Here is a 65,705-nt window from a genome sequence, read left to right on the forward strand (position 1 = left end):
TTTCTTCAGTTCTTCATCAAAGGTGAATCTTTAAGCGGCCCACACCGAGGAAAGTCCAATTGAGCAAGATCAGGACTATAGGGAGGATGCTTTAACACCTCAAAATGAATTTGTGGGCAGAGTGTGGGCAAAAGTGTGTGGACGTGCATTGTCATGCAAGATCCCAACGCCCTTGTATAGCCGTCCTCTGCAGCTAATCTGCAAGTTTTGGCTTCAGCTCTTTAATTCGCATCCCACTGTAACAAGCACTGTTGACTGTTAAACCTTTTTCTCTGGTAGTGTTCCAATACTGAAACCTTATGAATCCAAAGTAAACTGTAAGCACTTCTCCAGCTGATGATTGACTTTTGAACTTTTTAGTGTACTGTGATTGGGGATGTTTCCATTCCACACTTTGCTGTTTACTCTCAGACTCGTAGTGATGAATCCGTGTCTCGCCACCAGTAATGATTCTCTTTAAGAAACTTTCTCTTCCTTAAAGTATCAGTTCAGATTTTATTTGCAGATATCCAAATGATTCTGTTTACACTCTTCCATAAGTTGTTTTGGCACCAGGTACACCTTCAGACCACCAAAAATAAAAAATCACGTCACTCTTCTCTTATTTCGTGCAAATCACAAGTGGGCACACAGTTCACACCTACACAGGAGTGGCTCGGGAGACAGTAGCCTTGAACGGAAAGCTCCGATAAGACAGGACATATATTAAAACAGAAGTTTTAATATAACTGGAGTGTGAATTATTGTTGACCTCATAGTGGACAATGTCTATATGGACAGATGAAACAAGCCGACTCCTTTTTGTCTTTTCAATAAGGACTATACCCAAAATGTTGAATAGTTGTTGAAAAGGCAAGTCATTCACAAAGTAGTAATATTTTAATAGGATTCGGTATCTCTTCTGAGCAAACTTTCTTTATCATGCAGTAAAATAGTAAAAGACTTTAACCATGTGACAAATTGGGTTCCGTGAAAAATATGAACTCCCCCCTCTTACCTCAAATGAACAAAATGAACCTATGTCATGATAACAGTCTTTAAAAAATGTTAAATAGTTTATACTACCAACCCTTTATTCTTTAAGGAAACAGTTCATATATGGTCTATAAACCTGAAGACTTCAGGAACTGACATTTGAAAGAAAATACCAGTTTTCAGCTTTAGACACACAATAGCACTCTAATGACAGGTATGAAAAATAATCCACCGGTGCAATGCTTTTCAACAGCTAGGTACGCATTATAGAGTCGACCCCCCCGACACTGTCCAACAGCATACGTGGCATTGTTTTAGAGATGGACCATTGTTCCTGCGCACAACGTACGTGTCTAATCAGTAAACAAGGCAAGTGTAGACATGCCCTGGGTTGAGGTATGGCATCGGTCTCAGGTTAGCCTGTGCTTCCTCAAGATTATGAAAGTTCACATTGGTACACATTTTTCAAAGAAATTAGAAGCACTCTGCTCCAGGGGGTCGATCTGGATGAAAGCCACAAACCTTTACTTTTATTAGCATCGGTCCTGAGCACATGAGCGGTAATGCGGTACACATTTTAGAGAACAGCTGGGTGTAGCAACGTTCTTTTTTTAAAAGGAAGCCAAGATATACAGTGTCGTCCATCTGATTTACATTTAAATTGAGAATGTTGATTGAGTTACATTTTGAAGGGCTTCATTAAAGCAAATCAACTAAAATAAAAAAAGGGGGATTTGACATGCCTAACTTATTACCTTATTAATGCAAGGAAATCAAATTTTGTAAGTTTGAATATCTTACACTATGTTTACACTCAATTGTACTTCTTTCCTTGTCAGCCTAATACAGTACACTTCCTGTTCAGTAATTGGAGAGTGAATCACAGATGAGAAGTCGAAAAAGTAGATCGGATAAATATTAAGTTTAGTCTTAAAACTACTCCAGTGTATTAAAATTCACTTAAACCACTACAGCGCTGGTATTTCAGCTGTGAAGATATCAGTTAAAATATTCAGTTTAGAACATTTTCAAACTGAATAAATTCAGTTTATTTAATTTTCAAATTAATGTCTATTGGTGCAGGTGCCTGTTATTTCCAGCAAGTAACCTATTAGTATCTTATTTTATATTAAATTATCAAATCTAGTAGGTTTAAACTTAACTGATTACTGACTTGCGTTCTTCTCGATCTACTGTTCAGTAAACGCCAGAATCAATAAGATGTGTTTCCATGCAGCCACTTAACTATAATGGCTCTTTACTGCTTGTTTTGTCACAGATATCAGCATGATATTGACACTAGGGTTTTCCAGTAACCTTTGAATTAGGAGGCTCTTTCAAAATAGACATAAGAAAGAGAAAAGTTCTTTTTGCTTCAGATTTCTGAAAGGATGATATTTAGGAGAAATCAGTTGTTTTTCCCTCACAGTAATTGTTATTCACACTGACCATCCAGTGAGATCTGGTCTCTGGTTAGACGCTTAACGCTGGCATGATCTCACAAAGGCAGGCTCAGACATGCCCGTGGCGCACCTCTAGGACCTGGGCCGAGATCGCGTCTCTCTTTTAGCCGCTCTTACTCAATCATGATCAAGCACTTTCAATGCTCTGCCGGTGTAATTACAACTTTGCTGTTTTTCATTAGAGAGTCACAGGGCAATCGTGTTGGACTGCAAGGGTGCTCTGTCCACATGTAACCGAGTTCAAATACCTGTTCCTCCAAAAAATTTTCCACATTCCTGGCTGAGACCTCGGAATAACTGGTCAATAACTTTATCACAAAATGATGACCGATATAATAAGCATATACATATCAAATGAGACCTGTATTAACTAGGTCTAGGAGGGGGAAGATTATTTTCGATTCAAGTTATGACACTGACTTTCTGCATTGCTGCACCTACAGCAGCATATTCTAGCACATTTCTATCAAAAAGTAACAAGTGTCCTGTGCTTTAGAAAAGCCATAACAAGTCTGGATTGTCACATAAAACTAATAGGCGTGCTATCTGCCTCAGCACTGTATGGTGAAGCCGGTATTCATTGTCTGCACTTCAAAATGAGGCTTTTCCAGCCTGCCTAGACTCTTAACAACAGCTTTACAATGCAGCGGGAGCTGCGCCAGTAAATGAGGCTAACGGTGGACCAAACTCAGTCTTGGGAGGTAGCTCAGCAGGCCTTCTTTGTCATGCTAAGAGAAGCTAAAGAAGGTCTGAGGAGCCAGGATACACATAAAAAGATCTAGGGATAGTGGACAAGCTGGGAGGCCCATAAGTACAAGAACAGAGACAGACAGCACCTCCTGTGTCATCATATTATTATCTGGCAGAAAGTGGAGGACATTTGTGATGTCCATTTTAAAGTCATAAGAAAATGATATTTTACTGATTTGTAAAGCAGTACCCTCAGTTGTGAATGAGTGTTTGGGTGCCCCATGATGGACTGGCATCTCATCCAGGGTGTTTTCCCAGCTACAGTTATCCTGCTCTAGGCTCTGGATCCTCTAAAAGCCTGTCCAAAGCAGTAACTGAAAGTGAATGAGCTGTAAAATTCTAAATGTCAAAGCACTATGTCTAATCCATTAGTCAATTTTTAAGGACCAAGCATTACAGGCACTGGAATGGTGAGTTTTTAGTTGAACGACTTACTGGTATCAGTAAAAATCCTGAAAATGTTCCCAGTTCCTTTTAGTTCATTTGCCCACTTATTCAGTGATAGGACTTTTATGTAGTACAGAATTAAAAGAATGATGTAATAATGAAAACTGATTGTTTGAGTTATGAATCTACATTATTTTGCATTATGATTTTAACTAATTGCTATTTATTTACAAACCGTATTCTGAACTTACATTTAAAGCACCAACCAGTTCAAAGCAAATCTTTTTTCAAAGCGTGTTGACAACATCTTAACTGCTGCCTAGAACAAATTAACTATCCTAACCAAAATAGCATAGCTGTGTCTGGCTTTTTGTCTCTGATCTCTCTTTTGGTCAGTCAGTTGGAATAAAGAGTGGAGTCTGGCCACTTGCAGTACAGACCTGACACAATTCCCAATGGGGCACAATTCCACAAACAACGGACGGAGTTAAAATTCCCCAGACATCTACTCCATACACCATGCCAAATGGACAAAGACAATGATGTGAGTGCATGCAGACAAGAGACATGGCATTCACCGCAGGAACACAGGAGTCCGCTCATCCATTACCGTCGGCAAATTAAATAAGTAATACCTCTAATTTCTTTTCAAATGCGTGTTAAACTTAATGAAGGCTTACTGTTGAGGTTTTCATTGACAAGCTTTTACAAATTATTTTTATTGTGTCATCCATCATCCTTCACACCGACCTGTGGTGAAACTACTATGTGATAAATTTGGCATGTGAACTATACATTGTATCATTTTTTTTTTTTTTGCAAAAGCCCAGTCCTATTGAGCCTCTGCATAATTGGCACTACAAGGAGAGAGAGCAGCTCTGGGCTGAGTGCAGCCTGGCATAGGATCAGCATGGCTCATTAAGAAGAACAGAACTTTCTCCTTAGTCAGGCCCGACTGGCTAGTGTGTGAATTCAAACAGGAGCTGCAAAAGGCTTGGGATGATCAGAAAGTGAAATAGGATGTTTTTTTTGTTTTTTTTCCTACATCAACTGCCTTAACTGAAGCAAGTGGGACAAATTCTCATGACAAAGGAACAAAAGATCGTCTCAGCCATTGGCTGTCTTGCACATTTTGTTTTTTTCGCATCTGATATTCAAACACATCCAAATGTCACGAACATTTTAAAGCATGTTTTTACCACAAAAGTAAGAAACAGCTGCTGTCTTGCTTGATCAATGGTCTCATCAAAATCCTTAAAGCAACAGTGGGGCTCATCTTTCAGACACACTTTATCTTTTGTGACAAATGAAACAAGTCTTTTATGAGTGGACATCTTTAGATGAGCAAGAAGAGCAGCAAAAGAAGAAAGAAAGAAAAACAGCTTTTACAGTTTCATTGTTTCCTGAACCCTGTCCATCAACCCCGTCCCTTATCCACAGCCTCCAGAGACACCTCAGCATCTCAGGACAAGCACAACAAAGGCCATGCCAAGGTCTGTGCCTGAGCCCTAGAGATACATTGGCTAATGCCTTTACCCACCACCGGCTTCCACAGGGAAAATTAAGAGGCCATTTAGGTGAATTAAAAAAATGTAATTAAATACTGGAATCGCATTTCCCTCCATTAAGAGATATGCATGACAGAGAAGATTTTTAAAGCATTCTGACTGTATTTTCTTGCCCTGTGAGTACAATGCAACGCCACAGATTAGGCACGACCTTACATTTATTTATCCTTGAGTACACTTGTGATGTGCTCTGTGTTGTCAAACACTATCGATTTAATTATAAACAGTAAAATGTTTAACACATGGCTACACACGAAGACATTTTTTTTTTCATATAGCACTTCCCAACTCTGCACTGTTGTTCTCAGTAGAGCGTTATTACTCGCCTTAGGCCTCATGTGTCCAATTAGCAGGCTTCAGCTCGTCAGAGGTTTGTCCTACTGCTCTGCCATGCAACTTACCGTGCATTTGGATCTCTCTCTCTCTCTCACTCTGTATATATATGTGTATATGTGTGTATGTTCTCACAGGTGCATTATTAAAAGCTAAAACACTGGCATATCCAACGTACACATTCATCGTGTCTTCAAAAACAACATTCTCTGCTCCGCAGCCCGTAAATACACAGACGCCAGTCCAGGTTCAGACAAAGTGTGCTTGCTATGCAGAGTAATGTCAAGGGTGAATCTGTGGATTTATAGACAGGAACAGGAAGCAGGCTCATCGGGGGAAATATCGAAATGTTCCACACGGTAAAGCCCCTGGAGAGACCTGCTTGTTCGTAGAGTCCACTGCAGTCGTGTACTCCTGATTCGGTATTTGTAGAACATTAACCTTGCTCCTTTTGATAATGGAGTCACTGCGCATGTGTGCACGACTGATTCCCAACCTGCCAGGAACAGGTGTGATCCCTGTGGGCCCAATCAGTTTTAATGAAGCCCTGGTGGTGGTGTTTGCTCTCCCCCCGCCTCTCTCAGGTATCAGCAGGTATACCTTCACCTCCACTCTACAGTCTCTCTGATTCAGCCCGCATGCTGACTCCAATGCCGATTTTCTCATCTAATACGATTATTGGCTTACTTTGGGAATGTTCCAATGAGAAAGTGTACATTTCTGTAGTTAATATCGGCTTATGGTTTTACAATCTGGAAATTGCTATTGAGTCTTGATGGATTTGACAGTTCCATGCAGATTCTTTAAGTTGAATGTGCTCTTTGAAAGAATTACAGCGTCTCCTAAGACGAGCTGACTTTTCTCCTAAAGCTTCCCAGATCCCCTGCGGACTCTGAACCATGGGGCTTGACCAGGTTCATGAAAATGGGAGCCCTCCAGAGAGCTCCTCATGTACTACTGATGAAAGGGATGACATCTTTCCATTCAACAAGCAAAACAACAAATCCCTCTCCCTGGAGTGAAATGGGAATGAGGAAGCCACAGACCTCCTGGAAGAACATATGTGGCACATTTCCAGCTAAGTGTCCAAACAAGCGTCCTGCAGCAGAGACACACGAGGCAACCAAAGCCAAGTTATTTATTCCTTTATTACACAATGTCTTGGGTAGAAATGTGCAGTTTTGCAGAAGAAGAAGAAAAAAAAAAAAGACTAATGTATATAAAGTGTTTCGTCAGGTCTCTGTGTGTCTAAAGCCCATGAAAGCCTTTGTCACCACCTTGTCCATGGACATATTACTCAGGTGAGCGATGAATAATGAAGGACAGAAGGGAGCGACTCAAATGGAAGCCGTGTCTCACGTTTCCCCTGAGCAGAGTCATGTTTATGCAACCGTGTGCTAATTCTGCTGCCAGTTAGGGTGAGCGCTAAAGCTAATGAGCTTTCCCTCGTCCTGTGTAGGCGGTGGACAGACTGGAAGGCAGGTGATAGAGTCTGAGCAGGATCTGATTCAAGAGAGCCAAGCTAACACGCCACTGCCTTTAACGAGAAGAGATGGAGCGCCGGCTTACAGAGAGGGTGTTGAATTGCCCTTCACAAGCACTAAATGCGAGGCGGCACACAGAGCCAAAGCATGGCTAATCAAATAAGAGGCAAGAGAAAAGTAAAGGAGTGGAGGGGGAATGAGTTAAAGCGTGGGGATGTGCACACAGCAGGGTGAAGGTGTTTGCTTATAAATGTGAAGCCTACGAAAAATGCAGCTTTTTGAAAAGAAAATTTCAATTAATTTCCGAATGTTGCTCATTAGCAAAAGCACAAAGGAAGTTTATTCCTGCCTGTTAACAAATTATCATACAGTTCAACTGCATAAAGAAATCACAAGTAGAGAAGTGTACAACAATATTTTGGAGCCGAAGGGATGATCACAGATTGTTGGCAGGTTATGGTGATAAATATATAGCACCTTACTCATTATTAACATTATCTCTGTAGATGAAACGAAAAAATTATGACAAACATCGTACTACATACGACATGACACATTTGTACAAATTAGAATTTCGTTCCTTTAAAGTCGCATTTGTCTTTTGATGATTCATAGTCCTTTTCTAAAGGGCAAAAAAAAGGGGTTTCTCTGGAATGAAGGCAATTGTTACAACTACTGTGGATTGTAGAAGAAACAGAAAGGAGTTGAAGTTGTTTTTTTCCCTCATCTGCCTGGCACGGGGCACAGTGTGTGGCCAAGCTCCAGGATGGTGCCTCTTGTCCTGCACACCCCAACATGCTGGCCTCTGGCTTCTCTCTCTCTCTCTCTCTCTCTCTCTCTCTCCTCTCTTCTCGCTCCCCTTCAGCCCCAGAGACCTGAGAGACCCTGGAGGAATGCTTTTGAGTAGCCAGCTTGCCAGCCAGCACCCTAGTCTGCAGCCCACTTTATGGCACGCAGAGGAGATGAAAGAGGTGGGAAGGAGTGACATTTAGAAGAACTCTGAGCTCATTCTAAATTCCAATCACAGCTCAATCTTTTTCTACACGACAAAATACGCAGTGTTGAACTGACACTCCCACACTCAAACACAGATAGACACAAATGAACACTGAGAGTTAATTCACCCATATATAGGAATTATATATATATATATATATATATATGTATGTATGTATGTATGTGCTGTATATATGTGTGTGTGTGTGTGTGTGTGTGTACATTATGGCATGTCCACCTACTTGGTATATATAATTTATTTATATTTAGTTATTTATTTATTTAGTAGCTTCCAGGTGATCTTTAGTATTAGAAAATAAGAATTCGCCTACAGTGTTTCATCTAGTAAACATGTAAACCATTTTATTGCACGTCCACCTAATTCATAAAAGGAAAAGAAACATTACAAATTACTTTTATAATAATACTAATATTATTATTATTATTATTATTATTATTATTATTATTATTATTAATAATAATAATAATAATAATAATTATTATTATTATTATTATTATTATTATTATACAATAGCAAAATTGCAATAATCAGTGGACAGAGCAAAAATAGTATTTTTTTTCATAGAAAAAAACCCATACAGATCACAAGCAGCACATTTTACACGCTGCATGGGGGAGCTGAGGCTGCATTTTAAAAGCTTCCTAACTGCATGTCTATTCGTTCAGACACTGCTATAGAGACTTTGTCACAGAGGCGTAAACAGCTGCCCAAATTTACGAGCTTGTATATGTATTAGTATTTGGACAGTTTCAGCACAATAGTTATAATTAGCATATTAAAAACACATAAAACACAGGCTCTGCATTTTAAATGTTGTGCCAACAAAGGATGGGTTTGTGAAAGGCAAAGTCCTGTGTGAGTGCAACCTTTTTACTGCAGTGCAGCCAAAATGACAAGGTTTCTGTTGTGATCTAATTGTCTAATTGTAAAATAGCAGGGGAAAAGATTAAATAAAAAAAAAAAAAAACACTGTGTTGAATTAGTTGTTAATAACAGTTTTGGAAAAGATGAATATAAACTTTAAACATATCATATTCATATAAACATATCAATTCTACTTTAAATATAATTATTTATTTGGCTTTTATTTAAAGAAACTAGCAAGTTATATAAAGGTACTAAGAAAGTATTTACTTTGATTTGTGTAATTGATATATATATATATATATATATATATATATATATAGTTAATAATTACAATAAAACTGCATTTTTTTTATTTCAATGTTTTTAAATCAAACGAAACTGATTAAAGATGGTTTCATGTTTTTAGTGCATCTGATAAACCTGCGTCAATGCAAGTGGAATAAACTGTAAGACTATGAAGGCCAACTTTTACCAGTTGCATTCAAGGCCAGCTCTATTAAACTAACAGCCTTTTATACTGTGCACAAGTCATCAGAGTGATACCTGCATTAGCTACAAGCCAAAGATTGTGGGAAAAAAATGGTGCAGGGGACATAAATGTTTCATCTCTTTTGCACTAAATGTCATCATCTCACAAATGTCATCAATGCTCTCCAAAGAAGTGTTCTCAAAATTACCTTTGGCCTTTAACCTTGTCCTGTGGGTGTTCCCCAATCCATCCCAGAATAAAAGGGTTTAGTCAAGCTCCAAATGAGATAAGGACACAAAATGTGTCTTAAAATGAATAGGCTTCTCTGACGTTTTACATGGAATGAAAACAATCCATGTCTGACTTATATGAAGACTACATAGGGACATGTCTGTTCTTTGTATAAGGTGAACAGGAAAAATAAGGTCCCAAAATGCCCAAATGTAAAAATATCCACTTTTGAATCCTTATCATAGGACCGAAAAAAAAAAGAAAATTCCTTAAGCAGTGAGCAATGCTGTTCTACATATAATCTTACTCAAGATACCAATAAAAACTGATTTTATTTTCCAAACTATAAAGCTGATGCTGAGTGCAGTAGTTTTTGCAAGCTGTACACTAAAGCCACCCTGTCTCTCTGTGTGAAATCTGGCTGGCATGCCTACATAACACCTGTAATCAGAGGCTGCCAGTCGTGCCCAGGGGGAAATAAAGCAACGCTGGGCAGCCCTGCCGTGACAGCAGCCCTTGTTCCTGCTGACAGGTCTGCTTGCTGGGCCTGAGTAGAGACTGTGGCCCGTGTAAATACAGAGCTGCGGCTGTGCCACTAGGGAGATAATGTTATCTGTTCTGCCAAGAAGCTCTTCCAGCCCACCTCCACATAAAAATGTCTCCCCTGAGACACGATCATCACCTCCTCCGCTCTCTTAGACTCTCCACCCACACCATCATGAAGGCTCTAACTCATTTGTGCTACGTCACCTCCACCGGCCTGCATGTTAAGTTACTGTAGAGGGCTTTAACCTCAACCTGTCCACGGTCCTGCGGAGAATCACACATTGAGCCAACGAATATGAATACTGAGGAAACGCTTCACATGTTGACCGTTGCTTTGTTTAACTTAACCATAGGGAGCTGGAATTAGCATCCCTGCTTCTCCCCGAAGTTCTAGGAATGTGAATTATCCCATAGATCCAGAGGGGTTCTACACAGTGACCTCCGGCAGAAGGAGGCAGCACCAACGTGATTGTTTAATCCTTTCCTTTTTATCCTTTTTCATTAAAAAGAGATTTTAAGACGTGAAAGTATTACTTTTTGCCCCAAATGCATTGGAATTTCACTTTATTATATTCCGGCTTCTTGATGTTTTTCACACTACGTCAAAAACCAAGACCAAACTTACTGAAAATCAAAATCAAAAACTAATTTTACATTGCTCTCAGACTTTAAATTCCAACTGTTTATGACTGTAATTGGCGAAAGGTTTATCAGTGGTGTCTGAGCTTGCCCAACCATTCTTTCACATTATGTAGCCATAAAGGATAAAGTTCAGCACAGCACAGGTCTGGCACAGGAGGAAAATAACACAAACTGTATTACTGTTATTTATTCAGTGCAACTAAAAGTCATTTAAAGAAGATGGGCCAGTCCAGACATGTCTGAAGCATATTTGCACTCTTCTTGTCGATAAGTAAACTGTCCTGTCAGTAAAACACAAGATCAGCTAGAGCGCAGGGAAACTGGTATAGAATGATGACCTGTGTGCGGCATCGTGTTCAGCCGGAGCGACTGACTCAGGCTCTGTGATCAATATCCAGACAATTAAAATGTAATGAGTTGGTTTTGTAAAAGAGTGGAAATTCCCAAATTATGTAATTAACATACTGCTTTAAAACCCACTTTTCAATTTTAATGAGAAACCACATACCAGAAAACTGTAGTCCAACCATAATTGCGTATAAAGATGACAGCAGTATCACTCACACATAAAGCTAATATTTTATTTATTTAAATGTCCCCTAAAAGATGCTAGGGTGAAAGAAACATGAGGAGGCTAGTGGTAATTGAACCTACAACCTTCTAGTAAAACAGTAAATGGTGGATTTCCCAACCTTACAACGAAGGGTTTTAGAAAATGTCTGAAATGTCTCTTGATTAACCTTTGAATCTTTCATATAATAAGAAATATCATGTTGTTAGAGATTTACGGTAATCCCAGGGACTTACCTTTTAATTAACTGCGGTCAGTTTTGCAGTATATAAATGTGTATTATACTGAGCACCAGGCTTGAAACAGCACTGGATTGTCATACATAATTACACCACAACTTGCAGAGATGGTTGATCCTTTTATTCAAGTACAGGATATAATTAGATTCAAGTTGCATGTTAGGTAACTTGATACAAATACAAATCTAAAACAGTCCTTGCCTTAATATCATATTGCTCCTAATAATTAATAATAATAAAAAATCAGGACAATGGCATTTAAAACAGCTTATGTAAAAAAAAATGAAATGATTTGAAAAAAAAAAACAGAGAGAAAATGAAAGAAAGAAATGAAAAAAAGAGACAAACTGCATTTCTCACATTTCATCAAATAAATTATAAGGTTGATATATAGGAATGAAACCTAAACACTGCCTCAAAGTGCTTGTGCTGTGTATCTGAAAATCTCTGTAAATATTTCTGCAAAGCACTTTGGCTTGTTGCATCCCCATCCCATCCATCTGATTATTTTAAAGATGTAAAAAATAGCACATATTCATGTTATGATCGTATCTAAAATATGAAGTCAACTAAAATTAATATAGATTTAATTTGATTTGTCTACACAAAATTTGCCACTACTTTGATATGTTCCACTGTAGTCATTAGCATGTTATTGAATCCAAACATGATTTAAATGTCTTAAAAAATACAATGAGGATAATTATCAACATTTTAGCATAGATTCTCAGGGAACAAAAATCCAAAGCAAGTAAAAACAATAATTACATAGTACTTCTTAAACCATTCAGTATGCTAATGTAGCAAAACGAAAGTCATCAGGCCAGCAGGCCAGCAGACCAGCATCGACAGTGCATGTGTTCAGAGAAAAACCTCTCCCCTCTCCCACATAGGCATCTCAGAGAAAAATCCTTCGCATAGACCGTAACTCTGATCCAGAGACAGAGGAATGGCCTGTACCTCCTCTTTGATCTCCCAGGGTTGCTGCTGCTGAGGCAGATCCGAAAACAGGGCCAGTCCCTCGTAATATTGCTGATGGTTGTGTATCTGCTGTTGCTGTGGCTGCTGCTGGCGCTGAAAGTCTTCCATGCTACATCCCATTATGCTGCTCATTTCCAAGTAAGCACAGGCCTGCTCGTCCTCGTTGCTGTACCATTTGGACACAGTGGACGCATGCTGGTTCTGAGTGGACACCTCCATCTCACAGCCGAGGGAACTCAGAGCACTGTTGATGTCCAGGTCCTCAAATGTGCTGCCATTTCCACTTAGAACATCGTCAAACACTGAAGCCAGGTCGAAATCTCCCCGGAGCACATCTGATGTTTTGATCTCGCTTGCTAACAGGGGAGATTGAGACATTCTCCCCAGCTTGCCCCCTCGTTTGGGACAGGCCTGTTTGCGCTTGCTGCCAGTTATAGGTTCTTGGTAGAGATCCATGCCCGTTTGTGGGTTGCGCTGGGGGCTGTAAGGAGAGCAAGAGGACAGAATTCTGTTTTGTCTCTGGGTGGTGAAATTTGTGGCAGGCATTCGCCTGCGTTTGAAGACACCATTCACAAACATGTCTGCATACTGGGGATCGATCTGCCAGAAGCCTCCCTTTCCCGGCTCATCCTTCTGTCTAGGGACCTTCATAAAGCACTTGTTCAGAGACAGGTTGTGGCGAATTGAATTCTGGAAGAGAATGGGATGATTGAGATTTGTTAATTGAGGAGGCATGTACCATTCATTTATGACTCATTTTTTTGAAAAGCATGTAAATGCAAATGGAGGTACACAATGGTTCATTGGAGGTTTATTACCACAATGTGCTGTATTTTCTTCACAATTACAACGTGCATTACATTTACAAAAACAGGTTTATTTATGACGATGCCGTGTTTTCTACATAATGACCCCTGTAAGGTCTCGTTGTACAGCAGGTCGAGGTGTCCTGTTTCCCTGACCCACTGTGCTCAGTGGGTGGTGCTGGTGGAGATGAACACTGGGGGGAGGGAAGTGTTGTGTGTACAGGAGAGCAAATGCTCCTAATGAGGCTCTCTTGTAATGCAGCACTGCATGTTTCTTATGATCAGATGTGCCACACTGCCAGCATCTTGCCCCTAGGGGTCCATCATTATACAGACAGTCCCCAGGCTATACTATGGCTCTTGGGCTTAGTGGGTTCGGTTTCTATCCACCCTCCCAGCTAAGCCTTTTCCTGAGCATCTTAACACATATCACATTGAACACTGTACAGTCTAAGAGAATGGACATGAACAAGTGGTCAGAGTTTTTTGTAATTAATTTTTGTATAGGTGTTTTACATAGATTATGTGAGAGGCATTCAAATCAATCTGGGACATTTAATTGTGCAGAATAACAGAAGACAGTTATGAGACAAAAAACACCCTCTAATTCTCTATATAATCCCCTGCTAAACTAATGCACTTATCCCAGCGTTCCACTAGTGCTTGGACACAATTAAAATCAATTTTTAAAAAATCTCAGTACAGAGTATCTATTACTGGACTGCCTGTTTCCTGGCCTCCCAGGAACTCCTTTAAAAACCTGCAAGTGAGCAACAAGTTATCCATCGATTTTCAAGGACTAGGCGTTTTAATTACAGAACGTTCATGGGATCACCTGCAGAGCCTACGAGCCACCTTGGCTGGATTGTAATTCACAGGTATATGGCTTTCTTTAAAATGTTTGTACCATTTAAATGTTTAACTGCAGCTAAGAGTTTCATCACAGTACCACAGTCCTTAAAGTCTTCTGTAAATGTCAGCCTTCATTCATGAGAAATTTAAATAAATATCAATCAATATTGAACTTTGTTTCTTGGTGTACTACACCAGAATGGGTTACTACAGTACCAAAAAAAATTGATTAGCTTATTACTTAAAAACCTTCATGAATAGAATGTATTACTGTGCACTGAAAGTTTTAAGTATGAAGTAGCACTGAATGTTTTTTTTTTCCAGTTATTTGCCTATTTATTTATTTTATTTTTATGAGAAGCTATCTGAACTTTTTACAAACATATATTTATGGTGTTTACCTGCCAGCTGGGCTCGGCATGTCTGTAATAGCAGAAGTTCTCGGTGATCCAGCTGTAGATGGCGGACAGGGTGATTTTGGTCTTCTTGCTGGCTTGCATGGCCATGCAGATGAGCGTGGCGTACGAGTATGGCGGTTTAACATGCGGGTTGGTTTTATAATCGACCTCCTCGTGCGACTGAGCTCCGCTGAGCCCGTACACCGGCGAATAGGCGCTCGGTCCGGCCAGCTTGCTGCAGGACACGGCGGGATTCCCGGGTGTGTGTGCGGTGCCCGAGGCAGCAGTGTCACCTGCAGGGGGGCTGGAGGGAGACTCGGTGCCACCCAGAGGGTGCAGGAGCTGCTGAGGTCGCCAGCCGAAACCGGGCGCTCTGTCCGGAGTCGCGCTCACGATGGAGAAGTTCTGCAGCCAATGCAGGCTCGTCAGACTGTCGTCAAAACTCAGAGCACCGCCCGCGTCCTCCTGATCCTCCGGATGCAGCAGCATCCATTTCTCCTTGAACTTCTTGGCGATCTCTGGACTCGTCAACACTGGCATCGTGAAACACGTCTCGGATCAAGAGCTCTAGAGAGAGAGAGAGAGAAAAACAAACAGACACATTACACCTGAGCGTGCAAAACGTACTACTACTACTATTATTATTATTATTATTATTATTTAATTCGAAATTTATAGGCAAATCTTGACAAATACAATATTAAATGTATGCATCACAAAAAATGCACTTAAAACGAGCTGCCATTAAGCTTACTTGCCTCGGCGATGGGGGAAAATGTGAACCTGTTGCGAAGCCCCTGGCCCGGAGGAACGAGTGCGAGTCCGTTAGGTGGAGGCGGAGGAAGCGCAACAAGTGCATTCACTCAGGAGGAGATGAGCAGCAAAGACGCACAGTCGCAATGCTTGAATTTCACTCACTCCATTCTTCTTCGAAAGAAATTAGATCCAGCTCGAGACTAGCACGTCCAGAGTGTCATGATCCACAATGCAGAAAACACTTTAAAACGGTCGCGTGCGCTCCTAACGACCCTTTAAAAGCGCTCGCGCTCTGATTGGCTAAGCTCAGGCGCGAGCGTCTCGTATCGCAGCAGTGTGGAGAGAATGCACCGAGGGGCGTGTCTTTACCAGAACACACACACACACACACACAAAACACACACACTTACACAAAAGAGTCCGGGATACTTGTGTCAGAATACATTAGTTTGACAATCAATAGGTTGAATCATTTTAGAATTACAGAATGATGGCACATGTCATGTTCGTTCGCCACCATACACCACAACCCTCACACACTTCAGTGCTAATCCAGATAAACACCTACAGCACACGTTAACAGAAATATCCGGGTAAAGACAAATAAGATTAGCACTATATTCTGTGTTAATTCAACACTATGGGTTTTACTGTGTATAAGGCTACAATGGACAGTTTGGTGTGTGTAATTGTATACATTGTAGTTAAGTCCTCACGTGTGTGTGTGTGTGTGTGTGCGTGTGTAGGGGTGTTTTTCTACACACTTCTCACATTGCAGTCTATAACATGAAGCCGTTGGTGGAGTCGCGCGCCAAGCCTCGCGGAAAGGCGCTAACTGAGGGAGCGCGCGCAGGCCGCCCGCCACATCGCCCGCGTGAAGCAGCTTTCTTCTTATTAACCCCATTCCACCCTAGATACCCCCTCCCCCAACACCCGCCCATTATACTCTCTCTCTGTCTTTTAATCTTTTTTCTTTTATAATTTAAAAACCAATAATGTCCACAAAAAGGGTATAATTCATGCGTGTTTAATAAACAAACGTGTTATTTCGTGCGTTATATTACATTACTCAAGTCAATGGCAGATCGCCATCTTGTGGCAGTATACTGTTACTACACTCCTTATTTGTTCCATTTTAGTCTCAAGTTCAGAAAAAAATTTAAGTACACGTTAATAATATAGTTGTAGATTAAATGTCTTCTTTTCTTTGTTTTTGCACACATTTTTTTAAACGTCTATTATTAACTTTACCCTTTTCGCACTGTTTTTTTTTTTCATTTTGATTATCTTAACATTATTCTTCAACTTGTTGCCTGTATGTTGGTGTATAATCTGTGAATTGGCTGCTGTAGCATTTCAGTTTCATTTTGGGATTAATAAAGTGGGCCGCACGGTGGCTTAGTGGTTAGCACTGTGGATTCCCACCTCAGGTCCGTGTACATGGAGTTTGCATGTTCTTCCCGTGCTTGGTGGGTTTCCTCAGGGTACTCCGGTTTCCTCCCACAGTCCAAAGACATGTAGATTAGACAAATAGGCATTCCCAAATTCCCAAGTTCTCACAGTGTGTGAATGTGTGTGCCTGCAATGGTTTGCCCCCCCATGCCCCAAGTCTTCTGTCGATAGGCTCCACTTCTTCACAATGCCCCCACTCCCCGAGGCAGACAAGATAAAGTGGTATAGACAATGAGTGAGTGATTAATAAAGTACTCTATCTATCTTTCTAGCTTTCTTATGAACAAAATTTTTACAATTTTTTCACTGACTATGTTAAAAAAAAAAAGGTCAAATGCAGCAGGCCACCTTCCACCTTATGATATTGTATCCAATATAATGAGACGGATTATGGTCTTAAATAAGGGGACAGCAGGAAGAATTTATGTACAGCAATTTATGATAAAATGATGTAACTACATACATACAAATATACAATATTCATTCTACAGAGCGTAGAAGCAGTGAATCACTAAAAAGCCATGGTTGTAACTGGCTAGACTGGCTTTTAGTCAGAGTTTAAGCACAGTTCTGGACTAAAACACAGTTTCAAGTGTTAAAAACATTTTAGTGTGGGATCAAGCTTAACAGATATACTGATGCTTTTTGGAAATAAAAAGACAATTAATTTTAACGCTCAAGTAAATGTTCATGGTTTTCAATTTTGAACACTTTGACCAAAACCGACATTAACAGATACAGATTGTTTTCATAGATATTTTTTCAGAAAGACAATTGGAATTGCATTTACATATTAATAGAGTATATTAAAAAAAATACAAGAACTTATCGAACAAAATGAAACAAATAAATCTTAAAAGAAACTGATTGGACCATACATGATTGCACTAGTACTATAAAAATAGTGTCTTAATAAATTTAAAAAATCATAACCACAATTATAGATGTGTCAAAGCAATGAAATATGTGTTCATTAGTTTAGGATCATCAATGACACTTGTCAGAATGAAGAAGACATTAAAACACACAAGATTTAAATGAAAGGAGTGTCAGTGTTCAAAAGGTCTGTAGTTCACAGCAAAGAAATAATAGTGTCCGAACCTTTCAAATGAGCAATGCTGTTTCTTAATAGCCTTTAGGAGACATTAGTGATTGTGCTATTCTTAGAATGAGACTCTTAATTGAAGCAGAAATGCTATAACGCAGAGGCACACAGGAGCGTAGTGCTGCTAGGGGCTGAGGAGCTCGTCCTCGATACACAGGCTGCTGGGGAGGCAGAGCAAAGGTTGGATGGAGCTGCTGGTGCTCTGACTCTTCAGACTCTCAATGGATCCTGATGACCCTGAAAAGATCACTACAGTAAGGTAAATATTGCTACAGGAAGGGATTCTGCTAGATAGCTGCTATGCACACAACATTCCTTAATGTTTAAAAGCAGAACTACATAAACAAAAGCCATAGGCTATTAATGCAACAAGAATAAAGTGAAAGTAGCTTGAAGCGATCGCTCTGGGAACTGCTCCTACATACCGTTATGAACATTCCTCAACAGCAGTAGACCAGGACTCAGATGCTGAGCAAGTTGAGAGTAAGTTCAGGTCAGATTAACAGAGAGAGGGTTAAGAAACAGAACAGCACAGAAGCACACAAGCATCAGACTGTAAAAGCACATCAAAGTTAAACATCAAGAATATCATCAGCAGTCCAGCAAGGAGTTTAAATGTAGTGCTGTCAAACAATTCAAATTATTTATCAGGACCAATCGCATTAATTAATCTAATCAAGATTATTAACATTTCTTTAGTTTAGTCAATTCTGACTCAAATCAGAATTTTTCAACAGTTCTGCAGAATTTAGTAGATTGTTTTCAAATACTGAAATAAACCTATTAACGTATAAAGATTAAATATAAACTTGTATGTAATGTTCCCTCAATATTTAAACTTTTCTGGACAATCTTTCGTACACAAAATGTCTGGATCATTCTTCAGCATAGTGCCACTTGAGTTAAGCAATTTTTCCTCATCATAATGCACAACACCAACATGGTTTTTTGGCGATCATTTAATCTTAGGTTGAGGCATTTCTGAAATTATACTAGAATAGATCCCGAAAAAAATACAGGTCTTAAGAGAGTTCATTAATTAATATGAACAAATATTAAAGTGTTCAATAGCTTCAACCTAATACACTTAAAACCTAGTAACTAACCATACAGCATGTTTTGAAATCCGAGGAAAACACCGGGTCCTTACACACTTGCTGAAAAAATCTTGACACAGAAAAGAGTAAATAACGACACAAGAAAAAAGAGCGAAACGAGGGTGTAGCTTGTAGCGAGTCAGTGCACTGAAGTGTAGGGGGAATGTTAAGGGGCTGATGCTGACCATGTACGAGGAGCACGAAAGTACTAATGAAGGAGAGCTGACTCACCAGGCAGTGCCAGGTCTGCTGAGGGATCGCTCTCAGTGCGACTCAGGCTGCTGCGTGCACTGTGGCAGTCCTGCAGGATCTCGCTCACAGACACCCCCACAGACCTGCCCTCTGACCCTGAAAACACACACACACACACACACACACACACACACAAGGATGTTACAGTTTACACTTCAATTATAATAGAATAATAGATAATTGAATTAAATAATATAAATTCATCTCAAATGTAGGTTTACCTGTATTAGGGGATCCTGGATCTGATTCTATACCATCTACTGTTGCCTAGGTGTGGGAGGAGGGATGAAACAGCTTCAGAGCACTGAGCAGCTCAAACAGTAATGTACACAGTTACAACAATGACTATTGTTACCAGTGTTCTCTTCTTTCACTAAATGAGGCAGTTATTTAAATGAAAAAAAAAAAAAAAGATCAGCGTGTTTTACCCCTGTGTATGTAATTTGCCATATTTTCTCCTGTTCTATTTATTTACAGGAGAAGTGTACATATAAGTGTCACATATAGATGAAGCATCTTTTCTACGGTCTGAATGCATGTCTCTCCTACAACAAAAGAAAACTAGAATTTAATTCAATGCTTTTTCTGATTAATCACCATCTCTCAGTGAGACATTTCCTTTCTTAGCTGGTGGTCTCTTAGATGAAAATTATGCTCCCATCCACAGCAAACATGGATTTAGCATGTCATTTACATTATGCTTGCCAATGAAATATAATGTTTGTTTTTTTGTATGTAATTTTTTTTTAGCCATGTAAAGCCAAAAGTCAGGAGTATCAAATTCAATGTCTGCCTGGGACACATCAGCAATTTTGTGAGGCCCAGTAGGGAAATTTCATCTTTTAATTTACGTATAATATTATATTAATTAAGATTATTAACATAGCCTATTAAAATAAAAAAACAAGGGTTTTTTTTTTATATTTTTTATTTCTATTTTTTCAAATTTTCTCCCCTAATTTTAGTGGTATCCAATTCCACCCCGTCACTGGAGGCTCCCACATTAAGCATCTACCGCCAATCAGTCGGGAGGGCCGCAGACCGACCCACGTGTTTCCTCCGATCCACGTGGCGTCACGTTTTTTTAATTGCTCGTTCACGCACCGTTGGGGTCAGCGTAACACACTTGGAGGAACAGTGCTATCCGCTCCCTCCGCCTGCGCGAGCTCACAGACGCCCCTGATTGGCTTGTAGAGCCGTGATTAATGTGGGAGCACTGAGTACCTCTCATCCCTCCCCCCTGAGAGAGCTCGGCCAATCAGCTCTCTCTAGACCTCCGGCTGTGAGAGGTTAACAGCATCACCCGGGGTTCAAACCAGCGATCTCCGGATGATAGAGCGAGCGCTTTACCACTACCATCTCTCTAAATGGTTTAATAAAAATAAAAATAACGTAAACAGCTTCATTTTATGATGTAATTAATAGAGTACGACACGAGTATAGGGCAGGAATCTGAGATTATTCATATACAGTAATACTTTATGCAGGCGAGATGCTGAGGACAGACCTCAGTTGGAGCTGAACTGTAGGGCCGCGCAGGGTGAGGCTGAGCATCAGACAGATCAGAGAGATGCTCTTCATCCTCCTCCTCCTGGATAGGAGACGTGGGGGAGCGTGTAGACCTGCAGAATATATATATATACTGAATATATGCACTCATAGAAAAGGTTTCAGGCTTTCATGCATTTTATATAATGCTGGTAAATATTAATTAGTCTTTAAAGACAGGTGAACTGCTGCCTACTGAACAACGGAAATCTGATTTTGATAGACAAACCGAGCTTCGAAATCATACATCATGCACAACCATGGTTTAAATCTTCAATAAAATAAAATAAAAAAATTTAAATAAATTTTAAATCTGATCTCAGAAAAACTTTCATACACAATTTAATAAGCCAGAAACATTCAACATAAGATAAATAGGACTTTCCACTAATTGTAGCCTTAAATAAACTTATTACATTCATTATGTTTATGTATTGTTTATATTTATTATGTCTTATTTTATTGTTGTTTATATTGCTGTTATTTATGTTCCTTTTTTTTATCGAATATTGCTAACATGCAGTGAGTCATAGAACAGGACATATAGATGATCAGTCACCATTCTAATAGCAAGGTAAAAATCACTACAGTAAAAATGCATCATCATCATAATAATAATTATTATTATTATGATTAATATAATAATAATAATGATAATAATAATAATAATAATAATAATGATAATAATAAAGTGTCCAAAGTGTAAGTACCCATCTGGTGACTTGCTGAGTTTGGATTTCAGAGCTGCTGGATCTGCACTGAGCTCGACGGTGCTCTGCTGCTTTAAGCTCAGGGTCAGTGGGTCACCCATCTCTCCTGAATACTGGACCTCTTCATATAGAGGAGCCGAGGGCAGAGCAGGAGATGCAGGCTGCACGCCATTCAAAGCTTCCAGGAGAGAAACGGGCTCATAGCCCGGAGGGATGTTCTCAGAGTTCTACAAGCCAATGTAAGAGGTCAAAACTCTCTCAGATTACTGATTATGTCCAAATCTATTTGCAAAAATTATTTCAACGATGAACGGTTCATAATATTTTACTTAATACAATGGGAAATAAGTCCATGTGTTAAGGCCATGACTGTTGAAAACTAATTGTTAAAGATATCAGTATTTAAAGATATCATATTAGTTTTTTATTAACCTCCATAGTTAAAGCATAGCTTTATACCGAATTTTCTGTGTTGTCTGAGCTCTGAGATAACACTGGACTGAAGGGGACAGTGGAGAGCACTCCAGCAGGCTTCTTCCTCACTGCACGGATCTGTAGCAGTGCTCGGAAGGCTAGTGAGGAGGAGAAAAAGCCCATTTAAGGACAAGCAAACATAAAAAAAAATATTGCACTATAATTAAGCAAACACAGCTGTTGCACCCTCTTTACAATGAGCCCAGATGTTACCAGATGCATTTTTGCAACAAAAAAAGGGAAACATTTACAAATGTTTAATAAAGGGCTTTGCTTCTCATTTCCTTCACTGGATTTCCCACAGGGGTTTTCTATCTTTTTTCCCACTATCACTCTGAAAACCTTGAAACTTTGGAAATCTATACTTTCTTTAAAATATGTAGATCTGTTAAACTTTAAGCTTGAGTGGATATTTAGGCTTATGTTCTTTATATTGTTATTATAAGCTTAATAACAATATAAATATAAAAATAAAAATCCAATGTCCTCCGTCAATGGGAATGAGTTCTAATCTTTTATGCCAGTCACCCATGTATACATTCTCCTACAATGTTTCTCCAGGAAACAGCACACAATGCCCTAACTATATGCTATTACAAATACTACTTCTGTCCAGCAGGTGTCAGTGTTTCAAAAGTCTGTATTGTACACATTTACAACAGCGGCCATTTACAACTGCATCCAATTAAATTAAATACAGACAATATGGAGAAACCATGGGGGAAGAAACGTGATCGTATAACACAAAGATTAATCGGCTGTTTAAACTTCTGTTTAAAATGCATTATCATGCTAAGAAAACATGACTCGGCCTGTTTCGATAACAAGCCAATCCGGCAGAAGTGTATGCATTGATTAATGAGATGCTCACGCAGTCTGCAGATAGGGCAGTTGTTGGCTTGGTAACGTAGTGTGTCAGCACACGCATTGCAGAGACAAAGGTGCCTGCAGGGGAGGATGAGTGTGTCGCGCAGGTCTGACAGGCACACCACACACTCACTGCTGTTGTCACTGTTCTCATCCTCTACAGACTAATGGGGGGGGAAATGTGGTCATATAACACAAAGATTAAGAACACAGGAACCTCCATAAGGACAGCTAGCTGTAAATTATTAGTGAAGGCACATGGGTTATTGCTACCTTGACATTCTTATATGTCAGTGGTTCGAGACAGTAGCTTGATTTACCTTCGTATCTTGGTTGTTCTTATTCTCGATGCCATAAATCTCCTGGAGTAGGTAGCTGACACGATCAACCTGCACGATGGCATCAGTACAAGGTGAGCTTATCTACACTGGGACAGGAGGTGGGCAGTAAACTCGCTTCATGTTTGCCCTGAAGTGTTTCGGTTGACAACAACCCTTGTACGCAATGAAAGCAGCTCAGTCACAGTTTTATAATGTCAAATGCCTCCATGCACACCCACTACTATTGTGTCGCTCTACCTCTACATCTACGCCTAACTGAGCCTTTTAAATGTAGTCGTAGTCGTTAATGTTCAACGTGAGTGTCATGTGAGTTCTCTTTATGTGTGGTAAAAGATTGAGAAGAAAACGCCATGCTGAACTTAAAAAGTAAGTAAACATATTGCCTGATCGAAAGTGAAGTGAACTACCATCTGAATGAAGTAACAGTGTTGACCCTTATACATCACTTACAATTTGTTTCTGCTTCAGAGGCTTCACTGAAAAGCTGCCATCAACATGCTGTGAAAAAAAGACAAAATGAAACGAAATCAAATGTAAAATAAAGTTTTTTTTTAATTATCTTATTTAACTAATGAATACTGAATTGCAATTTTGTTCCAACAATATTTTGATATAATAATATAATAATATCATTTTTTTAAATTGTTGATATTTTAATATTCGGATTATTTATGTACAAATATTTGAAAATAATATGCATCTCACACTATCCCAAACTTCAAACAAGCATTCAGGTTCGACCCCACATTCATATTTTGATAACTCAACCACAAAAAACTAATTCCAGCTAATGAATATTTAGTTATCAATGTATTCAAGAGCTTTAAGTGAATAATCATTCTCCTTCAGTAATGCTATTTAAGATTCAAAACTCATTGCATACCCGTTCAAACGCTGCTAAAAGTACATGGGCGTGTCCAACAACGTCTGCAATGGCAAAGAATATTGATCAATATTGACAGACTAGTTCAACTACGTATAAATTTGAAAACAGAATATTTTTTTATTACACTTGTAAGACCTACCATCTCCATCATCCACAACTGCATGAATCACCAAAGGGAAAACACCTCTGTCCAGGTCAAAGTTTAGCTAAGAAAAAGATCAAGAGTTGCACAGTGTTAAATCATAAGAAACCTTTTATAGAAAGCCCCTTTTCCCCTTAAAAAAGTTTAATAAAAGTTTGTAATAGAAGTTAAAACTCAGTGAGAAAAAGTAAGACACTGTGTAAATATGTCTAAAAATCCACAGGACTAACTTCGGTGGATAATATTCCTTGAGTCAGCACTGATGCTGGGCCTGGGCTGGGTTAAAAAAAAGAGGGTTTAAAGAGAGTTTCAGAGCCCAAAGTGTTTGAGAAGTCACAAGGGGGGACTGACCATCACTCCCAAATATGTGCCTTCTACAAATCTATTGCTTTGGATTCTTTGATCTTCATGTTGTCTCCATTGCAAATCCCCTCCACGGGATCTAAAAGGCCTAGACATGTTTCAGCATGGCCATGAAGACAGGGTTTGCCGAGGTGAATGTGGAAGAACTTGAGTGACCTGCACATAACCCGTGACCCCACTAAACATTTTGTGGATATAAACTGAAACGTCTGATCATGTTTTCTTATTCTACCATCAGTGTCTAACCTTATTAATGCTCTTGTGGCAGAATGAGCGCAAATCCCAAAAGCCCAAAATGCTCCAAAATGTAGTGAGATACCTTCCCAGAAGAGTTTGTTTAACAGCAGTGAACCAGCAAGTAAATGCTAATGGACTTAAGGCAAAAAAATATGGCGAGTTGATCAAGAGTCCACAAACTTTTAACCACATAATGTGTAAACAATATGGAATATCATATTCTTAAATATGATATTAAAAAAATGTGTAAAAGTTGGATTTTATCCAATTGCATTTTAGGGGATTGCACATGTGTATGTGGGTTTCCTTGGGGTTTGTCCCAGGCCCAGGCAATACTTTATCCGCAGTGTCCCAACTCCAGCATAACTACTGTGTGTCTGAAAAAAACACAGCTATTGCAGTACAAGTTCTATGTTGATGTTGTTTCATGAAACATTTAACAGAAGACAATCCACGCTTTATGAGGGTAATTTGTGAAAATGAGTTTTAGAAATACACAGCAATTAGTAAGGATGACATATAAAATATTTACGGTTCTTACCTCCTCTGGTTTCCATTTAGTGAAATCAATCTTGAAAGACGGAAGAGAAAACTGCTGGTTTATTCCTTTCTTATAGCAGACTGTCTCAGATGCCATAGCTGGTGTTTTTGGAGTATAGCTTAAAAACAAATGTTTTAAAAATGTTAAAAATATCAGCCTTACTATCACAGCCTAATATCGTTATTTAAATGTACGAGCAGTCATTGGTTTGCATGTACAGTATATATACAGTACAGCTGTTTACACCTCTGTGACTCCATAGCATGGATTTAGGAAGCTTTTGAAATGCAGCCTCTGCTCATGCATCTCTCTCCAGATAAATGAGTGTTTAAAACTGGCTGCATGTGAGCAGTATTTTGTTAGTTTTAGTTTTTTTTTTGTTGTTGTTTTATTAAAAAAAATAGTTTAGCTTTGTTCACTGATTATTGCAATCACTGGTTATCTTGCTATTGTATTATTGTTGATATTATTAGGATTATTATGAAAGTATAATCATTTGTATTGTTCTTTTTACTTTAATGAGGTATATGAACGTGCTTTAAAACAGCTTACATTTTAAATAGTTGATACAGCATTAGAGTATTATCTACAGGATGGCCCAGAGGTCTGGATTCAAACAGATGTTTCCCCTAATATGAACTAACTTTCTTTTTATTTCTCACTCAAGATCTCTTTAAAACTAACAACATAATATTAAATAGGCCTTGAAATGGGTCAAGACAGGTGCTAATCTTATGGCTGATTAGTGTATTTACGCGCACACACACACACACACACACCCCAGTGGCACGAGGGGAACGCAAATCCTTGGTGGTTTTAACGTTATGATTGACCACCGACGCTCAGAAGTATTTGTGTGTGCTGCAGTTTCCATGGCATTGCTGAAGCTGATTAAAGTAGTGTTGTATTTCTTTGGGCTCACGTAACAAAGGCAGAGACTACAGTACTGGTGCATAATCACATGACCTACATGCTTAATTTGACCTGTAACAGTCGTATGAAGACCGACAGCATGTGTGCATTGGGTCCTGGAAGACCACCTGGCCTGCACACTTAATGTTTTCCCAGCTCTATCACACCAACTTTAATTCAGTAAAGGCTTTTAATTAGCTGATTAGTTTAATCAGGTGTGCTGGGAGCTTAGAAACACTAAAATGTGCAGGGAAGTCGTCCTTCAGGACCGGAGTTGAGAACTATTGATCTGTCTCAAGTGCATTTACTATGTACTGTAGAATTTGCATAGTTTGCTATAAAGACTACTTACACTGCCACTCCATTAGAAAACTCCTCAAAAGCCTGGCAGTATAGTGTGATGGCGACCCTGGCATCAGTGTCAAAGTAAAACTCCACGCCGTACAAGACTTCAGAATTTCCAGCTTCGTCTGCAGTGCTTTCGTCTTCGGCTTCGTACCTGATAACAAGGTAAATAGACGACGTTTAATGCTTACCTTCTTTTAGTATAAAAAAAAAGGTCAAATTCAAATTGCTACATGGGACAAACCTAACAAGCCGTAAGGAGTCCTTCCTGATGTTTACAAGACTTCTCAGGGTCTTCACTGGTTCATGAGGTGCAGGAGTCACGTAGGGAAACTAGAACAATGAGAAAGGAAATGATGTAATATTAGGATATTTATAGGACTCAATGGGTCACTAAAATCGTTTGGGTTTCTCACCTGAACTGGTCTGTTGCCTAAAAAATTCAAATCCATGTTTTCTCCAAACAGATATCCCTCAGGATGGGGTGTGTCAAATTTCTGGCCGCCCATGAAAAAGTGACTGGTGAAATAATTGCCTGTAATTGGAAAATCAAAATAGTGAGCATGGAAGTGGACTTATATCGGTATAACACACATAGGCCTGTGAATCGAATCATAGAAATAAAAGACTTAGAAATCTCAATTATGGGAGATAACTAGTGGTTCTACAGCACAGTAAAATCTTCTTTGTCTTTCGGCTGTTCCCTTTCAGGGGTCGCCACAGCGAATCATCTGCCTCCACCTAACTCTATCCTCTGCATTCTCTTCTCTTACACCAACTAACTTTATGTCCTCTCTCACTATATCCATAAATCTCCTCTTTGTTCTTCCTCTAGACCTCCTGCTTGGCTGTTCCAGCCTCAGCATCCTTCTACCAATAAATTCACAGTCTCTCCCCTGAACATGTCCAAACCACCTCAATCTGGCCTCTCTGACTTTATCTCCAAAGCATGAAACATGCATTGTCCCACTTATGAACTCATTCTTGATCCTATCTATCCTTGTCACTCCCAAAGAGAACCTCAACATCTTCATCTCTGCTACCTCTAACTCTGCCTCTGACTTTTCTTCAGTGCCACTGTCTCTAGGCCATAGAGCATCGCTGGTCTCACCACTGTCTTGTACACCTTCTCTTTCATTCTCGCTGATACTCTTTCATCACACAATACGCCTGCATACGACTTCTCACATCCTTTCCATACTCACCATTCCTCTGGACCATTGACACTAAGTACCTTCTTAACCTCTGCTCCCTGCATCCTCAACGTTCCACTTGGGTCCCTCTCATTCACACACATGTACAGTATTCTATCTTGCTGTGGCTAACCTTCATTCCTCTGCTTTCCAGAACATACCTCCACCTCTCTAAACTTTCCTCCACCTGTTCCCTGGTCTCGCTACAAAGCACAATGTCATCTGCAAACATCATAGTCAATGGAGACTCCTGTCTAACCTCATGTGTCATCCTGTCCATCACCAGAGCAAACAAAAAGGGGCTTAGAGCCAATCCTTGATGCAGACCCACCTCCACCTTGTACTCTTCTGTCACACCTACAGCACATCTCACCACTGTCTTACAGCTCTCATACATGTCCTGCACCACTCTAACATACTTCTCTGCCACGCCAGAGTTCCTCATGCAACACCACAGCTGCTCTCTCGGCATCCTGTCGTACGCTTTTTCTAAATCTACAAAGACACAATGCAACTCTCTATTACCTTTTCTGTACTTCTCCATTAGCATTCTCGAAGCAAATACGGCATCTGTTGTACTCTTTCTAGGTATGAATCCATATTACTGCTCACAAATGCTCGCCTCTGCCCTTAACCTAGCTTCCACTACTCTTTCCCAGCTTTATGCCTCTGTAATTGCCACAGCTTTGCACATCCCCCTTGTTCTTAAAGATTGGCACCAATACACTTTTTTCCCATTCATCTGGGATCCTCTCACTCTCCAAGATCTTGTTAAACAAACTAGTCAGGAACTCTATTGCCACCTCTCCTAAGCACTTCCATACCTCCACAGGTATGTCATCAGGACCAACAGCCTTTCCACTTCATCCTCTTTAACGCCCTACTCACCTCACTCTTACTAATATCTGCTACTTCCTGCTCCACAACAGTCACCTCTTCTACAGCACAGTAAATAAATGGCGAATTTGCTGTCAAACACTCATCAGTCTGGTTTAGGTAGGTAAATCACTAAACTGTGCTGCACTCCAGCTGCCTCTGGTGGAACTGAGGGAGCAGTGTGTAATGCATAAGTCAGTGGCGCTCACAATAGGATCTAGTTGCATGATACATAGCCAGGAGCGTGATTTCATTATCACTGTGAGTGTGATGGAATTCACTTTGCACTACACACTACTTCTGTCATGTTTTAACGTAGTATATAGTTATGATTATAATGACATAATTGTAACTCAAAGCCTAATGAACTGCTCGCTTGATTACTAGTCAGTCTGGTTCTCACAGAAAGTTTTTTTTTATATTTTTTAAAAAAGCTTTTAAAACAATTTATTCATTTTGCTTCAATTATAAACACAATCCTTCCATGACATTATGATCACCTGCCTAAGATTGAGTAGGTCTTTACTATTAGAATAAAAATTTTAAAAAAAGTGATGCCTTGGGCACCCATGACCTTGTTGCCGGTTCACCAATTTTTCTTCCTTTAACCACTTATGGTCATGTCCTGACCAATACAGCCCGGGAACATCTCACAAGAACTGCAGTTTCAATGTTTTACTAATCCAGGTGTCTAGCCATCAGATTTTGGCGCTTGTCAAAGTTGCTCAAATTCTTTCTGCTTCTAACACATCATCTTCAGAGATAAAATGTTCACTTGCTGGCTAATATATCCCACTCAGTTCCAAATGCCTCTTTAATGAGATAATGTATCTGTAGCTATTTCTAACTACTGAATTGTGATGGGTGATGTGATGGGTCAGAGCAACTTAAAAACTGCAGCTCTTGTGGGATCTTTCTGGTCTGCAGCAGTCAGAACCTAATAAAAAGTGGTAAAAGGACGGAAAACCAGTAAACTGTAGACAGAGTCATGGATAGCCAAGTCCCATTGACGCCGATCCAATAGAAAAGCTACTGTAGCTCCAATTGTTAAAAGGGTCAATGCTGGTTCCTGTAGAAAGTTGTCAGAACACAAAGTGCATCACAGATTTTGGTGGCTAAACAGGGGGACATACTTAATATTAGGCTAATGGTCATAATGTCATGGCTGATCACTGTATTTCATAAGTTAAAAAAAAAAAACAATAAAAAAAAAATAAATAAATAAAAAACATGATTCAAACTAATTTAGTTCGATGTGTCTTTTATTCATCTGTCTTCTATACTGTTAAACCTACACAGGGTTGAAGGAGTCCTGGAGCCTAACCGAGGAAACTACAGGCACACTAAAGGCAGGGTAAACCCTGGACAGGGTGCCAATTCATGGCATGGCACACATGCATGCACCACACACTCATTCACACACTACGGGCAAACCAGTTAGCTGTGGGAGGAAACCGGAATCCCCGGGGCGAACTGTTGACCCTGGAGGTGCGAGGCCACTGTGCTAACCACTACGTCACCGTGCCACCCTGTCTGATGAGTTTATGACCTAAATCTTTGATAATCTGACAGATAGATAGATAAGTTTGACAACCCCTGCCCTGACACATTGTATATGACAAATCTACTGGATACAAATGACTGACCTGAGCTGAAGTAAGGATTTTCTTCTTCAATCCGTGATGAGTACTGAGCTGTCAGTACTAAGCTGTTAGTCAGATTTCAGAGCAACACTTTGCATGGCCTTTGCATGATACTGATTGTAATGTACAGTACAATCTTACCGGATTTAGGAGGATATCTGTACGCGGAATTGGCTTGAATATCGATATCTTCAACTCCAGCAATTCTTCGACTAAGTATTGAGCCCATGTTCCCGCCGTAATGTCCTGCTGAAAAGCCTGGAGCTTTAAGGAAGCGGAAAGCGGACTGTTTCTGGCAGGCAGCCTCACGCTTGTACGGCCAACCCGTCTCTCCACCGTTACAGATCCATTCCCAGCTCTCCTGGGGAAAACCGTGCGTTCATCGCTGATCCCAGAACAGTACTACACCACATAGAGGGGAAATAACCCGCTCGGAACACCCACTCACGCAGACAAATAAAAGATAAATAACACGAATAAAAAAAAATGGGATATATGTGGCCAGTATAAACAACAGTCCAACAGGGATCCAGACTCGACACTGAAAACAACACGAGCAACCCCGCGAGACGTTAGTTCATGGCGCTGAGCATCATGGGATACGTAGTTCATAGGAATATAAGCCTGAGGATGCTAACTTCATAAGGAATACGCTTAGTTCTGGGGTTGTAACTAATGCTGACGTCATTTACCGTTCAAAAATATGTCCTGCACTATATTGACAAAAAAATATTTTACATTGTATCCAAATACATACAGTGTATCGCAATATGGAGTTGGTCCCATTTTGCAGCTCTAACAGCAGTGCCAATCCATACACACACACACACATTCACACACCATGAGAACTTGGTATGGCGATTTGGGAACAACAATTAGCCTAATCTGCATGTCTTTGGACTGTGGAGGAAACCAGAGTACCCGGAGTAAACCCTCCAAGCACGGGGAGAACATGCAAACTCCATGCACACAGACCCGAGGCAGCAATCGAACCCGGACCCTGGATGTAGAAGGCAACAATGCTAATCAATAAGGCACAGTGCCGCCTGACATACAGTAAGACACTCCCTCCATAAATGTTAAGTAAAGGTAAGTGAGCAGACCTCTTTTACAGGAAAGACTCATCATATTAATGAACGTAGGGTTTTATTTGTTTTTTAATATGAAGCATATACCATACAAGTCTGTGTGAAAGGGGATTATACAATTAATAAGAACTTAAGTCATGTGTGGTATAGGATGAACCATCAGGGACCATGAGGGGGAAAAAATGCTGACCAGTTGATAGAATTTCAAGAGGTCAATGAGTCAAACAGGTTTAAAGATGTGGTCTTTGCTTAACCATCACCCAGCTCCTGCCTTAGCTCACACCCCTTACTTCCTAACACCACATTAGCCGTTCCCCAGTCCTCCGTTCCCAGCAGCTACACCCCACATGCACATAAACACGCATGCACACTCTGTGGTTACAGACCAGTAGCCTTGACCTCACATGTCATGAAGTCATTGGAGAGGCTGGTCCTAAAGAACCATCACTAAACTACTATCAGTCCCACATCATTGTAAAGAACGCTATTATCTTCCTGCTACACTGAGCTTACACTCATCTTGACAAGGCAGTCAGCACGGTACGGTAATTTTTTGTTTACTTTTCAAGAATAAGCTACTGGACATGCAGGTGGATACTGTACTGGTGACCTGGATAACCAACTACGTCAAAGATCGTCCACAATATGTGAATCTACGGAGCTTCGACAAGCACAAGAAAAACATGCAAACTCCGCGCATACAGGCTGGAGGCAAGACAAGACTTGAACCACCAACCATGAAGGTACAAGGTGAAAGTGTTTAAGCACTTTAGCCACCATGCTGCCTTAATATAAACCTATGATATAAATGATTAGCGATCACCCACAACTCCGCCCGCATGCAGATCCTGACACCTGTGTACCAGTGCCTGTGAATGGAGTGTGCGGTCAACTCACTACCGCTCCTCACTCTGCTCCCATGCAGCCCCGACTTTTGCCTGTCATATGCACTGTTTCGCTGTAAACGATCTGATTCAGTAGCTCTGAGCTCAGCCTGACGTACTAATTTTTGCTGTGGATGACACTGCCTAATGTTACATTTCTGTTTTTTAAATACAAGTGGATTTGAATTACAGCTGGAATTGCTGTCACAGTTGTGTTATTATGGATATTAAATTAACATAAATACCTATTGAGTAAAGATTCTGCAAAAGATTGTGCAAATTGCATCATATGTTTTTGTGTTGCTGTAATAGGCCGCTTTCCCATAATAAAACATTCTCTTTTTATGGAATATTTGGCTTATGGACTTTTTTGACCCTCTATGATTTTTATTCATGCATTCATTATCTATAACTTCTATTCTGTACAGGGACCTGGAGCATATCCCAGGGGACTTTAGGCACAAAGTGGAGTGCACATTTACACGCACTACTGAGGGAGGAAACCAAAGTACCAAGGAAGGAAACCCACCAAGCATGGGGAGAACATATAAACTCCATGCATGCAGATTTGAGGCAGGACTTAAACCCGGACACTTCAAGCCAGAATGCTAACAACTATGCGATGTAATGCTAATGATTTTTATCTACGGATGAAATAAGCATGAAGCAGACATGAGTTAAATTTTCGCGTTTAATTGCATGTTTTTCAACACGATATTATTTTTTAAAAATCAAAAGTATTGCCGGAGACTAATTCATGAAAACGTATGTGTAATGTGTAAAATAATAATAATATAATAAACAAAGCACGTGATCATCTTTAAAACAGCTGTCCTATCTGAACTCTACCTTGAATAAAGAGTTATGCTGCTATACATTATATCTATCTATATATATATATATATATAGGTGACAGAGAGAGGAAAAGATTAAGACATACAGATTATATATAAATATATATATATATATATATATATATATATATATATATATATATATATATCTATCTATCTATATATATGTATGTCTTAATCTTTTCCTCTCTCTGTCACCTATATTTCTTCCTTAAATTTTAAATATTGTAAAGATTAGTAGTCATGTGACTAGTTTGTCCTTCAGACATGTCTGTGAAAACCTAGCATATTATACAAATTTTCAGAGTTTTACCGCATTTATTTTGTCGGGATTCGTCATGGTTCTACAAATTGTTTAAAATAAATACAAAATGACTTATAATTTAAACATTTAGCTAAATGTATTTATCTGAGGTAAGAAACAAGCTGGATACACCTTTAAATAGATTTGTTTGGTCTGCAGCAGTAATGTAAATATAGAGCTTAATAATATAAACACTGCGCAAATCTGGTGGGAGACAGTCACATCTCAAACACTTTCCTTCTGCCTTTGTACTTTTATGTCACTCCACGCAATTCAATTGGTCTGGGAAGATTTGTTTACCATATTTGGCGAGGTAGTGGCAGACCTCGGATGGGAATTGGACAGGAGCAGCCGTCATTCACAAAATTCAGCCTTACAGGATTTTACAAACAAAGAGTGGCATGACGGGAAATGGAGTCCTCGGCAAAACATTGTCGACCCAACACTTTCAATGTATTCCCGCTGGAAATGAAAAAATACCTTACGTGGATATTTGTCTGGTTTATTCTGAGTGATATATTATATTTAACGTGTTTGCTTGCTGTAGTAATGTAGCGCACTCCCGTTTCGTCGACGGAGAAATGTGAAAACGGGACTAGATTCGCCTACAATTCCCACCTTTTGAGCTCGTCTCCTATTGGCTGCGTGGGGCGTCAATCAGGGGGAGGCTCTTACCCCAGCGCTCCTACAGTAAATATTTGTGTTTGCTCAGCCGGCTGTAATGGTGGACGAGTGAGAAAGGAAAGGGGAGAAACATCATCGGAAAAATTGAATCCCAGACCAAACACTACCGTCCGCGGCTCGGAAATACACTCCGGCGAACATGGATGAACTCAAACATCAAGTGATGATTAACCAGTTCGTCCTGACAGCTGGATGCGCCGCAGATCAGGCCAAGCAGCTTCTGCAGGCGGCACACTGGCAGTTTGAGGTAAGAGGGTAACTACGCTAACGACATTGTTTATTATGGGTGCGTATGTGGCGACGGCTTTAGGGCTCGCGCTCCACGCCGCCGTGTCGCTTCGGCACAGGGAAAGCGTTCAGGCTTACACCGCGGTGTGTGTGTAAACACTGCCGTGTTAGAACGCATCGCCCTGTAAACACACACTTATTATTATTATTATTATTATTGTTATGTTTTTTTTCCTGAATTCATACGACGGTGGATATGTATATATATAAAATATATTTTAAATAAACTAATCTAGATTATATTGTTGTGTCTACGGTGTCTTTATCTTTTAGTCCAGATTAAAGGCAATAATCTCCTCGTGGCTCAGTGTTCAGATCGCACTGCCATTATGCAATGGAGAAGAGCACTGCTCTGGACTCATTACTGATTACATGCATTCCAACAAACAGCGTTTAACAACCCTCCCTTAATTATCTCCTATTATTATTATTATTATTATTACACAACCTAAGATGATAGTGCTGTCTCAAAAAAAAATTGCCATCTATAAAACATCATAATGGTTTTGATGTACAGTCGAGTTGATTCTTCGTGTCCTCTTTTTACAGACAGCCCTCAGTGCCTTTTTTCAAGAGACAAATATTCCATACGGTCACCACCATCAAATGGTAAGTACTGATTGCGGATCTGTCGCGTCACATTTATTTGAAATGTTTTTGCTTGTTTTTGTGCTGAAAATCTTCTAAATCGCTGGTGTTATCTGAGTCCATGTGTTGGGTCTACAGAGGAGAAAGAGGCACAGCGAGCTAACAATAACAATGTAGGCTGTGTGTGTGTGTGTCGGCCATGTTGCAGAGACACGGTGCTTCCAGAAATAAACACACTCGACCACGCTCGGCTTTTAAAGCCGAACACGACTGTCTGTATGTCGTTTCTACACGACCAGTGAGTGTTCCTGGAGAAAGAGCCGGACACGCCGTCACATCGGTTGACATGACCGAGGCACGCTGTGTGAGAGCGGCTCGTGTTATCCCAGGTTTCGGTTTAGCTTTCAGTATCACGAAGATTCGCACACTGTGTTCTGTTTACGTTTACTGTAGAGGGTCATGTTTCCGGATGTACATTCATTTCCCGCATCTGCTCTCTCTCTCTCTCTCTCTCTCTCACTCACTCATATATATACACACACACACACACACACACACACACAGGGCTATTGTTTAAAGTCATTCTTTTAGTCATCCGTGTTTAACATTCTCTCTCACACACACATACACACACGCGGGCCTATTTTATGTGCTGAACTAGACTTCATGTTAATTTAAGAACGTCTGTTATATTGAACTTTCAGCTCCATAACACACACGATGTTATATCATCTCCATCTGTTATCACCCAGTTCCTCTCATGGTTTCTTCCTATTGCCATCTCAGGGAGTTTTTCCTGGCCACTGTCGCCGTCACCCTTGGCTTGCTCATCAGAGACATTCTCATTATTATCTAGACACATTTTTCTCACACGTCCATAAATTTTTCTTTTCAAATTTTCTTTTCATATTTGTGAAGCTGCTTTAAGACAATGACGCGCTATGTAAATAAAATTGAATTGAATTTTACATACTGATGCCCTCACTGAGTGGCCGTTGAATCAGTCAGCTTCCTGTATTGCTTTTAACAGGAACCGGCCATTTTCCCCACTTAACCACTATTATTTACAAACAGTTAAAATATTATGCAAAATGATTAAAAAAAAATCCCTTTCAAATGATATGTTTATCATTTTTCAAAAGGTCAGAATTGACATTTCTCGCCAAATGCCTACAGCTCAGGGCCTCACTATGTTTCCCATGTGACTTAACATCAAATAAACAAGAGGTGTATGTATGCGTGGGAGTACAGTATGTATGTATGTACTGTATACATGTATATACAATATACACACACAGACAGGCCCAAAAAATGTATGCCTCTCTTTTGACGGTCACATGAAAGCATCAATTAAAATTTTAAAAAAGGGCATAGATAATGATGAAGTGTGTGTATTTTATTTTTTATATATTCACACTGTAGTCTGTGTGTGTATATATATAAAACTCAATTTGTTAAAGCCTTTTTACTTTTTAACAAAATTTGCAACACATTTAAAACAAAACTAATGTGTGTACAAATAACACAACAAACTGTTTTATATATACAAAGGAAATCATGTAACTATGGTTTCATGGCACATATACTTACTAAACAAATCCACATAATGTAAGGAAAAGGATGTAATAATATTGATTCGTGGTCATAAGCCTATTTGTTAGTTATTTTAACATTTTATCAGATCTTTATTTGGGCAGCTTCTTATAGCTTTTAATGGCATTCAAAGGACAACCGTGCATGCATTTAAAATATTATTAATAATAATAATAATAATTTTAGCCCATACTCATGCAGCTTATGGCTGCTGGTTAGTGATATGGCCCTAAACCCAGTTTGCCCCAGAATTTCCACAGCCCTGACACACTTCTTCTGATTGACAGAACTGAGTCTCTCTGATGTCCCTTTGGCCTCAAGTACACATAAGAATATGCAATACAGTAAATATAGGCCAATTTCTTTGATATACTTTTTGTACTTAATACCCAAGACTCTGGAATACATATTAGTAAAATTCCAACTTAAACAGAGTGTGATAGTACATTAAGTACCCTGCTATTGCTTTTGAAGCTTCTAGCATCTTCTAGCCTAGTTTAAGCCATGGAATTTTGGAAATGTGTGTACTTGTGCTGTCAATATGTACAATATAACAGTTCAGACTGGTATGTAGTCATTCCCACACAAATTCCTATATGAAATGGCTTCCGGTGTTTATCTTAAGTCTTATAAGTCTCATCTTAAGGTTTATTAAAATACTGTTTTGCAAAGAGAACCAGATAATTAGATTGTTTTTATGAGATTAATACCTTCACTATGTATAATGTTATTCTTGGGTTAATCAGTGAACTAGTCATTGCTGATTTATAAGAGTCATGTACCAGAATGAAATATTTTTGGCTTGAAAGTGGAACTAAAATTGGGGCTGCATTGGGCCAAAAACCAAAACTAAAAAAGAATCAGGCTGACTCTGCCATACCCCATAGTTTCATTATTATTCAATAAATCAAACCATCATTAAAGAATAATTGAATTCAATTTGGAAATACTGTGCATGCTGGCCAGTATGTACTGCAGACACTGAGATGACATGCTCTCCTTGCTCCCTCCACAACACACTCCTTTACAATCACTCACTCACACACACACACACACACTCTCTCTTTCTCTCACATGCGCACACACACACACCCTCACACTCACACACACACTGGCTCAAACAGGAAGTAGGCCTGAGGCCATAAAAGAGGCTTTTTGAAGGTATAATCTGAATAATGAAATTTTAAAATAGTTTGGTAGTTTTATAATTTAAAAAAGGCCTTTAATAAATTAGTGGACAACTGAAAAAGATTATGACTACTAAATAATATTTCTTATAGTTAATTTAACATGATGAGATTAATTGTGAATGTGTGAATATATGTGAAGGCCATAGTCTCTGCTCTATTTTGATATGTTTTAATTTAACTTAAGTTTTGCTGTAATCCAGGTCTACATAATACATGTTTTATCTGTAGTAGTAATGGATCAGTTCTATGATATAGTACTGAAGAAGTACAATTGTTGAATGTGTAAAACCGTTTTCAAGAAATGTGGCGCACACACGCTCTAAAAGCCACCAAAAAAGCCACCAAAGTCAGTTGTTGGTTTTTGATTTTTTTTAAAGATGGTTTTGAAACAGCAAAACGTAACCATGCAACCACAGCTAGAGGGGTTATCCGGCTCTGTTTCTAGCTAGCTGAGTCATAACATTGGGAGTGTTGAGGAGGGTGTGAAGGTTCTGGTAACTTTAACCATGTGGTTCTTTTCTGGGTGTGCCGTAGGAAGTGTTTGTGCTTTCAGGAGCAGCAGCAGCCCCACACTTGGACTGGTCTCACATGGCCAGTACAGCTGTACTGCACAGTGGCAAAAGAATGGCACGGAGCCAAGCATTGTTGTGGCAGCTTAACCACAGATATGCTAATTTCTTTATGAATGGAAGAGCAAAGCCTTGACGCTTGCTTGGGCTCCTGAAGGCTGGGAATTGGGGAAGTAGAACAACTGGAGTTTGCGATGTCATTATTCTGGCTCGTGCTGGTGGCTGAAATTGATAGATATATTCGATCATGGTACTGAGTATCATGTTTCATGATGTGTATTAAGATGTACAGTAAATAGGGCTACTAAACTACCAGCAAAGCGTTTGCTTCATTTTAAGAAACTGTTATATTGTTAACGCAATATGGGAAAACCATATATTCTTGTCTTTTTCTAGTCTTCAGCTGTGTCCCGAGCCTGTGCTCACAGTGGTCTCAGAATCGTCCCGGCTAACAGGAGTACACCCTGATGTTGTAGCCTGTACACTTTACATGCTTTTCAAGACAAATATTCTGCTCATCGTGGTTGCACAGAGGTGTTCGAGTTACCTTAAGCGTTTATTCGCTGTCTTGATGTTTGTTGAAGCAGCTGACCCATATCCGCATTATTTTATGCTGCCTGCTTCCGTCTTCTAATCGAATAACTGAGTGATTGCATGCATGAGCAGGTGTTCCTAATAAATTGCATGGTGGAACTTTCCTTTGAACTCCCTTTTTTTGGGATATTTAGACAAGTTAGATAATTGAAAGTTTAATCAATTTCCTGTCCTTTTTATCTGTCCTTATTATAGTCCATGCAGAGCGTCTTAGAATCGGGGCTGTTTTTATTTTAATAACAGTGCCACAGAGAGTCCCGAGAGCCACATCTGAAGTGGTTTGGCCTGCGACTGTGTGTGTTTCTAGTAGCACTGCTTCCTGGAACACAGGAGTTTGGTGGAAGGTTTAGCTGGCTGAGAGTGTGGAGAGCAGATGTGCGAACATGTGTATACACACACACACACACGCACGTCTGCCGCATGCTTGTAAGACCTCAAGCAGAGATTTCTTTTCACAGGCTTTTTACAGTGCCATGTTCCGAACCTAAAATCTACCATTCGGTCCACTTCAGTCTGCTGCAGCATACACGGGAGAAAAATTCTATATATATATATAGCAGAAGAGACAATAACTGTCTATTGTTCTGTTCTGAAATCTCTCTGGTGTGTCAACAGTCAAGTTAATAATCAAACGCTGAACTAAGAGATCATTTACTCACATGTGCGCAACCATATGTTTATTTACACACACACACACACACATACACACAATTGTGGAACGTTTACTTCCACATTTTTTTTTAAGAACTGCATTACATGTGAGCAAGCTAGAATAACAAATTAGCAGATCTGAGACGTCTCCTCTTCACTCCGCTGCGCTATTTCGGTCTCTCCGCACTGTGTTCCTGTCAGCTTCTCACTGACTGACATACACACTGTTCCCTCAAACAGAACGGTGGCCTTTTCCTGTGTTTTCGGATTCAAGTCTGTTGTCTTGTGATGGAATGCTGCAGTGCACCATCAATTATTCTATTACAAACCTCATTATATTAACTGCAAGGCTCCTGTGTTATTCACACTCCACACTCGGCCTATCCCTCAGGCTTTAGGAGTGTTTGTGTAATGGAGAGAGAGAGAGAAAGAGGGAGAGAGAAAACGTGCAGCACCAATAATCTGTGATTCAACCAGGCATGCTTGTACGGTGTCAATAAACCGAGCCGTCCTGTGAGCGGTGTAGGAATCTGAAAGCAGTCCTCTGTTCTTTGTTGTTAATAGAGTAAACCGTAATAAAGGAAAGAAGAGAGAGGGACATTTTCAGAGGCGTGCGTGAAGGCTATAAATCCTAGCAACCCTTGTTTACGGAGTCAAGTACTCATGTAGCGCTCACTAGTTGAATTGTAATGGGAAATGCCGCTTGCTCGCGGACGCCTGTGGGATTCTCGTCTCTGCAAGTGTGGACATGAGAGCGAAAGCTCTGATCCCACACAGCTGCCTTTACTTGTCCATGATGGAATTGTTGAGTTTTCTGATTTTGGTCTGGAAGCCTCAGGCTGTAAAATGGCATCCTCGGGAATGCAATAAGGCAACGTTTGTTTACACTTTGACCGTCCACTCAGGCCCTTGTCTGAAAAAGCTTGGAATGTAACGCTAAACCCACTCAGGGGGTTGTTTGGGTACGGTGTGGTACCGGATGGTCATCCGCAGAGTGAGTTTTTAATTCTTTGTCCAAAGTTGGATTCATGTTTCCAAATAGAATTATTAAAAGCAGAATGGTTTGCCTTAATTCAGCCTCGGTTCTCAGCACGGCATCTGCGCTCGCAACCAAAATATTTCCATAGCAACACAGCTGTGGGTTGCTGCATGTTTGTTATGTACACTGCACTTGTGAACAGCAGTTTGTCGTGCTATTAGAATAATGGAGGTTCCACAGATGCTTGTGTTTTGCTTTAGAGGCTGTATTTAGCTGCTGACCTTCATCACCCCCCCCGTGCTGGTGCAGTAATTAGATACTACACGTTATCATTTCAGCACTTCATAAATGATATCGTCTTGTCCTGTAGGTTAGCATTTAAAGCTTCGCTCCCAATTCTGTGATTTATTTCCCCACCCCTCCCACAATTTCCCAAGTTCCTGCCTCCAATTGACATTGGTGATGCAGAGCGCAGATCATTCGAGACTTTTGACCGTCGATGAGGGGCAGTTGTGGCCATTTCACGGCGATACTCTTTCAGATGGGTCGATAAGCGCCACGGACAAAAGGATTTGAGTTTGCTGACGGAATCGAGAGAGCAGAGCGTCCTGGCTGTGAGTGAGTGGGCAAATGTGGCCTCAGCAGTAAGATAATCTGGAGATGGTTCACATACCTCTCCGTGGCCCGCGGAAGGGGACACCAGGAAGTGCACGAGGCACCGTGACGAGCACCCTTAGCAGAGCAGGCGCTTTTTTAAAATGGTGAGGTCAAAAGTGCTGCATCATCAGGAATATAAGGTATATAATATTAATACTTTCATGGCCAATAAAATGACTAAGCAGCTTAAGATCTTCCCGTAGACATGCATGCATGCAGAAAGCAGTGAGTTCTGGACAAGAATTGAATTCTCTTGCGAAATAGTTTACCTTGTTTTGGCCAGGAAGCGTACAACGTTTCTCTTTAGTTCCTTGTTATGTCTGGGGAGTTGAGGAGAGCAAACAGAGCGTTTGTGTGCATATTGACACTGATAAAGAGCGCAGCAGCCTTTCACAGTGACCAGATGACTACGATGTTTTGAAGACAGCGGTGCTCTGCAGCGTAATGCACTCCCATGAGGGCCGTTGTGTACCTCGGTAAGGGAGGGATTTGTGCTGAAAAGAGAGCTCCAGTACAGCGAGGACAATGGAGAAAGGTGTAAGAGGTCATGGCAAGGCAGAAAAGTGTGAGGTTGTGTTGAACGCAATGCCAGGGTACAGATGAGAAACAGGAAGTAGTATGGTCAACAAATAGAGGTAACTATGTGGGAAAAGGAAGGAATGTCGGAACGCTCTTCAGGGACAGCTCAGCTTGGAGTTGTTCTGTACTTTCAGCTGGGTAAATACCAATTGCTGTTTTGTTCCTGAGTTTGTTTTGCTGGTATCACCTTGACTAGTCTCTAGTGTCTAATTGAATATATGTTTAACTCTGCAGATGTGCACACCAGCAAACACACCGGCAACTCCGCCGAACTTTCCTGACGCTCTCACCATGTTCTCCCGCCTCAAGGCTTCGGAAAGCTTCAGCAGCAGCAGCCCCAGTATGGCATCCATGGCCACCTCTCCTCCTCCGCCGCCGGTCAGCTGGGGCATGACTCCACCTGTGGCCAGCCAGCAGGGATTATGGACTCAGGGCCCTTCAGGCACACAGGCTCACCCTCCCCCGGGCTGGCCGTCTACCGTCAACCAGCAAGCAGCCGCTGAACAGAAGGCCAGCGTGGCCATGGAGGCTGAGAGATGAGGAACCGGACTGTACGGCCCCTCTCCCTGCTCTCACTGGGGGTGGTAGAAAAGGGGAGGAGTGAGGCAAAAGGTGGGGGTACGATTATAAGGAGGAGCGGGGGCCGGACAGGGGTCACTCACTTTGTCCTCTCACCTTCAGAAGAGGTGGGAAGGACAGAGTGATACAAACAAGAATCCACCAGGCAACACGGACAATTGAGGGGAGGGGTGAAGTAGAGAACAGCCAATGCAAAGATAATAATAATAAAAAATAAAAAAAAGAGACGCACATTGTATTACTGAGAAAGCAACTGAATTTTCCTTTTTTTTTTTTTTTTTTTTTATTCTACATTAAAATAGATGAATATGAAAGGGACTATGATCGTCATGCCCAAGGATTATTTCTGGTATTTTCTGAAAGATGGACACACATGTACTCTAAGGCAGCAACTTTTGTCACGTTTTCTTTCAAGCTTTTATCTGGTGTCCTTTCTGTACTCGAAACATTACACAGATTGACATTGCATGAGGAGTGGAGCTCTGTTATTGCATTTCTTTTTTTTATTGAATAGTATTCATCACAAGCATTCATGTGTTAAGTGTGTGAGGCTCTCACACACAAGCAGCAGCAAGTCGATAGGATTTTTTTCATTTCTACCGTCAATACTGGGACTCTGGACTCTGCTTACCTCACTGGTCACCTGACTTTCCTCAGCCAATCAGGGAATCGCACTAGTTGAATGAAAACGTTTTTTTAAAAGCCGGATTTTACATAGGGTATCGGCCCTGCTTCTCTTCCTAACGCAGTAACGCAGTGATGTTCTCCAATAGTGTTAGGCTTGCTAGACACATCTGGACTCTTTTTTGTCCCCTGCGGTGACCAACAGCTCTTTTGAAATCATGGTTGAATATTTTATTGAAAGCTTTTTCAGGTCTTTGGCGTCGATCAGACTGTTTCTTAGCTGGGAAGGGGCTTAAACCTAAACTGATTAAAACTACATACAACCAGACTACTATGACATGTTTGTAAGCCGACTTGCCACTTTGCATGATGTCTTCATATATAAATATATATCATATTTTGTAGTTTCTTGCTTTTTTTGGGGAATTCTACACGATCTCCTTGTTTTGCAAAATGTGTTTGTTTGTTTTTTGTCTTGTTTTTTGTTCTTGAGAATTTTCTCTCGTTTTCTCCTCCTGGTTCATCAAAGAGAGGAGGGTGTAAGAGGGGCATTGGACAAATGTCTCAATTCAACTTCAGGTTAGGACTCATCCTCGTTTTTACGGTCTGTTTATTTAAAAAAAAAAAAAACGAAGAAGAAATGAGAATGCATTTTTTAAAAATATTGATTTAATGGTTTCTCTTAGGAAAAAAAAGAATAATAACCTTCATGAACTTACTATCAATAACCCATTTTAAATTTGTGCTCGGGGGTTTATTTTCCATTTTCACCGGTTTTCTAATCAAAATTGTCTTTTGGGATCACATGTTCCTAAATGGATTTTCATGTATGTTTTCCCCTTTATGACTGTATTGATACCATTCCCACAATATTTGTGGACTACCTGATAATTAACTTATCATTGTTTGTGTTCCTAAATAAATATTGTATGTCCTATGGTATTGTTTTGTTCCCTTCTACTCAACATTGTTTTGTGGATCATTTATTCTTAGTCTTTTAAACTTTTGAGTAAATCTCGTTGCCCAGAACATGTTTACAGGATGACATTAGAAGCTTTTCCAAATATGAATTGAAGTCATGCACGGAGAGTCATAAACCTCTCAGTTCTATATTCTGAGCAACTCCAGGTTCTACGTGCATGTCTTCGCATAGACATCGTGCTAAAATCTGCTGCTGACACTTTAATGCTTTAGGGGGAATATTTATACTCGGAGCTTGTGATATAAAGGTTGCAGAGCCCCGGAGCCGCTCAAATAAGAGTTAAATCTGAGTAAACATAAAATACAGATGGTTCCACAGAAAGCAACACACAGGCGTCTCACACTGGGTGATCTGAGATGGGCAGTGCAGGGGTCAGTGAGTTCTCACCCTGGGTGTCCTCACTTCACCACACACTAGCAGAGAGAGGGAGAGTCAGTCTTTGATTTACTGTGTTGCTGCATGCCTCTGTCCACACCTCTAAATTCTAAAGTGTTGGTGTGTTTGTTTTCATTGGGCATGTCTTAGGAACCAAGATGGTGCCAAGTTGATTAGACTTGTCTATGCCAGGTGAACCCTGGCCTAGACACTCACCCGAAACACTCTTCTGCAACATACAAGCACACACAAAGGGGACTCCTCCACCATTCCTCCCCAGGCTCCTTTGATGTATGTAGTAGTATGTGGACACCTGACCATGCCCAGTCCCAAACCATGGCCATTAATGTGCAGCAATGAAGGCTTACACTCCTCCTGAAAAGACTTTTGAGAATATTTTAGAGCAGGGGTCTCCAAATCCAGTCCTGGGGGGCCAGTGTCCAACACAGTTTGGTGATTCTTCTTCTTAAACACAGCTGATTTAACTAATCTGTTAATTACTAGGTTCAGTGGGTGTGTTTAGGTGTTGGTGAATTACAAACTGTGCTGGTCACTGGACCTCCCTGTTTTAGAGCATACCTGTGAGATCTGGTGCATATTTAGTCAAAAAGACAATATGTGAGATCAGGCAAGTGATGTTGAAGGCCTGATTGGAACTGAGACTCGCATTCATCCTAAAGATGTTTGGTGGGGTTGCAGTCAAGACCACAGCAAAATCAGTAAATCATTTCTTCATGGACCGTGCATTGTGCACGGGGCCGCAGTCAGGCTGAAACAGGAAAGGGGTTTACTGAAAGACACTTGCCAGAATGTTGAAACCATGCAATAGACCACTTTCTAGTTTCCGTGTGAAAAATAAATTCTGGAACTTCCTTGTGCATTTCACAGGTATTTGACATAAATGTAATACCTCTTTGAGGAAAGTGTTTATTTCCTCACTCCTCAACTATCATGACCTCATTGAATTCCTCATTCCTCATCGATTCCTGCTAGAGATGCTAAACTGTCTAAAATGTCTTTGTATGCTATAGCATTAACATTATATTAAGGAGTCTAGACCAAACCCTGAAAAAAAAACGGAAGATTACTCCTCACTAAACTTTACTCTACACATTATACACTCAATCTCCCTACCAGATTCATCCATATATGAAGAAGACTTGGGGCATGAGGCAGGCTAAACCCTGGACGGGGTGCCAATCCATCACAGTGCACACTCATTAACACACTATGGGCCATTCAGGAACACTAATTAGCCTAATGTGCATGTCTTCGTTCTGTTGGATGAAACCCACCAAGGAAGGGGAGAACAAGCAAACTCCATGCGCACAGACCCGAGGCGGGACCAGCATGCCTCCCAGACTGCCAGATGGTAATACACAATTCATCACTCCAGAGAACCAGAGTCCGGTGCTTTACACCACTCCAGATGACACGTGCCACAGAGCGTAATGATCTTATGGTTTGTGCACAGCTGCTGACATGGAAACCCATTTCAGAAAGCTCCCAGTTCACTATTCTTGTTGCTTCCAGAAGCAGTTTGGAATTTTGTCATGAGTAATGCAACAAAGGGCAGTCGATGTGTTCACGTTATGTGTTTCAGCAGTTGTCAGCCTTGCTGGGAGTTTGCGTGGGCTGCCGCTTCATGGCTGAGCTCTTGTTGCGCCTAGATGCTTCCATTTCACAACAACAGCACTTACAGGTGATGGGGGAGATGTAGAAGGGCGGAACATTTATGAACTGACTACAGCCCCTGGAAAAGGTATGGAAACACTGCTCTTGGAAAATGTTCATTCAGTTGTTCAATTGTATAGGAAAAAAAAATAATCATGCCACAAAACTATTTTCATGTAACATTCCAACCTTTTAGACTTTAAGAAACACTTGATCAATAAAAAAGTCACATTCAGCTGTGTCTGGACCAAGTACTGTACAAATCAAATAGGAAGGTTGTAATGAGACGTGTACTAGTAGACCAAGGAAGAGATCAAAGCATCAAGATAGAAAACTTAAAGCAATATGCCTTGAAAACAGAAAATACACAACAAAACAAATGAGGCACAAATGGGTGGAAACTGGAGTCAATGTCTGTAACACATCGCCTAAAGGAAACGGGATTTACATAGAGAAGCGAAAAGCTTCATTAACACCTAAACACAAAGCCAGAAGGTTGAAATGTGAAAATTAAAGTAGTTTTGTGGTATGTCTGTGATTCCTTTTTTTCTATGCAATTAAACAATTAAATGAACTTTTTCCAAGAGTGGTGATTTACATTCTTTTTGCCAGGTGTTGTAGTGGCGAAGGTGGCATCCTATAAGAATTCTATATTAAATGTCTCAGTCTAACCCATTCTACTGCCATTGTTTGTCTATGGAGATTATATGACTATGTACTTGATGTCATGCGCCTGTTAGCAATGTCTTTAAACGTTTAGCTATACACTACGCATGGTTAGCACCGGCGCCTTGCACCTCTAGGGTTGAGGGTTCGATTCCCATCTCGGGTCTGTGTTTGCAATGTTCTCTCCATGCTTGGGAGGTTTCTTCCGGGTTTTTCAGTTTCCTCCCATAGTCCCAAGACATGCAGATTAGGCTAACTGGAATTTCCAAATTGCCCCTAGTGTGTGTGAATATGTGGATTGGCACCGCGTCCAGAGTGGGATAGGTTCCAGGCCCACCTGTGACCGTGTATACAGGATAAAGCTGTATAGTGGACAAGTGCGTGAGTGACTACAGCTTTATGCATTTATAGTGCATACAAGCAACATAAAATCATGGTCCTATATACTTATCATAAACTCTTTATATTTCTTGGTTTTTATATTCTTTTCACAGTTTGTCCAAATCATATTACACTGACAGACATCAGACTCTAAAATCTGTCCATAAATGTTAAATAAACATCTTCTACCTTAACCATCATACAATTTTCCTTGTAAATAAAGCACATTTTTAACGTTTGTAGCAAATACAACATAAACCAATTTTTGGTTTAGTAGATGAACATTTTGCCACAAAATTCCCCCAATCCAAACAGTTTATTTTAATAAATGGCATATTCTTGTCCAGATCAACTAAAGGAAAGGATTATGGAATCATTTAAGGTTGAGTAACAGTTTATGGAATCTCCTTACAATATGCGTTTCTAAAACAAACCTAAAAATGTGAATTAGTCTGCATTAAATAAAAACAGTGCTTTACGTCTCTTAAGCAGATGTTGGATCTGGATTTGAAAGGAAACTTGATACTTGTCGATTAAAACAATGGAAAAGATTATAAAACTCCAGAATGTGGCAAAAGCCGTTGGTTGTGCCCAGTCAGCTTTGTCTAAAATGTGCTGTACGTATAAACAAATGTGAAGGTTATAAAATGAAAACATAGGGGTAGACTCGGGCAAGGAAAACTCATAGTGATATGCCTTAAAAATAGAAAAAACAAATGTGCAAGAACAGAGTCAATGTTTGGGACAGAACTATAAGGAATCGTCTAAAAAAACATGGTTTGCATACAGACAAGTAAAAAAGAAAACCAGCACTAAAGCCTAAAAAGAAAAAGACAGTAACAGTGGGCTAAAGAGAAGAAATCATGGATAAGTGTGATATTCAGTGATCACTGGCCAATCACGGAGATGAGGCCGGAACTTTTGTCTGGTGCCGTTCTAATGAAACATATGGTATGATGCCTGCGCTGCCAAGGACAAGAGCTGACGGCAGTGTATCATCCGCTCTGCTGAGAGTGAGATTGTGGCGTCTCCCATCCCCGACACACTCTTTATAAGAGCTCCCCTTTGCATCAGGACCAAAACTACACGGCACAGGAACGACTAGAGCTGCAGTCATGGCAAGGACCAGGGCCCCCACCGACAGGCTGTGTAATCCTACCTCTGTGGTCTTTACATGCTCCTCCGTGATGAGTTGAATTAATGCAACTTGTTTTGCATCCCAACTGTAACATGCAGTTTTTACTTTAGGTAATAAAAATAAAAAGTAACATCAACAACAATCACTCACTGTCTATACCGCTTTATCGTGTATTCAGGGTCATGGGGGGGCCTGGAGTCTATCCCAGGAGACTTGCAGTGCACACACATACAGTACACACACTCACTCACTCACACATTACGGACAAATTGAGAACGCTGCATGTCTTTAGACTGTGGGAGGAAACCAGAGTACCCGGAGAAAACCAAGCACGTGGAGAACATGCCATCTCCATGCATACAGAGACAGGAATCAAGCCTGGCTGGGAATCGAACCCGGACCCTGGAGGTGCAAGGCAACAGTGCTAATCACTACACCGTAGTGCCGCCTACAGCAACAACAGTCAGTTGTTCTGGAACAGTTCGTACATGAACGGTTTTGTCAAGTGCATTTGCAAAACCAGTCAAGCACCATGATATAACCGCCTCTCATGAAGACCATCCCAGGAAAGCAAGACCAAAAATATACCTCTGCTGCAGAGGAGAAGTTCATTTGGAGTTACCAGCCTCAATAATCACCAATAAACAAACAACTCCTCAGATTAGAGCCGTTATGAAGGCTTTACAGAAAGTAACAGACACGCCTCAGTATTAACTGTTCAAAGGAGAGAAAATCAGGAAAGACCATTGAATTAGAAGGGGTGTGGAAACTTTTGACTGGTAGTGTATATGAAAATATATTTGGCAATAAATCTGATTCTTATATAAAGATGACTGCCTGAAGAAAACTAATTTCCTCATGTATGGTATGGGGTTGCTTATCAGGTAAAGGACGTTGGAAAATGGCAAATATTATCCCAACAGTCGAGGTACACATACAGTACTTCCATCAATAGAGAAAAGGTTTGTTGGTGATAAAATCATTTTTCAGGATGATAATGGATCTTCCTACTGGGCAAATATTGTTAAAGATTTTTTCCCCCAGTAAATGCATAGCAACTCAATGTCATGGCCAGCAAACACTGAGTCACAATCTCAGTGTGATAAATAAAAAAAGGTCAATGATAAAGCTCCATCCCGCTGATCTCTCAGCCGCTATTCAAGAATGTTGGAACCAGCATAATGGAGGATATTGATTTTCATTAGTGAAGTCTGGGTGATTTAGGTTCATAAAACCCCAAAGAGAATCAACAAACTACTAATTGGTTGTTGTTGTTTTTTGATGATTATATACCTTTTTCTTCAACATTAAGTGATTCCATAATGTGTTCTACTACCTCTTATATTGAAATATATTTTATATTTTATTACAAAAATTTATATTTTTAAATATCAACTATGTGAGAAAGGGCATGCATTTCAACACTCTTTTTTTACATTAACTACGGCTGTCATTAAACCTGTTTCATAAGGTGGAAACCCACCAAGCATGAGTATAACATGTAATCTACCGGCATATAAGTTGAAAATCTGAAACTCAGGATGGAAGCAGAGATCTTGGAGATGTGGGGCAGCAATACTACCTTGCTCAGCATCATGCTGCCCTGTATTCATAATCGCACTCTAAATTGAAATTGCACTGCATCATGAGCTCCACAGAGATTCCCACCCTCTAGTATTTTAATCCAGGGCAGGGTGCTGTTACGTAAGCAGCCAGCCACTCAGCCACTCATGGTTTCGCTTGCTCTTGGGCTGTGAGATAAATCTACAGCATAAGCACCACTCTACGTGTTGCCAGGGGGACAAAGCCAAGAGTGAGAGTCTGTTTCTGTGTCAGTGTGACGCTTGTGGTGTAGAAAAGAAAAATATATGCTGTGCTGCATATCATAACAAACGTGACCAAGGAGAGGGGAAGTAAGTCTAGGATGAATCAGATATACTGTGTGTGTGTGTGTGTGTGTGTGTGTGTATGCCTGCTGCCAAACTGTGCTGAGTGAAGCAGGAACTGAATGAATAGCTGTGAGTCAGCAGGAAGTGAAGGATTCAGGGCATGCTATGTTCACTTTGCTCCGTCATATGAGAGGGAGAGGGAAAGAGGTATAGATTATGAATGAGCTGGTTTAATGCCTAGACTCTAACACTAGGGCAACGCTAGCCTTTATCCTAACACACAATCCTATCTCACATTGCACTCCAGGTCTACAGGTAAACAAATACACTCTTGGCTCAGTCATTATGGGATCAACTCAGGATTGTAACATCTAGAGCCTCTCATCATTCATTCATTCATTCATTTATGCCTTTGTGAAGCTTCAGCCTACAGTTCCCCCTATACTACTGCAGTGTATTTGTTATATATATATATATATATATCAATCAGACCATCCCAGGAAGTCGAGACCAAAGTGGAGAAGTGCAGAGAAGAAGTTCCTTTCGAGTTACCAGCCTCGAAAATTCCCAAATAACAGCGCCTCGGATTATAGCCGATATGAAGGCTTTACAGATCATAAATAGGAGACATATCTCAATATTAACTGTTTAAAGGGGATTCTTGCATATTTTGAATGCCTTTGGGTTGCTTTACAATGTAGAAAGAGAAATAAAAATCAGAAAAGCCCATGGAGTTAGAAAGTGATCCCAAACTTGAGTGGTAGTATACACACTTACCTAAAGGATTATTAGAAACACCTGTTCAATTTCTCATTAATGCAATTATCTAATCAACCAATCACATGGCAGTTGCCTCAATGCATTTAGGGGTGTGGTCCTGGTCAAGACAATCTCCTGAACTCCAAACTGAACGTCAGAATGGGAAAGAAAGGTGATTTAAGCAATTTTGAGCGTGGCATGGTTGTTGGTGCCAGACGGGCCGGTCTGAGTATTTCACAATCTGCTCAGTTACTGGGATTTTCACGCCCAACCATTTCTAGGGTTTACAAAGAATGGTGTGAAAATGGAAAAACATCCAGTATGCGGCAGTCCTATGGGTTAAAATGCCTTGTTGATGCTAGAGGTCAGAGGAGAATGGGCCGACTGATTCAAGCTGATAGAAGAGCAACTTTGACTGAAATAACCACTCGTTACAACCGAGGTATGCAGCAAAGCATTTGTGAAGCCACAACACGCACAACCTTGCGGCGGATGGGCTACAACAGCAGAAGACCCCACCGGGTACCACTTATCTCCACTATAAATAGGAAAAAGAGGCTACAATTTGCACGAGCTCACCAAAATTGGACAGTTAAAGACTGGAAAAATGTTGCCTGGACTGATGAGTCTCGATTTCTGTTGAGACATTCAAATGGTAGAGTCAGAATTTGGCGTAAACAGAATGAGAACATGGATCCATCATGCCTTGTTACCACTGTGCAGGCTGGTGGTGGTGGTGGTGGTGTTATGGTGTGGGGGATGTTTTCTTGGCACACTTTAGGCCCCTTGGTGCCAATTGGGCATCGTTTAAATGCCACGGGCTACCTGAGAATTGTTTCTGACCATGTCCATCCCTTTATGACCACCATGTACCCATCCTCTGATGGCTACTTCCAGCAGGATAATGCACCATGTCACAGAGCTCGAATCATTTCAAATTGGTTTCTTGAACATGACAATGAGTTCACTGTACTAAAATGGCCCCCACAGTCACCAGATCTCAACCCAATAGAGCATCTTTGGGATGTGGTGGAACGGGAGCTTTGTGCCCTGGATGTGCATCCCACAAATCTCCATCAACTGCAGGATGCTATCCAATCAATATGGGCCAACATTTCTAAAGAATGCTTTCAGCACCTTGTTAAATCAAAGCCACGTAAAATTAAGGCAGTTCTGAAGGCGAAAAGGGGTCACTGTATTAGTATGGTGTTCCTAATAATCCTTTAGGTGAGTGTACAGTATATATAATACAGGGTGCATTTAATCTCACAAACAGTCTTAAGCCTTAATGCCAAGCATTTCAATAGATGTTAGACGTTCCATAAGATTTCATAAGACGATTTTGTGTCCCAAAGGTGTTTTACTGGATTCAGATCCAGTAACTGGACCACTAAAGAACGCTAAACTCAACATCATGCTCATGAAACCATTCTGTGACCCCTTTTGCTTTGTGACATGCTGCATTATCATGCTGGAAGTAGGCTTCAAAAGACAGGTAAATTGTGGCCGTGAAGGGATACACATGGTCAGCAACAATACTCAAATAGGCAGTGGCAGTTATGGGATGATTGATTGATATTAACAGGCTCGAAGTGTGCCAAGAAAACATTCCCCAAACCTCTACACCACTGCTACCAGCCTGGATGTTGACACAATGCAGATTGGGTTCATGTAGTCATCATGTTGGTGCTAAATTCTGACCCTCCCATCTGTTCCTTACCAGAAACTGTAAGATTCATTAGTCTAGCCAGCTCCAAGGTCTGACATGGTTTGATGTGCATTCCAATATGCTGTTGTACAGAGTGGTTGTCTGTTACTATAGCCTTCTTGGTTTGATCTTTCTCTTCAAGGCATTTTCATTAACAAATCTGCCACTAACTATGGACACTCAACCCAACAGCACTAACAGTTATGTCATAATCAAAATCATTGAGATCACATTTTTGCTCTTCTAATGGTTCATTGTAAACATTACCTGAAGCTGCGGGCCCACATCTGCAAAATATTATGTATTGTACTGCTGCAACATGATAAGGGTTGATTAGATCATTGCCTTTAGGTGTACAGGTGATCCTAATAAAGTGCTTAATGACTGTCCACACTCTCCAATGCCAACCGGGCTCCAAAAGACGGAAAAGTCTTATCAGCAATGTCCATCTTATTACACACATTTGCATTTTAGATTATTTGAACCTTATACACAATGTGGGCATTAGCATGTCCATTTATAATTTAATACATTGTGATCAGTAATCATTTCTGTATTAAAAATCTTTTTTTATTATTGGACATAAGTAATATTCTAATTTTCTGAGACACTGAATTTTAGCTGTAAGCTATTAAAATTAAAAGAAAGAACCACATAAATATATATTATTTGCCAAAACTATACTGTATATATATTTTATATAAAAAAAAAAATATATATTTTTTTTTATTGGTCTTACGTAATATTCTAATTTTCTGAAATATATAATATACCAAAACTATGTAGTTTTAGTATATTATATATTTCAGAGAATTTGAATATTACTTAAGACCAATTTAAAAAAAGATTTTTAATACAGAAATGATTACTAATAAAAATATAAACATGTACATCACTCAATACTTGGTCCGGGCCTCTTTGCATAAATTATGCGTGAAGACGATCAGTCTGTGTGTGCTCAGGTGTTATAGAAGTCCAGGTTGCTCTGATAGCAGCCTTCAGCTCTTCTGTGTTGTTGGGTCTGGTGTCTCACATCTTCTTCTTCACAATACCCCATTAATTCTCTCCGGGGTTTAGCTCGGGCGAGTTTGCTGAACAATCAAGCACAGGGATAGCATGGGATAGCAGCATACATGAAAAGTACTTTTGGCAGTGTCCATAAAGCTGGTCAGCAGAGGTAAGTAAGAAGTGCTCTAAAACTTCCTGGTAGACGGGCTGCACTGACCTTAGACCTAATAAAACACAGTGGACCATCAGCAGATGACATGGCTCCCCAAACCACCACTGACTGTGCAAACGTCACACAAGGAATGCAACAGTTGTAGCCCATGTTCAGAATACGTCTATGTGTGGTGGCTCTTGAAGCACTGACTCTAGCTGCAGTCCACTCCTTGTGAATCTCCCCCAAATTCCTGTATGGGCTTCATTACACAATCCTCTCAAGGCTGCGGTTATCCCTGTTGCTTGTGCACCTTTTTCTACCACATTTTTTCTTTCCATTCAACTTTCCATTAATGTGCTTGAATACAGCACTCTGTGAACAGCCAGCCTACTGAACCAGCAGTAGGTTCAACGATGTCACACTGGATTATGAGTCAAAAATATTTATTAGCCAAGAAGAATTTGGGGAGAAAATTGTTTATTAACTGATGAGATACTGAACGACAGTGTTTACTGTATTGAACCAGTGAGAGCCACTAGGGCCAGAGTCCAGTCCCTCCCTGCTCCAGCACACCTCATTTAATGCATCAGTTAATTTCTCGGTTTAAAATGTGTGTTAAAGCAGGCAACACACCAAACTGCACTAAACTCTGGTCTCTTATTACTTGAGTTTATACCTACAGCTTAGATTATAATTAGTGTCTATTTGCTTTGTATGGGTACGAGAGGGAACTAGGACAAGATGTCAGAGAGCAATGACTGAAAGTGTTTCTAGGTGTAAGATACATAGCGAAAGTAAATAATAAAAGAGTCACTCCAGTGACTATGAAGGGTACTTTTTGTCTGAGTGTAGGGGGTTTTCGGCTCCATTTAGGTCAGGCTAGGAATGAATAAAGTATAAAGAGGGTTACTTAAATTGCTAAATGTGACACAATGAGGTGTTAAGAGACAAAATATCAGTTCCTGTCTCTTATTAATTAAATAACCAAAACTTTGTACCACACATTTGACCACCTCAGGTGGAAAATACTTTAGCAACAGTTCCTCATCATTATCCTAAAGCATTATTAAATTAAATATCTGTGTACTTAATTTCCTTTTAAAGCGAAGAAGCTACTTTTTATTCCTTATATTTGTATGCGTGCATGAGTATTATTTATAAATCACCAAGGTCTCTTCTTCACTCATCCAGCCAACCACTGTGTACTGAACTTCAACTGAACATCATTAGGTTGGCATCTAATATAGTTTACAGCATATTTCATTTCTCTAATTCCAAATCCAAAAATCCAAAATTTTCTCTAAAGCCAATCCATCGCAGGGCGGGCACACACAAACACACACACTCACATGCTCATTTACACACTTTGGGCAATTTGGGAAGACCAATTTGCCTTATCTGCATGTTTTCAGACTGTGAGGAAACCAGAGTACCTGGATTAAACCTACCAAGCATGGAGGCTTTTGGCTCTCGGGTGAGGATGGCCTCGTATGGTCTGCTTGGGATGTGTGTGGTGACTCTGTATGGTTCCATTTGACCATGAAGTTGGGCTTGGACTGGACTGATGCAAACATCTGTTCTTTGATGGCTTGTGAAGGCAGTTCAGGACTGAAATTTACAGTTTTGTAACCGAGCCTCCAATATCTTAAACACTTTTTTTTATTATTATACTTAACTTCCTGCCTCCTAACACACCGAATGACTGCAAATCACCCCCTCCTATCTGATATGACCCAGATGAAGCTCCCTGTTGATTCTGGTTCCTCTCAAGGTTTCTTCCTAGTGTCATTTAAGGACTTTTTCCATTGCCACCGTCACCCTCAGCCTACTCAAAACTTAATTATGATTTCTACACATTTCCTCACATTTTCAGAATTTTTTTTATTCTGTAAAGCTGACCACTGTTAAAAGCGCTATACGAATAAAACTAAAAAAAAAAAATAATAAACACTTCATATGAAAACCTGGCATAAGCGTAGCTACTTTTTATTTTCACTTCAGTATTTAGCACGGACACTTCCACTTTGAATGAAGATTTTGACATTATCTTCAACTCCCCCTCCTGCTGAACACCAATCAATAGCTGGCCACATTCTGCAGCTTCTAAAAAAACTGTACCAAGCTGAGAGACAAAGGAGGGGGAGTTTTTTTTTTTTCATTTATTATTTTATTTTATAAGGCAGAGACAGCTTTCTTGTTATCTTTGTGTAACCTTGATGCTTTTAATCTCTTTAAGTGTTTTAATATGTACTTGACCTGTGCTTGTCTGTATAGATGTTTCCTTAAAATAATAGCACTTACAGCAGTAGTTTGAAACAGAAAGAGTAAGAATTGAAAAGGCTGAAGTGAGGCGAGGGAGAGGTAGACACATTTCTGGCTTGTGTGCGTCAGGGTTTTTCGTTCCCCTCCCATTACTCATAACCAACAGCCAGCTGCTCCCACTGCAACAGGAAGTGGCGCTCAATGTTTTCATCCACTCACATGCTCTCTCTCATACATACAGTCCTGCTTAAGTCTGAACAATAGTTACATTTTTTAACAATACGACAATTAATATAGATAAACATTTGTTGATCACTTTTCCTAGTTTATAATACCTTACCAGATGAAACACCTGGTCTAGCAGTGTGTCCAGATTTTTCTTTTTTGGCCTGATTTGTTGGACCATTTTATTTCAATCAGTAAAGTATTACGCAATCAGTTTAAGTGTGTGTGTGTGTGTGTGTGTGTGTGTGAGAGAGAGAGGCTGGTGAGGGCTGACAGTGGTTAGTTGGCTGGTTAATATTTCAGGGTTCTGGGAGTGCAGTGTTCCAGCACAGCCTTGAGCACGTGCTGCAATCTGCAGCCTCACACTCACCTCCCTGAACAACACTGACCTCTAGCGACAGAACCAGGAAGGTCTCAGAGTGCGCTCCCTTTGTCTGAGCCTACTGAAGTACTGGATTGGACTTTGGCCAACATATCTCATAGTTTATGTGACTTTTAATGTGACCTAACCTTGCATACACACTACATAAAACATGACTCTACACAGACTTGAACCTGAGACAGTCGGACTTTGACCTGACAGTATTTTACTGAACTTTGCATGCCCCGACATGCAAATAGCACAAGGAAATCAATGTTTCAACACAAACTCTCGAAAGCTTACTTCAGCTATTCTACAATAGCCTATTCAGATTACATCTTGATAGAACAAATATATGCTGGAGAATGGGGCTCACGTGAGCTTGGATAAAAAGGGGACAATGACTTGAGATACAGTGCCGACTACACTGGGACATGGACACTGGCCGGCCACATTTTGCTTTGATCACAGCCTTGAGTTTGAGGAAACCTGGCATCGATGTCATCTTGGAATATGGCCATGACATCAGTGAAGGAAAAAAATAATTGATGGAACGACCTGGTCATTCACTATATTCAGGTCAGCTGACATAACGTTGCTGAATCTAGACCTGACCAACGGAAGCAACCCCAGCTCATAGCACTGCCCCTATAGGCTTGTACAATAGGCACTAAGCATGAGGGGTGCATCACTTCATCCGCCTCTCTTTTTACCCCAATGAGCCTATCACTTTGGAACAGGGTAAATCTGGACTAATCAGGCCACATGGCCTTTTCCCAATTCTCAACAGTTCATTCTTATTCTTTATCTTTCCTAGCAAACTGAAGCTTTTGCAATTAACCCCACTGATAAGTGGCTTTCTTATGGCTATGGAAGAAGTTTGGAACCACTAGAGCGAGCCGCCCGACCAAACTGAGCGATCAGAGGAGAAGGGCTTTAGTCAGGGAGGTGACAAAGAACACTATGATCCAGCGTTCCTCCGTTGAGAGAAAAGAACTCTTCAAAAGAACAACCATCTTGCAGCATCATACTTAAAAAGACTTGAGGCGGTAATTGGTGCCAAAGGGACTTCAACAAAAAAATGTTTCTCATGGTTTGAGAGTCCTTCAGGTGCCTTTTGGCAAATTCCAGGTGGCTTTCATTTGCCTTTACTGAGGAGTGTCTTCCATCTGGCCACTCTACCATACAGGCCTGATTGGTAGAGTGCTGCAGAGGTGGTTGTTCTTCTGGAAGGTTCTTCTCTTTCCACGGAGAAACGCTGGACCTCTTTCAAAATGACCATCGGGTTCTTGGTCATTTTTCCGACCAAGTCCCTTCTCCCCTGATTGCACAGTTTGGCCGGGCGGCCCACTTTAGAAAGAGTCCTAGTGGTTCTAAACTTCTTCCATATACAGATAATGGAGGCCACTGTGCTCATTGGGACCTTCAATAGTGCAAAAATTTTTCTGTACCATTCTGTGCCTAGATACAGTCCTGTCTGAGAGGAAAGTCCTTAGACTTCATAGCTTGGTTTGTGCTCTGATATGCATGTGGGACCTCATACAGACAGGTGTGTTTCTTTTGAAATAATGTCCAATTAACTGAATTCACCACAAATGGACTCCAATCAAGTTGTAGAAACAATTTAAGGATGATCAGTGGAAGGAGGATGCACCTGAGCTCAATTTTAAGTGTCATGGTAAAGGCTGTGAATACAAATGTACGTGTGACTTTTTTTCACTTTCCAACAAACTTTATTCACATTGTCATTATGGGGTATGTTTGTAGAATTCAAGGAGGAAAAGAATGAATTTAATCCATTTTGGAATAAGGCAGTAATCTTGCAAAATGTTGAAAAAGTGAAATGCTGTGAATACTTTCTGGATGCACTGTACATTCACCATTTGCTCAATGTAATTGTTCACTTTCTAAAGAAACTATAATGATGTAAATAGTGTAAACAAATAGCCAAGCAAACCACCAAAACAGTATTTGTATATAAAGTCTTGGAAGCTTTGCATCTGCTTTATTACAAAGGTTTATCAAGCAAAAATCTTTTCAGGAATTGGACAGCATTCCTCTAAAGAAAATTATGAATAACAGTCCCTTCCTCTTCTGGGTAGCTTTGCTCATCTTTCCCATTTCATGTACACGATTTGACTATGCAAATACATTCAAATACATACGGCACAGGTTCCAGACCACACACTGACACCATTACGGACAAAACAAACACATAAACAAATTTTTACTCGGAAACTAATAGACCATAGTATACATAGTGTCAATTTTACAGCCAAAAGTTTTCTATATTTGTATCATTTTAGTATTATATTCTTATTTTATAATATTTATTTTAACATTTTCTTTTTATACTCTAATTTTCTTTTTTTCCCTTATAATCTTATTTCATATTCTTTATTTAAATACTTTTTCTTTTTTAATTTTTAGGTCCAGCATTCCTCTGCATATCATACTGTTTATGTGACAATAAAAATTTGAATTTGTCTCATGTTTCTTGAAGCTTGTTTTCCAATACGGGAGTGTGTGTGTTGATTCAGACCTGTTAACCACATGAATATGATAAAATCAGGAAGCCAATTCAAGCAAATGAAAATAACTGACTCCATCCAGAAAGTAGTCGAGTATCACAGCAGACCATCAGGATGAAACAGTGACAAAAATTTGTTATTAAAATTGATGAGTGGGGTGTGTGTGGTGTGTGGTGGGTCGGGGGCGGGTGGCTTAGAGGTATTTTTTTTTTTAAGATTGTCTATAAAGACAGGCTTAATCTGGAGTGACACAAGCACATGCTGTTACATCGTGCAATGATCTGGTAATGCTGCAATTTATTTCAGTTTCTTTTTCCAAGAATGCCTTAGCTAGTATGCTTTTAAAGATGATCAAGCACCAATCGTGTGGGTAAAATATTTAAAGCAGGCTGTTCAGTGCAATAAACAGGAAATTTAGTGATGCACAAAGAACCGAATTGTTCTTATTCATTTGCATGTTTGATTTCGGAAAGAGAGAGCTCCACAGATACCATCTGAATAAGCCAAGATTGGGACTATTTTAACATAGCTGTTAGTTTATATTCTATACACATAGTAAAGGCTTTTTAGCAAAGGCTTGGTAAGAAAGCTTACAGATATGTGACAGATGTTTCACTGGATGATCACATCGGGATTTGGTTTGGCAGTGAACACAAAGGAATAATGACACTCGTGGTACATGAGGAGGACCAAATGGAGATGGACTCTACAGAGATGTTGGACATCGCGTCTCGAAAGCAGCAGCTCAAGCGTCGGAGAACGCTCCTTCTGGAGTTGCAGGAGTTCCTGATGAAAAACAACTTTAAAGAAGGTAACTTTCCTCGCACATGTCTAACACAAATGTATGAGATAAGGAAATGTTTTGAGTCCTTTTTTCCCCCCTGAGGAATATGAGTCAAACCTTTATGATGAAAACTTTTTTTTTTTATTGTTTAATGCAAAAGAGTGTTACAAAAGTATATATATATATATATTCTTTTACTGAATATAAAGTCCATTTTGGAATGGAAATGAAATTGTCCCAATGTTTAAAGTGTCTAGGTTACTGTAGAAAATATACATTTTAATTCATGTCACAATTTAAATGTTCTCAACTGACTCATGCTCATATGATAGGCTTCACCTATTAATATTTATCTGTTTAAGTAATGCTGTTAAAATGAAATGATACTGCAGCTGGCAGGTGGGGCAGTAGGTAGCATTTCCACCCCCAAAAAAGTCTAGGGTCAGGTTAGTGTCTGTGCAAACATTTATATCTTCCCACATGTTTGTGTGGGTTTCCCCTAGAATTGTATTGTTTTTAAATCTGCATCCCAGTGCATGGCTTTGCCTATGCTAAATTGTCCATGGGTATAAATAAGTGCGTGAATGCACCAGGGCATGAAGCTCAGGGACAGAATGTGACGTCTAGGACATATTCCTGCCTCGCTCTCAGCATTCCACGAAGAGGCCCCGAATCAAGCGTGACCCTGACCAGGATAGAGCAGTTACTGAAAAGAAGGGATGAATGAATGCCACTGTATGTGTTTCAGATGACATTTAAACAGGTTTGTCATTAACCAATATTAAACACGGGTATGCTAAACATGTGACAACCAGCCCTGATTGTGTTTTAGTTCCACATGACTGAAGTTTTTACTTTTAGGAAGCTTTCAACCGAAAGAGATCCAAGGACTATATGAGCTGGAGCAGATTGAAAGAGAGCTACAGAGACTGTCTGAGAGAGAGAGGGAGCTGATGAGCAGGGAGTATTTGCAGGGAAAAAACTCCGTCCCAGAAAGTACAGAGGAGTCGTCTGCTAATGGTATGTTTCCAGATTGATTGTTAAAGGGTGCGGTTTTTGTGTATCATTACCTTGATGATTATTATAATAAACTAGTATGTATAGCTGAAATACGTCATCCACAACCCTGACCAGAATAAAGTGATCATCAAAGATAAAAATTCAAGGAGTAAAATTAGTCTGCAAGATTTCCAGGAAACCACGCCCTGAAAGTGACGAAAGAGTGACGCCCTGATGAAAGACTTTGTGTGCTGCATGACTGCATTCCCTTACTACAGCTCACTTCTAATAGAGGCATTTTGTTACATACAATTTAGTGACATTTTTTAAATCCATTTAATATTTCCTATAAGATTGATATTTCTTTTACCTCATCATAAATCAGTCCTGTCTGAGTGGTGTTGAATATATCTGTATGGTTTTTTTCATGTCACACAGCAAGAAAAAGACTTTCTAATTAATAAACATGTGTATCTTTTACCTAGTAGCCTTATCCACTGCCTGGCCAGCCAAAAAAAAAGAAATTATGCCTTGAGAAAGCAGCAAAATCAAAAATGTATTCTTTGTTCCTTTTTTTTTTTGGTAATACAATTTTCACAAACACCTCCAGGAATAGAAGCGCAAAAAGTACAATATATAAACATTCAAGCACAGAGAAAATGATTCGATTACTTTTAGACCATATGCCTTTTCTAACTTTGGAGATGCAATCCTCTTACCTGAACATTATGTAATAATGTCATTTCACATTTCAGTCCAGAACTTGTCTAATGAAGAGCCGAGCTCCTCTACACCTGTTCCAGGTACCGCAATGTCACCTAAAAAAGGTCAAATATGTATAAAATGAGAGTAACAGAAAGACTCAACTGTTATTTCCTGCCACAGAGGTGAAGGAGGTCAACGACCTGTCACTTTCTCCAGCCATGGTGAAGTGTCCTACCTGCCAGCAGCACGTTATCACCGAGATTCAGCACAAAGTGGGCAAAACATCTTTTCTCCTCTGCTGTTTCTGCACATTGCTGGGGTGAGTCTCTTCATCCAAATAAAGGTCAGGAAAGGGTGTGTCTCTACCGAGCTGATCAATTGCAAAGAAATCTCGATAGTACTAACCTTTCATTTGAACACAGTGAAAGTAAGTTGCTTTACATACTGTACATATTAGTGTTTAGGTATATGTAACCTTCCACCCATTGTTTGCAGCTGTGTTGGTGGATGCTGCCTATTGCCCTTTTTTCTGAACTATTTTAAAGACACCAGCCACTTTTGTCCCTCCTGTCACACGGAAATTCAGATCGTCCCTCGGATATAAAGTGTCCACTGGAACTACAGCCGTCGCCGCTGTCGCCATGACCTGTACGATACGACTTTTTAGTGAGCTGGAGTTTGAATCTGAAGTTAAACCAGGCACTATAGATTTACTGTTCGTTGCATATTTCATATTGGAGAATATTAAATTACCAAACAACAAGAAAACTATATTGTATATCAGTATTATCGTTAAGCTTTTAAACAAATTCAGACATTCACACCAATATGTTGTGTATAATACGAAGAAAAAAAATTACTTGCAAGTTTTTAAAGGATGTATTGATTACTAAATGCTCTTTATCTAAGAATAAAAAGTTATGTATGCTTATATCTGGCACACTATCTGTGTGTGGATTTTAAGGCCAGGATTCTGTACAAAATAAACAGACTACAGGAGAGGCAAATGAGCCAGCAAATGAGTTGGTTAATCAATGGTCAAGACATATTTTGTATACAGCCTTTAAAGCCTCTGTAAATATGACCACACCTCCAGAACAAATAGGATTAAACAGTTTCCTATTTAAAAAAAAAATTATATATATATATATATATATATATATATATATATATATATATATATATATATATATATATACACACTGCATCTTTTTGTTCCAAGCTGTAAGTAGATATCTGTTGTAAATCAAACCAATAAAACCCACAGAAACACTTCTTGTATTTCATTCCTCTGGTATATTTAGGAGATTCTGAAACATTCTCTACAACAGTATGTTCACAATACAGCAAAGTGAACTGACACATAACAGCGTATGTATACTCGTATCTTTTAAAACTATTCACAAAATAGAGTTCATGGATGCGTTAAACATGTATAAAAATATGTATTACATCCATTCAGATATGTACACAATGTGCAAAACATATGGCATACAAATGATGAGTGCTCCTCCGTTAGGAGGATGTAGAGAAGTGGTAGTCATCAGGTTTATCACCCAGTGTAGTCACCACTGATACTTTACACATTAACAATGTCGATAAAAAGTATTACATTTGAAAATAAAGTCCAGCAGTAGAAAATGGGACCAGCCGAATCGTCAAATAAAACGACTAACAACTGTACGAAAATAAAATTAAAAAAAGCAATGAATAATGGGTTGGCTCCACAAGACCACTGGATTAAAAAAGGGAGAAAAATGGTCTGCTTAAAAATGTTTTCAAAACAAACAAACAAACAAACAAAATAAGTGTTGATCGGCCAGCTGCCTAGTTCAAGTGCTCTGCACAGAGTCCCGGAGGCTAAATGTTATTATCTGTGCTGAGCTTTAGTATCCTCAAACAGACTAAGCATAAATGCAAACAGAACTTCCTAAGCCCGAGGCAATGTGCTGAGATTTACCACATACTGCATACGTTACAGTACTCTAATATCAAATTAAAGAGGATGAAGTTATTGCTTTGCTCTCTTTTTGTCAATGTTAAATTGACTGGAACGCTAGCCTCTTCAAGTTTTGTACTGAGAAACTTTTAAAGTGAACTTCTTTAGCGTTAGTCTACTTTACAGTTTGAGTCGACTCACTAAGTACATTTCTAAAACGATTTTAAAAAACCACTTAACATTCAATGGCATTATGCATTATTTATTTGGCCTCTTTGGTAATTATTTAATTATGTTTATACTTATACAGTGTCAGTTCCTAACCTCATATCAGGCATTAGTGAACTGAAAATCAGGCCGTCAATAAAAACGTGTCACTGAAACACTTTACAACTTAAATAAATCCAGTCCCAGATCTACAGTCTGCAATTACTGTACAGACTATAAGATGAGACTCATGTTTGGCATCATTTACTGAAGAGGCCACAACTTGGTTGGTGTGTGGGGTGAACAGTACGAAGCCAAGATGCAGGAGCCTTAGGCTTGTGACTCTTTGATCAAAAGCATCCAAGCTAACAGCAAAAACCAAAATGGCTGATAAAATTACACTTCCAAAAAAAAAATCTGTATCTGTGAAGGTGCTCTGATGCAAATGATTGTTTAATCAGGATGAAACATTCATCACTGCACATTGGTAAAAGTGCCATACAGTCTTTTTGACATATTTAAAGCAAATTTGGACCAAACAAACTGTTACTAGCTTCAAACACATTGTCGAGCCAGCAGTCAGTTATTGCCTCTAACTGAGGTTAACATCGAGTCACTGATTTAAACAAAACGATGGTTAAAAAAAAAAAGGCAACTTTTTTTTTTTTTTTTTTTTAGAGCTGCTGAGAACATCAAACTGGATGTACTGTAGAAGAACATTCATGTACAGCTCAGGTCACTCTAGATAAACGCAACCCAATAAATAGCGTTTGGTCTCAGAGATTTAACCCGACAAACTGCTTGAGAAGCAAGTGCGATTTGCGACTGAACTAAAGGCAGATTTGTAAAGAAAGTGTTTTTAAGCTGATTAAAATCACATAGGTCACAGAATCACTTGTAGTTGCATGCTGCCGAGGTATTTCTTCTTTTCTTTTATCACATACATATTTTTACTTAGGCTGCCATGTTTGTTTTTTTTGCTCTTTTTACTGTGCGCAGAGCGATATTAGAATGGCGGCACAGTAATACATTAACAGACAGAGGAACACGGACACAACAATGAGCACCCGCACACAAATACACACCCATGCACGCGCACACAAAGACGATAACGTGGCAAAGACGATAGGACAAAGAGACTTCATCGAAAAGTGCAGACAAAACAGAGGAGGGCCTTTAAAGGATCTCTAAATGGTCAATGGTGAAGCTGTGTAGGAATGGGTGCGTGAAAGCACTACGTCAGAGAAAATTAACTAACCAGAAAATATCCTTTTCTCTCCTATTAAATTGCCACTAAGCTGCCAAGAAAGTTTAACATGCAACGTCATAATGCTAGGAAAATCCGGAGCAGGAATATCTTGAACACTCATTGCTTAATAAAAAAGGAAATGGAGTCACCTGGACCTTGCGCCTAATAGTTAAAAGGAAGTGTGAAGCTTTAAATAATAGCCCAAGTGCTTAGCCAGGACTCAGGTGCATCTGGACACTTGAAAAGAAGCAAATCAGAGGCACTAAAAGATGCACAAAGAGTCTACATGATCAAACCCTGTGTAAATAAGAAAAACAAGAAGTCTATAGAAGTTATAGTTTTGCATGAAGGATACATGAACCCCCTCTGCTCTTATTGTCTTACTGGCTCTCAATCAGTTTGTTTCCTTGACACTCCTGTCTTAGAATGCAACAGCACTAAAGAGTTTAGCATTTGCTAAACATCGGCTAGTAAGCAGAACCTTCATGAGCTGAATTTGGTCTAAAGAGAGACACCTGCATACTCGATACAAGAGCACGGGGGTCTGTCCATCCCCCGAACGAATATGTACACCTTCCTGCTTGGCATTTTATGTTATAGCTGCGTCTTCACTATATGTACGTACAAGCTCTGCGGTTTGTTACAGCACTGGCCTGGCACATCAGGCGACATTCCACATATGCT

General features: G+C 39.9%; 4 protein-coding genes and 1 long non-coding RNA gene across 8 annotated transcripts in view; 2 read left to right on the forward strand and 3 right to left on the reverse strand.

Annotated features, from left to right (window-relative positions):
- Positions 1 to 12,404: 12,404 nt before the first annotated feature.
- foxj1b (forkhead box J1b) lies at positions 12,405 to 15,539 on the reverse strand. Its single transcript, XM_053511033.1, has 3 exons — positions 15,335 to 15,539; positions 14,584 to 15,147; positions 12,405 to 13,214 (listed from the first exon to the last, which is right to left on the reverse strand). Exons 2-3 carry the CDS (start codon positions 15,118 to 15,120, stop codon positions 12,405 to 12,407), a joined length of 1,347 nt encoding a protein of 448 aa, XP_053367008.1. The 5' UTR covers positions 15,121 to 15,147; positions 15,335 to 15,539.
- A 1,670-nt stretch (positions 15,540 to 17,209) lies between these two features.
- On the reverse strand, positions 17,210 to 30,863 carry mgrn1a (mahogunin, ring finger 1a). 2 transcript variants are annotated; one of them, XM_053511031.1, is made up of 17 exons: positions 30,462 to 30,863; positions 27,025 to 27,143; positions 26,853 to 26,941; positions 26,616 to 26,762; positions 25,352 to 25,469; positions 24,208 to 24,274; positions 24,066 to 24,109; positions 23,633 to 23,680; positions 23,162 to 23,230; positions 22,846 to 23,005; positions 21,960 to 22,072; positions 21,501 to 21,727; positions 20,750 to 20,864; positions 19,464 to 19,509; positions 19,222 to 19,338; positions 18,319 to 18,361; positions 17,210 to 18,130 (listed from the first exon to the last, which is right to left on the reverse strand). In XM_053511031.1, exons 1-16 carry the CDS (start codon positions 30,547 to 30,549, stop codon positions 18,321 to 18,323), a joined length of 1,608 nt encoding a protein of 535 aa, XP_053367006.1. In that variant the 5' UTR covers positions 30,550 to 30,863; the 3' UTR covers positions 17,210 to 18,130; positions 18,319 to 18,320. The 2 variants fall into 2 exon arrangements, with proteins under 2 accessions (XP_053367006.1, XP_053367005.1); XM_053511030.1 differs by lacking the exon at positions 18,319 to 18,361.
- A 3,273-nt stretch (positions 30,864 to 34,136) lies between these two features.
- ubald1a (UBA-like domain containing 1a) lies at positions 34,137 to 43,962 on the forward strand. Its single transcript, XM_053511036.1, has 3 exons — positions 34,137 to 34,381; positions 34,972 to 35,031; positions 42,057 to 43,962. The coding sequence occupies exons 1-3, from the start codon at positions 34,274 to 34,276 to the stop codon at positions 42,360 to 42,362; spliced, it is 474 nt and encodes a 157-aa protein (XP_053367011.1). The 5' UTR covers positions 34,137 to 34,273; the 3' UTR covers positions 42,363 to 43,962.
- A 15,435-nt stretch (positions 43,963 to 59,397) lies between these two features.
- Positions 59,398 to 62,426, forward strand: LOC128540988 (uncharacterized). The gene is made up of 4 exons (XR_008365610.1): positions 59,398 to 59,949; positions 60,784 to 61,724; positions 61,807 to 61,945; positions 62,122 to 62,426. It is a non-coding gene; the product is annotated as an uncharacterized LOC128540988 (long non-coding RNA).
- Positions 62,427 to 62,908: 482 nt separating this feature from the next.
- The window catches only part of mrtfba (myocardin related transcription factor Ba), a 33,508-nt gene continuing 30,711 nt past the window's right edge, over positions 62,909 to 65,705 (reverse strand). For all 3 annotated transcript variants that reach the window (XM_053511022.1, XM_053511024.1, XM_053511023.1), the window contains exon 16: positions 62,909 to 65,705. This exon is cut by the window's right edge and continues 1,314 nt beyond it. The gene's annotated coding sequence lies outside the window, so the exon portion shown is untranslated.

This window comes from Clarias gariepinus, chromosome 14 (assembly GCF_024256425.1).
Source record: "Clarias gariepinus isolate MV-2021 ecotype Netherlands chromosome 14, CGAR_prim_01v2, whole genome shotgun sequence".
NCBI classification, from domain to species: Eukaryota; Metazoa; Chordata; class Actinopteri; order Siluriformes; family Clariidae; genus Clarias; species Clarias gariepinus.

Bases quoted from the DNA above. Each gene is read 5' to 3' on its own strand.
- foxj1b (XM_053511033.1), bottom strand. From the start codon at position 15,120: ATGCCAGTGTTGACGAGTCCAGAGATCGCCAAGAAGTTCAAGGAGAAA. The intron at 13,215-14,583 runs GTAAACACCATA...ATTCTCTTCCAG, and splicing joins ATGCCGAGCCCAGCTGGCAG to AATTCAATTCGCCACAACCT.
- mgrn1a (XM_053511030.1), bottom strand. From the start codon at position 30,549: ATGGGCTCAATACTTAGTCGAAGAATTGCTGGAGTTGAAGATATCGAT. The intron at 22,073-22,845 runs GTGAGCATCTCA...CCTCCTCACTAG, and splicing joins CTGCCCTATCTGCAGACTGC to CCTTCCGAGCACTGCTACAG. The intron at 20,865-21,500 runs GTACTTACACTT...TATATTCTGCAG, and splicing joins CTCAGCAAGTCACCAGATGG to GTCTACACGCTCCCCCACGT.
- ubald1a (XM_053511036.1), top strand. From the start codon at position 34,274: ATGGATGAACTCAAACATCAAGTGATGATTAACCAGTTCGTCCTGACA. The intron at 34,382-34,971 runs GTAAGAGGGTAA...CTCTTTTTACAG, and splicing joins CGGCACACTGGCAGTTTGAG to ACAGCCCTCAGTGCCTTTTT. The intron at 35,032-42,056 runs GTAAGTACTGAT...TTAACTCTGCAG, and splicing joins ACGGTCACCACCATCAAATG to ATGTGCACACCAGCAAACAC.